This window comes from Athene cunicularia (genome assembly GCF_003259725.1).
Source record: "Athene cunicularia isolate RWA chromosome 3 unlocalized genomic scaffold, athCun1 chr3_part1, whole genome shotgun sequence".
Classification (NCBI taxonomy): domain Eukaryota; kingdom Metazoa; phylum Chordata; class Aves; order Strigiformes; family Strigidae; genus Athene; species Athene cunicularia.
Window position 1 is genome coordinate 82,852,435 of NW_020799097.1, and position 71,773 is coordinate 82,924,207.

The 71,773-nt window shown below is 39.0% G+C and overlaps 1 protein-coding gene across 3 annotated transcripts; it reads left to right on the forward strand.

Moving 5' to 3' along the window:
• The first annotated feature begins 3,413 nt into the window (after positions 1-3,413).
• Positions 3,414-51,638, forward strand: MTR (5-methyltetrahydrofolate-homocysteine methyltransferase). Of its 3 annotated transcripts, XM_026845156.1 has the most exons (32): positions 3,414-3,777; positions 5,823-5,912; positions 6,713-6,782; positions 7,707-7,799; positions 7,892-7,998; positions 9,313-9,372; positions 12,902-12,996; positions 16,981-17,081; positions 17,433-17,494; positions 18,321-18,388; positions 19,446-19,522; positions 20,669-20,781; positions 22,251-22,391; positions 23,045-23,230; positions 23,814-23,993; positions 24,990-25,106; positions 25,205-25,345; positions 28,461-28,550; positions 29,178-29,330; positions 29,892-29,990; positions 33,697-33,797; positions 35,847-35,914; positions 36,775-36,895; positions 39,817-39,898; positions 40,682-40,780; positions 41,994-42,069; positions 43,270-43,425; positions 44,126-44,322; positions 46,787-46,987; positions 47,949-48,141; positions 48,898-49,010; positions 49,142-51,638. In XM_026845156.1, exons 1-32 carry the CDS (start codon positions 3,619-3,621, stop codon positions 49,226-49,228), a joined length of 3,696 nt encoding a protein of 1,231 aa, XP_026700957.1. In that variant the 5' UTR covers positions 3,414-3,618; the 3' UTR covers positions 49,229-51,638. The 3 variants fall into 3 exon arrangements, with proteins under 3 accessions (XP_026700957.1, XP_026700958.1, XP_026700959.1); XM_026845157.1 differs by lacking the exons at positions 3,414-3,777; positions 5,823-5,912; positions 6,713-6,782; ... (2 more) ...; positions 9,313-9,372; positions 12,902-12,996 and adding an exon at positions 16,715-16,865; XM_026845158.1 differs by lacking the exons at positions 3,414-3,777; positions 5,823-5,912; positions 6,713-6,782; ... (6 more) ...; positions 18,321-18,388; positions 19,446-19,522 and adding an exon at positions 20,215-20,327.
• Positions 51,639-71,773: the final 20,135 nt, after the last annotated feature.

Genomic DNA, 71,773 nt, shown 5'->3' on the forward strand with positions numbered 1-71,773 from the left:
CTTCAATTTGTGTTGTTTCACATTAACATGATGAAAATACTGTAATACTGCTACAGCTGGGCCGATCCTTTATGAAGAACTTTGGAAGCAGCTTGTAATGCTTTATCGCCATTCCAAGTACTTGTATACCAGACAATACTAAGAATAAATTTTTAATTGAAATGCATAATAGTAAAAAAACACCTTTGGAGAATCATTGCAGGCATCAGAAAAATATGCTTTTAAGCAAATTGCAAGCTTTGAAGTCCCATTTTGTGTGGAGAACATGCATTTACCCCTTCCATTCTGCATATATGGCCTGTATGTGAGTTGGGTTGGGGTAAGGAGATGAAGGAACATCATCTGGCTTTATCTCCTGAACTGTTTAGTTGTCATGTTTTGAAAATGGAAGGTTACAGTTGGGCAAATTTTGTAATTGTTAGTTGTAGAAGTGAAGAGCTGTGCCAGAGGGACACCTTGTGTGGTGTGCAAACTTACCTACCTATCTAGAAGGCATAGAAGTTGCAGCTGATAGAATTTCTTCTTTCCAGAATTCCCTTGTTCATGTGGTTTACCTTGGGGAAGTGAAGTATTAGGATTTTTTTTATTCTGTGTTCTGTATCCCATTGACTTTTTAAGCCCATGCTGTTGGGTCACTTCTGTCTAGGTATGGTCTGCTAAACTAGTTCCAGCCCTGGAACACTCTGTGGCAATGTGCTTTATATTTTAAGTTTCAGTAGAGTCTAAAACCAAGGTAGTTTGTCCTGGGTCCTGCTATCACTGCTGGTTTGCTGCTATTTCTGTTATAGCTGTAGAGGCAGTTTTTTTTCCTGGACAGTTCTGAATGGAAGAGGGAATACATTTCCCAAGGTCCACCAAAGTTCCCAAACATCACCAGTAATGTTTCTAAAACAGATTTTTAACTTCTGGATGAGCAGATGTAGGAGCAGGGTTTGTAAACTAACAAGCCAGAAAAGGGTGACCTGATTTTTCCTTGCTTAGGAATTTCTCTAAACATTTTTTCATTTATTCGGTAACAAACTCTTACACACTCTCTGTGCTGGAGAGGGGAATTATGTAGGTTGAATGCTGAATTAAGATGATGGTACTTCTTCAGCAGAGCTGACTCACAGCCTCCTCCTTGCGTTTTTCCCAAGGGCAGAGTTCAGGGCTTTCTAGCATGGCTTTATGAATTGAGCCTCTCTGATTTCTGGGATATTTTTGGATCTGTCTGCAGACTGTTTCCAACGTGAAAATTGTGTCATCAGTGTGCTAGAGCATGGCTTCAGGTAGTGCAGGCTCCTGACAGAAGAAGGGTCAAATGTTACCTGTAGCAAGGACAGGTAAATTGGGTTTTGGTGAGCTTGGAGCTATGCCATCCATTTGTCAAATGGAGTCTGTGTACCTCTGGCACTGATGGCCACCTTCATGATTCCCACCCTATTTCCTGTAGCTTTTTGAGATGCTGCTGAAGAAGCACAGATGTTGTAAGCTTCTTCAGAATAAGGCTCTTTCAGAGCTGGGAGCAGAGATGAGGCAGGAATCTGTGCTTCTATAGGCAGAAAACTATACACTGAAGTGACATCTATTCAGTGAGGCAAGCTGTAGAGAAAACAAAATGGACTATGTGAGGTGCAGGATTTAAAACCAAACCAAATCTTTGATTGTTTCCCAGCATGTATGAAACGATTGTTGGGAAGAAGCATGTAGGTAAAAGGGACGGAAGCCTGTAGAAAGGAGGACTGGTTCTGGGAGGGCTCTTAGCTGCCTGGGCTTCAGCTCTCGACCTCGAGGAGCTGATTTTGAAGGCTACATTAAAGCAAAAGCAAGCGCTGATGTGTATGTCACATTGGGTTGTAGCTCTTGCAGAGCACATGAGTTACACTCCATGGGAGTCTGCACTGCAGACGTACTTTGAAACAGTTCTTTAGATTGTGCTTCTGAAAGCCTTTAGCTCAAGGACAGATTTTATTTTCATGAATAATTTTATCGTTTAACATGAGTAAGTTTAAGCTCTTGTATAAGAACCCGTTTGAGCCTGCCTGTGTGGTGTTAAAACTTTCAACTTGAAATGAGGGTGGCTTGCTTTTTTGTGTTTTAATCTCCCTTCAAATGCTTCATGCTTGCTATAGAGCAAATTTAATTTGCCTTCTTTTCTTGCTGAGACTACATGTGATTTAGAGCTGTTTTTCCAGAGTGTTGATATAAATGTAACCTTGCAATACTTTACTCTTGGCCTCATCTTCTCTCCGGCATATTAATTTTTAACAGTGCTAATATGAAAACAGGAGTTGCATTACAAGAATGCAGAAGAAAAAAAAGTCAAATCAGTTAGCAGTTGCCAATGATTTTTAAGTACTACTGCATGTAAGTTGCAATGAGACATAAGGCTATTTTTGTGCTTCAAAAGTCATTCATTTTTACAAGTGTTTTGATGATAGTGCATAACCAAAATGCAAAACAGGTGTTTATTCGAAGTGAGTAAGCCCAAGCTGAATGAAGGAGGGAGATGAGAAATAGCACATCATTCATCTGCATGGTTGTGAAAGATAAGTGGGGTCCCGTGCTTGTAAATTGTTTTTTTTCACAGAGGTTTTTTGATTATTTTGCTATATGTGTGCAAGTGTGTCTTCGTTCTGAAATGATTCTGTGTATGTTCTAAAGAGGAAAAGTAGGGTTACTTTTGTTGAGGTTTTTGGGGTTCTGTGGTGGATTTTTTTTTTAATGTCTCAGATTATAGTTTTGGCTTTTTGTTTAGTGTTTGGGGTGAGCTTTTTTTCGGATCTTAAAGCCTTACAATACTGCATCTTCATTCCTGATGTTAGCTGTGAAATTTCTACAGTTTTCTGTTTCAGTCATTGTTAGACTTACCCTGTCCAGCATCTTATAACTATCATGTAATTTGCCTGATTTGTTTTCTTCTGCTGTTGTTGTGGAGCAGGAGATGTTGCTGTGTTTGTGGAAAAGAAAGTAAAACCTGGCTGTTATCTGTTGGTGTATCCTGGTGTTTGCCTACTAACAGAAGCACAGAATTGTTATTTACTACTCTAATCTTAGAAAGAAGTGAATTTGGGATTCAGTTGAAAAACTGGTTTTGCTTGCTGAATTTATTTCTCTTTATCATTATGGAGTGGGCAAAGTAGATTATTTTTTTTTTTAATGGATTTTACTAGTTTCTGGTTTGCACTTGTGTACCACTTAACAGTGCAGTGTCCAGTACCAAGAGGCAGCTCTGCATTGCTTTTCAAATGTTGCTGTGATGGAAATTATCACACTTTTTGGTGTTTGAGAGTAGTTTATATAGAGTTTGATGTATGTCTTGTGAACTTTTGATACTCTTTTCTTCAGGTGACTATACTTAGATGAAGGACCAGTTGAGTCTAATTCTATTTAGATAGGTGCAGCTGTTACGTGACATCAGGTGATGATTGGAGCTGTGGGTGAAGTAAACCAATTACTGTTTGGTTTCAGTAGAGGATTTGTTATTTTATTCTGTTTCTTAAATGAGAAGAGCTCAGGTTGCACAAGTATATAGCTAGGGAATTTCAAAAGCTGCTTAAATATTGGATTTATTTTCTTACAGCAGGTCCCCAGAAAAGTGTGGAGGATGAAATTGAATCGGTTCTGCAAGGGCGGATAATGGTTTTGGATGGAGGTATGGGTACCATGATCCAGCAACATGCCCTGTCAGAAGAGGATTTCCGAGGGCATGAATTTAAAGATCATTCCAGGCCCTTGAAAGGCAATAACGACCTTCTCAGTATAACTCAACCTGATATAATCTGTGACATACACAAGGTAGGTGGTTTTCAGTTCTATCTTTTGACAAGATAAGGAAGGAGAGTTTGGCCTCTGTGCTCCCCTTTTCTGTGCTGCAGGCTATTGGCTCTCCTGTGTCTTTTGGGGATAGGGAAGAGAGCTAGGTAACCATGCGCAAAAGAATGAGCAGATTTGACTGTTCTGGTTGTGTGAGCACAGTGTTCGTGTCTTGGTTCCTGATGTCACACAGGCAGTGTTGTTTTTAAATCCCTTTTTGACTTATGTCTCTGATGCATTGCTTAATTGTAGATTCTGATCCATTTCATTTTTCTTTCCTCTTCTCCTCAACCAGCACTTGAAATGCATTTAAGTGGGACATATCTGAATTCTAGATGCGTGTTTCTATAACTGTGTATTAGAGCTGTTAAATGTCGCAGCCTGAAGCAGGCTTCTCCATAGTTAATGAATATATGTGCTTCCACAATCTCATTTTTTCTCTAGAGTATTGATATGTGGCACAGAGAATAAAACAGTCTAAGATTAATCATTAGGAGATTGCAAATAGATGTTATTATTTTCCTATGTTCAATTAGACTTTAAAAAACAACTTCCCATGTGTTATATTTATTGAGTTGAAGGTATTTGTAGGTCTTACTGTAACAATTGGATCATTTGAATAGCATTGCAACTAGTTGATACACAGTTGAAACCTCACATCTGGATTTTTCCAATTTTTTATTAAAAAGATCTGTATTTCATTGAATAGAATCATAACTGGTTTATGTTCGTTAAATTTGGTATGTAATCTGTAGTTTTAATATTTACATTCTAACTGCCATTCTTTGGATTTTAAGAATGATGAGTAGAAAAGAGTCAAGAGTGTCTGACATATAAAAATATCAGGAGGAAATATTTGCAGATGGGGTTCAGTCCCTAGACTGTCAACAGTCTGTAGTGGTCATGAAACCTTGGAATTTATAATAGCTTGTGGTTTTAATTGGGTAGGCTGATTTAACAGTTGAATTTAGCAGGTTTAGCAAAGCAGTAGTGATGTTACTTGAGAATGAATGTGTTGAGTCAAGCCAAGTAGGCTGCTATCATCCCTCCAGCAGCCAGCTGTAGGTGCTTTAGGAAGAGTGTAAGAAAAGAACAAGTCTGTGGTGGTGCTCATGCCTCCAGCAGCTTTTGGGTCAGGGGCTTTCTGAGCCATGGGTGGTGACTTCAGATTTTCTAGCTACCAGTGGTTATTTCTTCAGAGAACTGGACAGAACTTGAAATAATACATGGAAATATTTCTATAAAGTAACTATAATCCCACTATTTGTATGGTGGGTTTTTTTGTTGGTGTGTGGTTTTTTTTGGTTTTTTTTTTTGGTAATGGCCCAGTGAGTCAGATTTCACAGATAACAGTAACTTGAAAAGTAAATGTTAGCTGTACCTTGTCTGGCAAAGTAAGATTCAGTGGTAAGAGATGGGATGTATTTTCAAAGGCAAAAATGATCTTCCTGCTCTGAGCATATTATTTCTTTCTGTGGTGGTAGACAGTAAAGTTGAAGTGCTTTTGCTAAAATGACAGATCTGAACTAAACAAAAGGTGGTACAAAGCTGTACACATTTAACCTAGTCTAGATGATTTTCAGAAGCAATGAAGCCATTCTGTCCCAGTATGCTCTTGTGCTGTACAGCTCCTTTCAGAAAGTTTACATTTTCTAATCCCCTGTTGTTTAACTGGTGCCTTTTCTGAGTCTGTCCACAGCAGCCTGTGCTTGCTGGTGGCAATTGGACTATGTCCAAACATGTCCCTGTGCAGAAATCTAGAATAAGCTACAGATGCTGGATTCTGTAAATGTCACCTGCTAATAGAAAGTGTGGCTGACACTAAAACTCTGAAAATTGGTTGCATGGAACACTTCTGTCGCTTCAGTCCTGTGCGTTTGAGTAACGCCTTCAGAGTTTGATCTGCTTTGAATTAGGAGATGATTTGTGACTTCTTGTCAGTTGAATGAGACAAAGTAGTTGGGTTGCTTTCATTCCATGTCTCACTTCTGGAGATGTTGAGAGTGTTTTTCTTTCATGTCTTGCAGGAATACTTGCTATCCGGCGCTGACATCATTGAAACCAACACTTTCAGTAGCACCCGAGTTGCACAAGCTGATTATGGTCTTGAGCATTTGGTAAGAATGCTGAACTATTTGCACATTAAAATATTAATTGAGATTTCTGTTTTAGCAGCCAAGATCAGGTTAGTTCAAGAGTCCATTGGTATCGTGTTTACTGACTGCATGCTGCCTTTTGAGCCATGTGATGGGGTTGTAACGTGTTTCCGCTGCTGTGGACAATTGTACTTCCTGTGTGTGACAGTCATAGTGTGCCTCTTGTTGACAAAGGCACAGACAATAATAATTTGCCCTAGATTTTGTTTGAGTAGTTACAGAATGTCTCAGTTCTGTGAACAGAGATGTTTTGCTTCAGTCCTTCCAACTTACCAAATGCCACAATGGAACTGTTTTTTTCCTGGATGTTATTTTGTGTGTTGTTTGTGGTGCCTTTGTCATAGCTATTCTGTGTTACGTATTGTTTGAGAATTTGAGAAATATGTAAAAGAAAATATGCTACTTGAATAAAAAGTGAATTTAAAAGTAGGTTAATTTTGTCCTCAAAGTCCTGTTCTACAGCTTCTGTTGACTTCAACAGGATTTAATTAGTACCTTACAGAATGAAATTTTTATTATTAGCAGCTGTACGCTGGGGCGTACATGGAATGAGACCCGCCATGTAACTCTGTTGCTGAGATACATAGAGGTATTTTCTGAAGTCTTGTAATATTGTTTATATGCATTTGTATGGTTTAGGGATCCTTCAGAGTGTACTGCGAGCTATTGAATGAAAGTGTTGTGTTTCTTTGAGGATAGTTATGCTGAGTTATGCTGTACTGAACTAAAGGTTACTCCGTAATTTTCTGTAATTATTCTAGGCATATCGGTTAAACAGAGTCTCTGCACAGGTGGCCAGAAAAGCAGCAAATGATGTAACTGCTCAGACAGGTAAGCAATATTTATTTTAATTTCTTACTCATTTGTGGTTTTGACTGTCTTGCTACAGTCTTTGAAATGCTGCTGACTAGAGATAGCTTGATGGTTTAATCATGGGGTCGTAACTTGCAGGTGTTACGAGTAACTTAGGTTTGTATGGCATAAATCTTTGTACTACAGTAGCTGATTGTAGGTAAATGTAGATTACCAGTTACTCCTAGTGTAACTCTCATGGTTTGACTTTACTCAGCAGCTACTGAAATGTGCTTAGTATGTGACTGTTGTCTGTAAATGTGCATCTTTTACCTTATGGGTTTATGTGAGAGGGTTATAGCTCATTTACACTGCTGTAGACAATGCTGCCTTTCAGACAAGTAATCTCCGCTTGTATTCTGGCATCAAACTGTATTTCAAGATAACAGTGCTGCTGCTGCTGTCAAGATAACACCTTACTGATGTGATTCATAGCATGCAATAAAAATGTAGGATTTGAAATACGCTTTAAAAAGAAGTGGGTTTTTTTATGAACACATGCCAGAATATTCAAATCAGGCTATCTAGTGAAAAAAACCAGGACAGTTGTGTACTGTGAATTTAAAGTAATTGAATGAAGCTTCCTCTGTCAAAGACAAATGATACTTAGAAGAAAAATTGACCCAATTGCCTTTTTTGTTAGATGTTCTTCTGTCTCATGTGTGTACACTGAACATCTTGTTGGATAGGATTAAAGCAAGGAAGTCAGCTGTGCTGGGTAATCATGCTGATCAAGGTCTTGATTTGAGACAGGAGTTTCCTGTTTTATAGTTTTTTGTCCCTGAACAATATGCATGTCTTGGTGTCCTTGGAGGTTTTTTTATATTGGCATGGCTATCATTGTAAAGCCAGAGGTAAATTGTGTGGTTTGGTTTCTTTTTTTCCTTCTGTGTCTTGGTTTAGGAATTAGGAGATATGTGGCTGGAGCCATGGGTCCAACAAACAGAACACTGTCTGTGTCGCCATCTGTGGAGAGACCAGATTACAGGAACATAAGTAAGCATGTATAGCCATCAAGTTACTTAACTTAGGTGGTGGTCTTGAAAGAAACGCCTCTAGATGAAATTAACATCGTTGCTGTTCTATAGCTTTTGATGAACTAGTTGAAGCCTATAAGGAACAAGCCAAAGGACTTTTGGATGGAGGAGTTGATATATTGTTAGTGGAAACCATATTTGATACAGCCAATGCCAAGGTGAGACTCCTGGAAAAAAATACTTAGTAATAGAAGTATTTGGTGTAGTACCTAAGGAAATTCAATGTAGTACTTGTAAGGAGTAGCTGATAGCTCTTACTAAATACATGAGAAGACTCTTCAGTCATTAGTAAACAGGTAGAATGTAAGGAAATTTTTTTTACCAGCCTTTTCCAGAGTTTTTCCTTTGCCTTTTAATATGTGCTGTTAGTATCTTTCTGGCTGTCTGTGCTAGCTGTCCTCTTATTCCCAGACGCTCTGCTGTGTTGCAGAACATCTCCAGACTCATATGATATTTGAATTTTTCAGTGTAAGCACATCCGTTCAAAGGGTGCTTGTGATGCACGCTGGAGAGGGTATGTCCAGTGTGTCTGATTGTGGGTGTGGGAAAGTTTGTGAGACAGTTCTGTTAAAATGTGTTCTTTTGGGGAGCTCTGACACTCTGCCATCAGCTTTAAAAAATAACAATTGGGAGTAGAGAATTAGAAAGGTAAAATAAAGAGGCATAAAGTGTTGAAATATGCCACAACTTGTGTGATTTTGACACCTGCTTCTTTAATAATTGCTCCGTGCAGGTGGTGGTGATGTTAGGCAGCTTAAAACTCTCTTACAATTTTATGTGGAGAAGTCTGGATATGTACATAGAATTTCTTCAGTCTTCTGCCACAAGCTGATTAACGTGTGCAGTGGCATGATTTGCCCTTTGCAAATTTGACCAGTCAACATGGAGGATCCTATAGGCTTAACATAGTGCTGAGCTCATGTTCACCTGCAACTTTCTTACCCTAAGGAGGCAGGACATTTTCAGGACCTTCCAAGGGGTCACAGCAGACCTTACTGTTAAAATCTGTGGTGGTTAGAATCCTTTGCAAACTGCATGTCTAAACAGATTCAAGGGCAGTGATGTGTGGTGTGGAGGTTGTTCTACAGATGTGAGGGAGAAGTATGTGCTGATGTAATTTGGGTTTCAGAGTAGTTTTGGTCTTACTTGATTAACCCATGGTACTTGCTTTCTGCTTGTTACACAAAAATGTCTTTTGGAACATCCGGAAGATGTTAGAATCACAGAATCAACTAGGTTGCAAAGGACCTTGAAGATCATCTAGTCCAACAGTTAGGTGTAAGTGCAAAACCTTTTCAGCATAGTAAGTTCTTGCAGGCTACATGAAGTGGCAAGTTTTGTAAACAGCCATAAAAAAATACTTTAAAAAAAAAAGGGGGGGGGGAGAGGGGGAACCACACAAACAAAAAACAAACTGAAGAACTCCTGAAATGTCCATTAATATTTTGCAACTTACTCTTACTCTTCTATAGGCAGCTCTTTTTGCACTCCAAACATTGTTTGAGGAAGAGTATGCTCCCCGACCCATATTTGTAAGTATCTTATTATTTAATGTTTTATATATGCTTAAGCTTGATTTGTGAACTAGCGGAGATGGCAGTTGATTAAAGTGTTTTGAAGTGAGTGAAATAAGTGTCTTGGAAATGTACTTTTTTCACATGATTGTGAAAGGACAGACTCTTATGTGAAGAGCTTTATCAAATCAGCCTTGGGTATCTCTGTCCAGTTTAACAATCTGAAGGCTAAGGAATTACTTCATTCCAGTGTGTATTCATTCTGTGTATTTCCACAGGAAAAGGCCTGATGATGATTATTTTTCAGGCTTACTGTCTTAATGGTAATAAGAACCAGTGCTTCAAGGATTAAATTAAGCAAATTCTGCTGTATTTTAAAGTAGAATATGAGTGGACATTTAAAGTTCAAAAAAGGTCTATATAACTCCATATTCTTTCTCTGACGTGTCTTTTCCTGACAGTGGACAGTCATGAATGCATAGTAATGAGTATAGAAAAAGAATAAGCTTATTTTTAAAGTTCTGATGTATTCCAGTTCTCTGCAGTTTGCAGCCCAGACCTTCTAATCTGCAGTTTGTATCTGTTCGTACCCTTTTTTTGAATGTTTGCTCCTTCCTTGAACCCAAGCATCAACAAAATAATCTGTCAGTAAATTTCGCAGCTTATGAATGCACTGGTTTGAAAGTTTGCTTAGTTTTGGACATTGCAACTGATAACTTATTTTGTGTTTTGCCATTTGTCTCTTGAAAGTGACAGTGAGCAGCTGTTTCATGTTCCCTTTGCTGCATAGTCATGACATATATATTCCTCTGTGAGAGCCTCCTTTAGTCATCTTTTTTCATCCTGAGGAGTCCTTGTCTGTTTAGCTGCTCCATACCTTTTATTCATTACTCGTCACCTTTTTGTTTTCCACTTCCTCAAGTCAGAGGGGGATTAGAATAGCATGCAATAGTCAAAGTGCAGATGTCAGGAATTTGTATAATAGCCTAGTGATGTTCTCCGCCTCGTCCATTCATTACTTTGTAGTTCCTGGTGTTTTACTATCACAGAATCATCTAGGTTGGAAAAAACCTTGAAGATCATCTAGTCCAACCATTAACCTAACCCTGACCATTTTCAACTACACATATCCCTAAGCGCTATGTCAACTCTACTATTAAACACCTCCAGGGATGGGGACTCCACCACCTCCCTGGGCAGCCCATTCCAACGCCTAACAACCCCTTCTGGAAAGAAATGCTTCCTAATGTCCAGTCTAAAACTTCCCTGGTGCAACTTGAAGTCATTGCCTCTTGTCCTGTTCCTTATTACTTGGTTACAGAGACTCATCCCCAGCTCTCTGCAACCTCCATTCAGGTAGCTGTAGAGGGCGATGAGGTCTCCCTTCAGCCTCCTCTTCTCCAGACTAACCCCCCCCAGTTCCCTCAGCCGCTCCTCATACAACCTGTGCTGCAGACCCTGCACCAGCTTCGTTGCCCTTCTCTGGACATGCTCAAGTCATTCAATGTCCTTTTTGTAGTGAGGGGCCCAAAACTGAACACAGGAATCGAGGGGCGGCCTCACCAGTGCCGAGTCCAGGGGTCAGATCCCTTCCCTGTCCCTGCTGGCCACGCTATTGCTGACACAAGCCAGGATGCCATTGGCCTTCTTGGCCCCCTGGGCACACTGCTGGCTCCTGTTCAGCCGGCTGTCAATCAGCACCCCCAGGTCCCTCTCTGACTGGCAGCTCTCCAGCCACTCCTGCCCAAGCCTGTAGCGCTGCTGGGGGTTGTTGTGGCCCAAGGGCAGTCCCCATTTGGTATTTGGCCTTATGGAAACTCCTCCAGTTGGCCTCAGCCCATGGCTCCAGCGTGTCCAGGTCTCTCTGCAGAGCCTCCCTACCCTCGAGCAGATCAACACTCCCACCCAACTTGGGGTCATCTGCAAACTGACTGAGGGTGCACTCGATCCCCTCGTCTAGATCATCAGTAAAGATGTTAAACAGGAGTGGCCCCAAAACTGAGCCCTGGGGGACACCACTCGTAACCAGCACCAACCAGATTTAACTCTGTTCACCACAACTCTTTGGGCCCGGCCATCCAGCCAGTTTTTTACCCAGCAAAGTGTGTACCCATCCAAGCTGCGAGCAGCCAGTTTTGCCAGGAGAATGCTGTGGGAAACGGTGTCAAAGGCCTTACTGAAATCACGGTAGACAACATCCACAGCCTTTCTCTCATCCAATAAGCAGGCCGCCCTGTTGTAGAAGGAGATCAGGTTTGTCAGGCAGGACCTGCCTTTCATAAACCCACGCTGACTGGGCCTGATCATCTGTTTGTTCTGCATGTGTTGTGTGATGGTAATTTACTGCTAGTGAGCTTTGAAATTGTATTATAAAAATTTCTTTTGCTACACAGGTTAGTGCCTTGAGCAGTAAAGGCTAGTTTGAGGTGTCATTATACAGAATTTTTCCTGTTTGCAACTTCATACTTGATCAGCAATGAGTTTCCACTTTCATTGTCATTCAAGTCAGCATTGAGAGTTTTCTGATTACGTAGAGTTGACTTTTTGTCTTCACTGTCCTGAACAGAGTGGGCATTGAGCTTGGTTGCTTCTTTCTCTGCTCCCTTTCCAGTTCAGTTATGTTGAGAATAACAACCCTTAGCACAGCTCTCTCTAGGATGCCACTAGTCATCTCCCTTCACTGAGTAGTTTAAAGGAAAGTACTATCAACATTAAAGCATATTTTGGAGTAAATAATGGATTTACTGTTGCATGGAGTCTTCTAAACTCATTCCATCTTCTGGAAAAAAGATACGTATACTTGGGAAGGCTTTCCTGCCTCATTGAAATTCCTTCTGAGTTCTCAACTTTGTAGTTGTTATTCGGGGTCACGTTGTTATTTAGCATTTGCACATCTCTCTCTATGTAGTACTAAAGAAGTATGATTATCCAGGTTAAGACTTCAGTCTCCGTGATGAAGTTACAACATCTGATGTTCCCTTGTGGCAAAAGGAGTAACTTGTTTTAAAGGCCAGTCCCCCACCTCCTCTCCCTCACCCCTGCCCCAGACAACGTAATAGCAGCCCTGAGACCTGAAATACCATAAAGGTAGGAGGATGATGAGGATAGGAGAGGAGCTGTGACTGCTGATAGCTGCCTTAACAGGTACCTACTGCAGATTGGTTCAGAGGCCGTCTTCAGAATGATACTGGGGTGCTAATACTATCTTGCTGCTGAATGGTTCATGGTAGTTTCTTTTTTTTTTTTGTGGTGTGGGGTTTTTTGTTTGTTTGTTTTGTCTTTTTTTTTTTTTCCCCCTCCCTTTTTTCTTTTTCTCCCCCCCCCAAGGAAGGAGATTCAAAGGTTTGCCCTTCCCCTAGCTAAATATTTAAAAGTTTATAGGGAGGAAAGGGTTTTATTTTTCTGTTTGGGTTGTGCCTCATCACTTTAAGCGGAGCACAGTAAGCGGAGCACAGGTCTCTCTGCTTTCACTTTTAGTAGTTCAGCCATTTAAATTCTTGTTTTTATTGTTAATATACTTCTTCCTCTGTGTTCAATTGATATTAAGGTTTCTGGAACCATTGTGGATAAGAGTGGGCGTACCCTCTCAGGCCAGACAGGAGAGGCATTTGTCATTAGTGTTTCCCACAGTAAGCCACTTTGGTAAGGAAATGTATCTTTCTCTTAGTAAGCTATCTATAAGTTGTCATTGTTTTCTATTTTAACCCCTTGCTTGCAGCTTGAATGTAAGCTATACTAACTGTGGTCATATTTAATCATGTGTACTGCTGACATGTTTTGATATTGTTTCCTCAGCAGAAATTATGTTTCCAAAGAATGCTGAATTTGTACAACGTTGTTCTAAATAATCTGGGGTTTTGTGTTTACAACAATCGTTGAAATCACAAGTCAAAGCATTAAAAAATACAATTCTGAAACTGTAGCTCACCATCTCCTGCTGTCTCAGGTTGTGCAAAGAGCTAATTCCTGGTATGGGCAGGGCTTACATACATCTCTTTCTTAGAAGGAAGCAGTGCCAGCTCAGAATGTTTTAGGATGGCTTGAAAGAGAAAATCCGAAGATTTCACTTCAGTGTTCTTTTTACTGAACTATTACAAAGATGTATATATTCCTTGAGTGTTTTTCTCAAGGATGTACACTGTTGTTTTGAGAGCTCCTGATGCCTTCATTTACTTGCATTCTTTTCTGTTCAGGCAGAAAAGTCGAAAGTATTAGAATAAGATCTGTGAAAATGCATAATATAGCAGATTTTGGTTATTATGCAAAGGTTTGCCTGTTAATTTGAATACCATTCCCTGTTTCTCTATTCTTCTGTGTTTCTGTGCCCTGTTCTACCTCCTCCTTGTCTCCCTTTCGCACTTTACCATTTTTTCTCTCAGGTTGCTTCTTCACACAGAAAATTACACCAGATGTTTTTTTTCTAGATAGTTAGAACTTAAAACATTTAATTCATTGTTAGCAGTGTGTGCCATGCACATTGTGATGAGCCATTGTTTGTTTTTACAAGAAAATTCCAGTGAAAACGTGCAATCTGTCATCTCAGTGATACAAAAGCAGAAGACTGCATTCACAGCTTTCCTGACTGCCCTTGAGGCTCCACTTTCCCAGACCAGACGGTGCTTCAGAAGTAACATATGGAGCCTCTTGGAACAGGGTGGTAGTTGACTCCTCTCAGCATTGCAGCCTTGTGATCCATATTTGGCATGAGTCTGTCTCAGATAATCATGCTCATAACTCACTTGCCTCTGAAAAGGAGAGAAGGGCACTGGAGCAGAAATCAAGACTTTATTAAACCATATTTCATAAAAGCTATCTTATGGGTCTGAATGCTTAGGATCCATTTCTCATTTATGCAGAGGCTACTATACAGGACTGTAGCAGAAGGCTTTTAGTTATTGGAGCAGATTGCATTTAATGTTTCTGTTGCCACATTGGTACAGAGTGTCTTTAGGGCTGTGAAAAAGCTGATTAATAGTAGTATCCTAGGGATCATATTATATGTGTTCACAGGTTTCCACCTGGGTTTTGTATGTCCCGTTTTGGGTGATGTATTGTCCTTAAGTCAGTTTGGCTTGGAGTCCTCCTAAAAAGTGTGCGCTTTGTGTCTGGTTGATGCAGGTAGTAGCTGAGAAACTTGTGAGCTGTGCATAGTAAGTGCTGAAAGATGTGTGCCAAGCTGCTTGCTATGAAAGGTGCTCAGCTGTGGCATGAGTTCTCTTCGTCTTATTTTGGATCCTGTGGTTGTTGCTACTGTGGTAGCATTAAGAAGACATACACTGAGTTTAGAGGTGTAATGTGGTGTTCTGGTCCCAGGGGCACTCTGCAGCCTTAGCTTTTGCAGGAGCTGATGCGCAACTGCTGTGAAGTAATGAGCAAAGGAGGGAGGTGATGTTTAAGATGAGGGTGTGATGGTTATTACACTAGGGTAGCAGTGCTAGCATCCCAGCAATCTGGTTCCAGGCTGCTGGCTTTTAAGGCATGGTTAACAGTTTGCTTTTCTCAAATGTTTTCTTTCCTGATGCTGTTGAGTGCTGTGGGGAGATGGCAGTGGCCACAGAAGCTGCCTTCTGTTTCTCAATGAATGTGCATGTCTGTGCCTAGTTTGACTTGGCAGTTTTGAAACAGGTAATGCTTGGATGGTGTTGTGTTCATAGATGTATTTATCAGTAAACCCTGTAGTGGGTAATCAGGCAGTCTGAGGACCAGTACCTGGTAAGCCAAGTGAGAACGTCAGAAAGTGCTTGTTTGATGAGTATTCTGGCTGCTTTTGCAGTATCTGCCTGGTAAGGTGAAGTAGAGTGACAGGTGAGTTTGTACTCAGAACTGGGGACAGAAGGATGTTAAATGTGGTAGGGAGAGATGAAGCTGCCTATTATAGGAGAAAGCTTAAAAAGATGGCATGGGGAGTGTGAGCTAGAACCTTGTAAATTGAATGACTTAACAGTAGGAAATACAGCAGGAAACAAATTACATTCATCTGCATTTGATAAGGACAGTCTTGTTAACCATTCTTACCTTGCTTTGCTTTGAAAATCCTGAGGGATAACCTCCCACTTCGAAATAAATTCCAGAGCCTCATTGCGGTAATTAATTGTGTATTCCCCGTGCATGTTGTTTGTATCTAGGGGATCTGTATGAAGGCTTTAAATGTATGTAAACACCAAATAGGGAAATGAGAATAAAAGGGTTATTTTAAAGTTTTTCTGTTTAAATAGAATGGGCCTGTGTGAGATACCTTAGAAAGAGCACTTTGAAGGTAGAGCTGGCTGTTTGAAAAACAAACCTATATGCCCCCCCCCAAAAAAAAAAACCCCAAAAACCAACCCCCAAAAAACCTCAAACAAAACAACCACAGCCCTAAACTATTGGAAGAAGGGTTTGTGTATTTTTGGTCTTGGTATGTGACTGTGTGATATTCAAGGCCCTTGTTTTGGATGTTGCTGTGAGCCCCTTAGATCTCAAGGATTTCTCATTCTGTCCAACAGGTGAATTTGGCTGCAGGCATTTACTGCTGCTGCTTATACAGTTACCAATCCCCTGCCCACTCCTTGAAAACAGGAGAAAAGTCAAAAACTATTTTGTGCTCCCAGTCCTGTGCAGGGCTTTATTGCTTTTGACCTCTGAGAAACTAAGTGGGCATATGTGCACTTTATTAACTTGGCTACCTCTGAGGCAGCCTCTGTGGCTCAATTAGTTGGAAGATGTGGCTGTTATCCATTCCTATTTCAGTGGGTTAGCTTGTATCCTCTCCAAGACTGTTATTCCAGGAAAGGAGAAAGCTTTTTTTACATCTTCCAGCAACACTGTGAGGACATTTTGAGTTTTGCAGTGCTCATAAGATGGTTTCTAGAATGGTGCAGAAACATCAAGAAATATATATACAAGTTCTCTTACATATTTTCTGAAAGATAATTTTTCCTTTTTAATATCAGTGTAGACATTTTGAGTACCAGTCACGTTCATGTATCTGTCATTGAATGGAAGAAAATGTGGTTGTACCTCATATATTGATGAAATTGTTTGAGAAGCTTATTTGTGCAAATATACCTCTGCAGTAGTTCTGTCTTGGTTACTGAGATGTAGCAGATTCAGTTGCCCAAGCTTTGTGCTGTCATGAGGCATCTTGGGGGAGGCACTTGGTTTCTTCCCAGGTTGACATAGTTTATATATAATTTTAAAAGAATGATGAGTTAGCAGCTTGAAGCAGGTCTTGCGTTTTCAACCTTTTTCATGCTTCTTCCTGTAACACAGGCTTCCTTTCCAGTCTGTCATTCTCATTCCACTTGTTCTCTCTCTCACCTAGAAAATACAGAGCCATTGTGTTGCTGCAGTTGCTGTCAAAATGCTGTCACTTTCTTCCTGGATGTTGAAATGAAATCTTGATTTACTGTCCCAGTTCAATGCAGGCCAGCCCCCTTCCCCCTTGTGCTTTCCTTCCACTGAAAGTTCTCCTTTTACACAGTCTTGCTGTATTGATGATGATGATGATGATTAAAGAAATTGGAGATCAGGTTAGTTTTGTTGTAGATGATTGTGGGACTTAGCACTTGCCAGCACTAACATTCATCTGTTTCATGTGTAAAAGGTGTTTTTATCTCAAAATAACTTCAAAAATTTGTTTTTCAGTATTGGCTTAAATTGTGCTTTAGGGGCAGTTGAAATGCGACCCTTCATTGAAACAATTGGAAAATGTACAGCAGCCTACATCATCTGTTACCCCAATGCAGGTGTGTTGGTCCACATGTTCCTATGCTCACAGGCAGATAAAATGTAACTAAACTGTTCCATCTCATTAGCAGTAATAAGAGTTGAATTAGCTTGAAAAGGTGATTGCTTTTACTATTAAAAATAAATTAAGAATATTTTAAACTGCTGAAAGTAAACTGTTGTTAGTTCTGTGACACTGAACCCAGAATACTCTCTTGCATAATTAAATCTATTGAGTAATGATTGCAAGGGTGATGAGGCATTTTAGTCCTCATACACATGTAGTTACTTTAAATACGTCTTTTATGGAATTTAATTCTGTTCTTGTGGGATTTAAACAAATTCTAATACTAGAAAAATTACATTTCAAGGTCTTCCTAATACTTTTGGTGGTTATGATGAAACTCCAGAAGTGACTGCCAAGCATATAAAGGTATGAAATATTGAAATATTTCTCATGACTGTGTCATATCTGACATACTAGTAGACAAGAATTCTTTGCTGATATTTTATGTGTATTTACTACAGTATTGTGATTGGGTGTTTTCCCTCAGATGGCTCTATATGTTATTTGGATTGCTTATAGATAATTTGGTGAATGATAGTGATTTGAAATAACAGGAAGAACTACTTGGGAAATTCTGAAAACCTTAATTACTTTCATGTCCTACACTAAGTAGCTCTCCTGCAGCTTGATCTGTGGGCATTACTCATTTGCACTCCTGTGTTGTTACTTTTACATCTGGAAATTATTCAAAAAGCTGAGTGATTTTTATGAATTTGGCAGAATTTGAGAGTTGTGTCTATAAGAACCATTGATGGTGGTGGTGTTCCAGTGCAGGGTGTCCTTCCACATGCCATTTCAACTGTGCAAGACAGAACTGTGTGGCTGGAGCCACAGTGTGTCAGCAAGAAGACACTATCTGCTGCATGTTAATTCCCTCTTATAATACAGTATGGCTATTACTTGGTACTCATCCATTTTCATCTATGGCTTCAGTATAAAATAGGCCAGTTTCAAATGTAGTTTACTAAAATTATTTGTTGAAATTGCTGGTTAGCTTTGGGAATCCACATCTTGAAACAAATCCTAAAGAGAAGATATATAGTACTGATTGTTTTTTAATTTTTTGTTTTTTCTTGTGATCTCCCTGAATTTCTTAACATATGGAGATAAAAACCCGCATAAATATATATTTAATGAAAATAATAAAATTTAACTTTATTGAAACAAAATTCTCTTTCCCTCCCTTTTACAGAGTTTTGCTTTGGATGGTTTGGTCAACATAGTTGGAGGTTGCTGTGGTACTACACCAGCACATATCAGGTACCTCATTGGCTACAACTTCAGGCATGCTGGGAAGTAAATTAAGTGCTGCTTCTGTGGAGCAATATTCCACAGCTTGTCTTAGAGTTTCCTGAAAAGATGGATCACTTGCATGCCAATAGCAGCAATATGCGAAGTAGAAATAACTTGGCTTTCATAGCCATGTGTATCATGAAGAATCAATAGAGGCATGGTTCAAACAAGGATTATACCTCTGCTGTTTTGTAATCTAAAATTGTTTTAGAATTACTCCTTCCTTTTTACTGCTAGATAGAATAGATTTCCTGTCTCTGCTCTTTCTGCCATATGTTCTGTCTCTGGCACTCTTAGCCACAAGGTAAAACTTAATATTTCCTTTGATGGTAGAAGGAAGGGAAGGTGTGTGTGGGTGTCAGGAGGAAATGTCTGAACAGGAGATCTAGGAATACTGTACTAGTGCTAGTCCTCGCCAGTCAGAAGGACCATTTCATACCTTTCTCACTGGAATTAGGTCAGTGGGAAAAACTCTTTTTTTTTTTTTTTTTTTTTTTTTTTTTTTTTACCCTGATACAAACTGGAAAGAGGTGGTATGTGAACATGTAGAGGATGCTGTGTGTCGCTTCTGACTGGCATGAAGTGAAAGTGAATGTGAGCACCATGAGACATTCAGCATCTGAGAAATGTGTCTCAGCACAGAACAATGTTTGTCACTTGGGTTTTTTTTACTGCAATCATCAGCAATTGCTCAGCTCAGCAAATCATGACTACAGTAAGAGTTGCTGTGGTTGAGGACTGGTTCTGATATCCATCAAGTATCCCATTGGCACAGTATCTCATGTTCTGTATTTGATAAATCTTCAACTTTGTACATTCTCTGCGAACAGCTACAATAGGATCTTCTGGGAGTATGTTTTTGCCTTTGGCCACACAAAGTGAAACTAGCTAATTAGTCTTGTCTGTTACAGGGAAAAATTGGAGATGTATGTATATGTCTAGTATATTCTCTTTGAGCCTTGTCTGGGATGGTTTAATTTTAATTGAAAACTCTGCTCTTTACTTTCCTCTTTCTGTAACTCAGGAAAATTGCTGAAGCTGTGAAATTCTGTAAGCCTCGTGTTCCACCTTCTCTCTCTCAAGGTTACATGCTGCTGGCAGGTAAAATGGAGTATAGCCGTTTGAGCTTTATAACTCATGAAAGCTTCCTTTATAAATTAATTTGCTGTTTCCTGCTGATTAGAATGGCACTATGAGTTTCTGGTTCTACCTGAATCCAGCAAGCTTATGGTTTTGTAATGAGATCTAAATATTACTGCTTTGGCCAAAGGATTAATGGAACATTTTATTACAATTGTATAATATAACCAAGTTAGCATATTTTATTCTGCAAGTCTCAGACATTTTGTAATGGTGAGGGAGTATCTTTATCCTCAGCTTTCAACAGGGGAGGGTCAAGCACAGAGAGATCAGGTGATTTGACTACAGTTGATGGCAGAGCTGGGATGAGATCCTTGCTCACCTGCTGTGAGAGCTGCCCTGTGTCACCTCACATGTTGATCCAGTTGTACTGGGACAGTATTCCAGCAATATATCCAGGTCTAGAATGTCTTTTTTTAGCAATGTCTAGATCTGTATGTTCCTCAGCCAGCCCTTCTTTTAAGCCTTTGGACCATGTATCCAAGCAAAGCAGTACCTTCTTTTTGGTCTGGTAATTTAATCTCAAAGCGAAGTCAGTTTAGCATAAATTAAATAGAACATGGTTGGCCTGTGGTTTCATGGATTAGCTTATTCTGTTCTGCTTTGTTTGCCTCTGAGTTGCCTGCCACCTGAGGGTCCCACTTGGCTTGTTTCTCTGAACTTGGGCATGTGGTTAAGAGCTGTCCTTGTTTGTCAGTCAGTTCAGTGGTCTGCTTCTCTGGTGGTGGTGGAGTGATGAGATAACATCGTTGGAAGTTGGGAGAAGGTGTGTATGTGCATACACATAGATATCCAAAGAATCGTAGCTTCATGTCATTTTATAATGGACAAATTGGCTGTTGGTTTTTTTTTTTTTTTTGTGGGTCAGGTAAATTATTGACTGTCATTGAGGAAGGTTAGAAACCTTTGGCATATGTGTTGGCAGTTGTTTCATTGCATTTCTTTGCTAGTTATTCATTAGATTTGTGTACATTCTGATGTGCTGAGAAATCACTGTTCTTAAAGAGAGACACACATCCACTTCACAGTTTAGAAAATGAATTTTGCCTTTTTACACAGTTTTTTATTTTCTGTTTTTACAAATATGTTCAAAAATATCTTTTTAAGGGCTGGAGCCATTCAGGATTGGGCCATACACCAACTTCGTTAATATTGGCGAACGCTGCAATGTTGCAGGATCACGGAAGTTTGCTAAACTCATCATGGCAGGCAATTATGAAGTACATATTTTAATAGTAATCTTTATAGCTAATGTTCTGATTTTTTTCATTGCTCCATTGCATTGTGTTGTCATTTATTTTGCTGGCACAAAGCACTATTCTACACCAGTTATAAGAGTATGAAAACAAGGAGAATTTACTTTCTCAGTGTCGATTGTTTTCTGTGCTTACCAGCTTCTAATAAATTTGTGAGAAAGGTTTTACAAGGGCTGTTTTTGTATGGTGGGATTTTTTTTTTTTCCTTGACAAGTGTCACAGGAAACTTGTCTTTTCATTTTGAATTAAGTTACACAGCTGATGATTATTTAGAAAATGTCTTGATCTGTGCTGTATCTAGGAATGGATTTACAGAGGAGGAAGGAAGGAAAGTGGGTGTAATCCCTCCTTCCAACGTGTGGGGTACATTTGATTTGGGATAGATTGTGTCACTGTGCAGCCCTCGCTCTTTCCCTTCCTTCTCCAATCCTGGTCAGCATTATGGTTGCGTGTAATTTTTATATACTTTGGATCAGTGGCTACATGAGAGTTGCTACAGAAAAAGCTGCTTGGAAGGTAATTGCTTTCTTGAAACAGCTGCAGGGCAGAAATGAAAAAGCTAAAGGGGGCTCATTCTTTACTGGGGTAACTTGTTACTGTCACATTCAAACAAATAGTAATGTGACATTTCTTGAGAGCTGAGACTCTGCCCCAGAGTGTACTCTGCTGTTCTTGTTGGGAAGTCTGACTCTTAAGCTCTTAGAAGTCATAGAGCAGGTTAGACCTATTAAATAAAGAGAGCTTTAAATATAGGTTGTTAGGGACTGTGAGAAACTAAAAAAAACCTTTCTTTTTTGTCTCCTCAGTCTGGAGAGTGACAAAAAAGAGCAAATGAGCAGATACGAGTGTTCAGATAATTATGTGGACTGGAGGGAAAGCTTTAATATTTCCTTCTTAACACTTGGTAATTATTCTGCAGCTGGAAAAAATGTCAAACAACCTCCAGAAATTACTTGTTGTTATCACAGAATCCTCTAGGTTGGAAAGAACCTTGAAGATCATCTAGTCCAACTGTTAACCTAGCACTGACAGTTATAAAACAGCAGAGCTTGTGATGCAAAGACCCTTACTTCCCTTATTTCATACCATTGAAGAGACTGTTTTTGTAATCTTGTGCAGTCAGAAGTCCTTGTTACTATGCAAATCTTAAATTCAGTTAAGCGTATGAATAGCTGTCTAAAATCAATGACACTACCAGCACGCTGGGTCTCTGGTGTTATGTTTTCGTGAACAAATTATCTACCAGCTTTTGCCATGCTAACAACTTTTTAATGTTGTTGTACATCACAGACCATTTCCTTATTTTCTTATGTCTTACAAATTTTAAAATTTTTGGCTGTGTGCTTATTTTGGGGAAGTGAAAAGTTATCCTGAGAAAGATGAGGCTTTTTTTTCTACTGACTGTTGGTTTGGTTTTTAACTTTCTTCTTTAGGAAGCCCTGAGTGTGGCCAAATTGCAAGTTGAGATGGGGGCCCAGGTTCTTGACATCAATATGGATGATGGGATGCTTGATGGCCCTGCTGCAATGACCAGATTTTGTAACTTGATTTCTTCAGAACCTGATATTGCAAAGGTTGTAACTGAGTCACTCCAAAGCACAATAAAGAACACTTTATTGAGTTGGAAATCGCCTTTCAGAAAATGTTGATACTGATATATTTAGTAACCAATTTAGGTGCTTAATAAGCAGACGTAGGTGTCCCCCAAGAGGAAAAGATACTGTAATAGGGGAAACAGAAGTTGTAACATTCTCTGTTGGTATTCAGCTAAATATATGCCAGTTCTTTTTATTGGTTAGAAAAGCCAAATAACCTTTTGCAGTAATTGTGACCCATAATCAATATATTGGCAGTGCATGATGGTATTGCTTTCCACAAAGCTTAAAATTGCTATGGGTGTAGGATGGTTTTAAATGATAATTCTGCAATGTGTATTCTCTAAAAATCAATATCTAAATCAGAAATGCAAGGCAATACAAGGAGAAGTAGAGGTCTCTATATAATATGTGATGGACTTGCCATAGAAGCTCTTACATTTTTAGTTAAATTTGCTCCAAATTTTGCATTTAAAGAAAAGTGAATCTACAAATACCATCTGGAAAATTTTTTATTCATAAATGATGATTAATATTGTGTGTATTTTTATGTCCAAATGGGCAAACAGCATGTGGAACTCTAATTCATAACTTGTATGTATTCCCCTGGCTTATGTCTCTGTTATTTACAGGTGCCATTATGCATTGACTCCTCAAATTTTTCAGTGATTGAAGCAGGTTTGAAATGTTGCCAAGGGAAATGCATTGTAAACAGCATCAGTCTGAAGGAAGGTGAGGAAGATTTTTTGGAGAAAGCAAGGAAAATTAAGTTGTATGGAGCAGCTGTGGTTGTCATGGCTTTTGATGAAATGGGGCAGGTGAGTATCTCTTTAAAGGAGAGCTATTTTTCTTCTGGAGTGCCAGGCTTTCTTACTCTTATGCAGGACAAAGTTGTTTTGTTTCATTGACACAGGTGGTTCAAAGAGGTCTGTATAGTCTTAGCAATAGTTTTGACCCTGATGTGTAAGCATTTCTTATGCTGCTTGCATGTTTCAGGAATCCCAAGTACTGCTCTAAGCATAGCTCTGCCAGCACAAGAGCGTGTGTCTTGCTGAACTCTTCCTTCCTTCATAGAAGATTTTTTTTTTTTTTAGTTCAGAAACTGACTTTTGTGTGAGAATGGAATCTTTGTGTATTAATTTTAGTTATGCCAAAAAGCATTAAACTTTGCATAGGATAATGAAATGTTGGGGAACAAAATTGGTTTTAATTATTTGAGTCAAAATTCCAGGTACAGGTGTGGTGATACTTTTAATGCAAAATGCTTATATATAATCATTTTTTTAATATTCATGGTGTTCAGATTGTCAGTCTTGAGTAACTGGAACTGTAAATGATTTCTGGGGAGTCTTATTTTTTGTTGTCTGTATGTTTTATGTCAGAATTCTTTTCCTTCACTAGGCAACAGAAACAGAAACCAAGATTGCAGTTTGTTCCAGAGCTTATCACCTCCTCGTGGAAAAAGTGCACTTCAATCCAAATGATATAATATTTGACCCTAATATTTTGACCATAGGAACTGGAATGGAAGAACATAACCTGTATGCCATGAATTTTATCAATGCTACTAAAACCATAAAAGTGAGTTGTAAACTTACTTTAACCTGAACTATTTTGCTGAGATTATTTAATAACCCAAACCACCACAAAACAGAAAAACATCCCCAACCCCAAACAACAACAAAACACTGTAAAATGATAGACATTTTAAATCAGCAAGGGGAACTATTCCTCTGGAGTGCAGCCACTCCCCAGTGTTTCTGTATTTCCAGTAGAAGAACGTCATATAATTCCATAAATATATTTCACTCCATTATCTCTACTGTAAGTATGCTATATTAATTAAGTGAGGTAACAATCACATTTATGTTCTAGCTAAAAGGACCTCTTTGAAGGTACAGGAAAGCTGCCTTTTAAAATTAATAAAATTTTTGTTACTGTGGAAGGGATTTATGCAGTAACCTGACTTTTTATTTAGTCAAAAAGTGTGTATGGAAGTGCAGCAGTGAAGAGCATCACATGAATACAGCCAAGAAAGATGCACTGTTGTGTTTCACAAGGCCACTTGATTGGTCTGGAGATGATCTGTCAGGAGCAGTCTGGGTCTTGAACATCCCACAGGCTGTTTTGTCACCACAGGGCTTCTGGAAGGGAGGCTGCACCCTTGAGGTTAGCTGCTCAGCTACAGCCTGCTCCTGAGACATACAAGCAGGCAGGTTGGCTGCTCCTGTTTCCAGAGGGGTGGGGAATGAGAGCCATAAGGAGGTGTGCATGGAGAACATCTGGAGTGTTGCTCTGGGAGGACTGATATGTTTAGAATAGCACCTAAGACTATATAAACTGTGGTAGTTGCTTACATATAACTAGGCTGGATCTTTCCTTGTGTGTTTTTCAACAGAGACTTGAATTGCTTTTTATGAATTTGAGTGACTAGAAGGATCTGGAACAGGAAAGAGAGAAAGGACACATGGCCAGTACACTGCAGTTCAGGGGCAAACTGTTTCATGGACTGAATGCTTTGTTTAGGTTTCCCTTTTGGAAAGCACTTTTCTAAAAATCTATGTGCAATTCCTATAGGAAACACTGCCAGGAGCCAGGATAAGTGGAGGTCTTTCCAATCTGTCTTTCTCCTTTCGAGGAATGGATGCCATTCGAGAAGCAATGCATGGGGTGTTCCTTTACCATGCAATTAAGGTATGATGTGGTCTTGGCTTCCCTATATTTGCACTTGGCAGATCTGCAGTGCTATGTCTGACAGCTCTGGTTGGGGTATTCTGTATTTTTTTTTCCAGTATGGCATGGACATGGGAATTGTGAATGCTGGGAATTTGCCAGTATATGATGATATCCACAAGGAATTGCTACAGCTGTGTGAGAATCTAATCTGGAACAAAGATCCTGATGCAACAGAGAAACTTTTACATTATGCTCAGGTAATTTTGAGTTTTAAGCTTTGAGTAGTAGTTAGTTTAGCACCTGGGCTTTAACACCTTCCTGCTGATACATAGAACAGCCTATAAACTGCATGTGTCAATCCAACAGTGGGTGTTAAAGTTACTGATGCTGCTGCTGGGCGTTCAGTTATTCATGTAGAATAAAATGTGAACTCTGTGATTGAGCCTCTCCAGTTTCATAGGTGTCTTGAAAGATCCTGCACCAGAGTTCTTCATATGGTCAGGAGACCAAGCTGCATCTTTAAAAAAAAAACAAAACAAAACCCAACAACCCAAAACCAAGAAGCAGCAGAAAAACCCAACCAAATTCGTCCCCACCTCTCTCCAAACACTCTCACAAACAAAAAACCTAACAAAAACCAGAAAAGGCCAACCCTCAAGCAAAGCAAATCTTGGTGCTGAACCTTAACTGAGAAGTGCACTGTGGCAGACGAAGAGTAAATCTGTTTCTCTGGTGGTAATGGTTTGCTTGGAGTCTATGTCAAAGGTGAAGTAGTTGCTTGTGGTTCCTGGCTGTGCCGTAGACGTGCAGTTCACATAACCTGTGTCAAGAGTGAGGATCATCTATTTAGTGTTTTTGTGATCCTGTAATGATGATGGTGATAAAAGGCAAAGATTACACACCAGAAGGCTCCCAGATTATTAGCCATAAGACTGGTGAAATCCTGTTCAGAAGAGAAGAACATATAGCATAAGTCTCTCTGGGTTAGGTGGCTGTTTAAGTGCACAAGAACTGCATGCCTGTTTTGTAGCTCCCGGAAATATTATTTCTGTGCACAGCTTCATTTGGTTTGTAGTTTGCCCTGTGGTAGTGTGTCCTTTTGAGGAACAATGGCAACATGTTGAAAACCAGTACAGGAAGAATCTTCCTATCCCTTGTGCTTAAGCTGTTTTAGAGGATGCTTTTAGCATTGAAGCAATTCACCTGGGAGTGATCTTGTCTGTATAAGCAGAGATTTACCATTAGGGTATTCAAGGTTGCATAAAGAAGGAGAGTTAGAAAGGGATTACTTAAGCAGTGTTTCTGCAGAAGACAGAATGTGAATTTAAATGGAGTATAAAAAGTAGAAATGGAAGTTAATGACAACTCCTTCTAGGTTTAGAAGTTTGGGAAGCCGTTGTTGGAATCTCTGCTCTTATTTCTAGTAGTAGTTTCATTGTGGGAGTAAAACATCCCTCAGTTGCAAAAAAGAGAGACACTCTTGATTCAAAATGTCTTTAAAAGCTCTATTAAAATTTAGCATATTACAACTTCAGGTTTTCACTGGAGGTAAGCATCCTAATTTGGGTTTCATCTTGGCTTTGGACAAATGTGAGTACAAATAGATAGTGACTTACAGCCAATGAGAGGCATTATTACATAAGGTTCTGGAGTTTGAGGCATATTTCAAAATATTTATTTAGACCTTCCTCTGATATAGTGGAATTGAAGGCTCTAAGTTCTTTTGTCTAAAGGTGGTTTTTTTAACAAAAAAGTATATTCATTAGTAAGTGCATATGTTCTTTTTATTTCCAATTACTGCAGTTTACTCTGCACAAAGAACATACAATGTGCAGTCCCATTTCAAGTACCACACCTCTAATAGAGTGCCAGTGAAGTTTCCTTCTAGTTCCATCAGGTAATAGTAATGTATCTTGCCAGTTGCTTGAATGCTAGACCTGTGGGGTAAAACAAGGAACTTAATCCTTGCAGGTTTGGGAGATCACCCTTCATCTGAACTTTGAGATTAAAACTCATTTTCGTCAAAGTGTATAGCTGCGGACATTCTCAGACTAAAACTTTGTCCTGTTTATGTCAATGGGAGTTGTTCTTCCAAAGGCAGGTTTTTTTCCACCCCCAGCATGCAGTATAATCACCCTGTTTTTAAAGATCTGCATATAGTGCTTGCTGCTGTGGTCCCTGCATGCCCACCTAATGGGTTGTTTCTAGGTTGGAATGGTTCCCTTGTTAGTGTGTCTGATCAGAGGTTGAAGAGCACTTTGTACCTTTTTGTTGATTCACAGAAGGGCTGAGGAGGGCAGGGACCTCTGGAGATCATCTAGTACAACACCACTGCTCAGAGCACAGTCAGCAAGAGCCAGTTGCTCAGTGACATGTCCAGTTGGGTTTTTAATATAGCTAAGGATGGAGACTGTACTGCCTCTCCAGGCAATATTTTCCTCGTGCATTTGTTCCCTTTTTACAAACCAGACCTATGAGGCAGATAAAGTTTGGCAATGAGAAGCTGTGAAGTTAGCTAACATTTGTATAAACATGAATGAAAACTTGTTCTGGTTTCTGTTCCCATGAGTGAGATCTTGTTTCCATCACTTTTCCTGTGGGTCTATCTTTAAAAGCTTGCTGATGAGCTCTCAGAAGTATAGGAGGTTCATAAAGACTGAAAGATGTTGGATTATGTCAAATAACCAAGGAAGGAAAAGAAATTACTTGCCTGAAGTGTGGAGGTTGAGGTAGCAGACAGGGTGCTTTTCCATGAGCCTTTCTGGGGTGGGTGTTTACAACCTTTCTTGCACTGTGAAGCCCTTTTTGCCTTTGCATTCATAGCAAAAGAGATTGTGAATGTGAGGCAAAGAGACTACGTGAGGGTTTGGGATGGTCTCTGTGCATGAGAAACTAGTTCTGCAGGCTGCTTGGTTGAAAACACATCTCTGATATGGAATAACATAACCTATTCCAGCAGAAACTGAGTTAGTGCCAAGTTAACTAGAATTTTAAAATTAAGTTTAGTGTGTGGGCCAGGAATCAATTTAAATTATGCTTCCAGAAGTAAAACCTTCAGGATTATTCATTTCACCATTTTTAAGAATGTGAAAATTATTAAGCTATTCCCTCTTCCCTCCTCCCATCCCTTTACTTTTTCTTTGTTTATATCTTCATTGAAGTATATACTCTTTGGGACGTAGACCCTCTTAAGTGTCTGTAGTGCATCACAGGTATTTGCAATATGATTTGCATATATATAAAAACATCTTTTGAGTAATCTAAAATTATTTTATGGGTCAGTACTTTAAATTATCCTCACTTTTCTAAAAGTAAAGTCCATAGTTGTACTACTTAATCTTTCAAGCTCCTGTGAATGTCTTGTCTTTTCAGAATCATGCCCAAGGAGGAAGAAAAGTTGTACAGACTGATGAGTGGCGGAAAAGCTCTGTGGAGGAAAGGCTGGAATATGCTCTCATAAAGGTGAATCTGTGAAGGAAACTGTACTGTCCATCAGCTCTCAGACATGATTTCAGCTCAGACTTCAAGGGACACTTTTGGCTTTAAAAATTCTTCAACTGCCATTCTTGTAAAAGTCATTAATTAATAATGAAGAATGTATTTAATATGTTTAATTAACTTCAGTAACGGAGAAAATTGTGGTACTTTAGTTTTAAAACTTCACAAGTTGAAGTCTTTGACCTGTAATTTATTCTGCTGGTGTTGGTAGAAACACTAACATACTGTTTTTACTCTCTAGGGTTTTTTTAGGTCCTTTAACAGCACTGCACTGTGTGGCACTGGTGCTGAGGAAGCAGTCTTTGAATGTTTAGTTTTTCTTGGGACGTGGTTAAAAAACATAAACCAACCTGTTAATACTGGGAACTCTTGCTTTGAATAGCTTTATATGCCTAAGAACTATGGTGTTTTGTTTCCTAAGAAAACCCATTTTAAATACACTTCTGAGGTATTCTTAAAGCCTAGCAGTATCTAAAGTATCTGTACTTTCATTGTGATTTTTTGGGGGGCAGAAGGCAGCTAAACAGAATCTTTATTTCTAGCAAATGAAAGGCTTCTCAATTGTGGTTGGTTTTTTTTTTTTTTTTCCAGGGCATTGAGAAGTATGTCACTGCAGATACAGAAGAAGCAAGATTAAATCAGGAAAAATATCCCAGACCTCTAAATGTAATTGAAGGGCCTCTGATGAATGGCATGAAAATAGTTGGTGATCTTTTTGGTGCTGGAAAGATGTTTCTGCCTCAGGTAACAAGAAAATTATTTCATATATTTTCCTATTTTGCAAAAACTAGTATTGTAAAATGTAGCCAAAATATTCTGTGCTGGCTGTTTTTTCAGATATAGCACATGAATTGTGAAAATTCTGGTGCTGCTAAGAAGCAGCCCTATTTTTTTTGTTTCCTTTGGAACTTGACTTTCTGTATGTAGTTTTTACATGTTTGCTCTCTTTCTTGCTGAGTGTTTTTGCTTTAGTTGAAATGCAGTATTAAGTCTAGGCCTGTGAAAAAGCAAGAGAAAAAAAAGATCTAAATAAAAATTACTGTGTTTATCACCTTCCAATTCTGGGCCTGTTTGTAGCTTCCAATTCTGTTGTGAGTGGTCCGAGAGGTTTCACTGTGAAAGCGAGTGTCATGTGTAGACAGTCCAGTAGGGCCAGCAGCCTGCTACCACAGAATGCTTGAGAAGCTGGAATCTTGGTTTGCAGATGAACTTTTGTTTGTTGTTTGAATGGGTATAAAAGAAAGCTAAGAAAAGTCTGAGGCTATTCTTAACACCCAGTCTTTATTGTTTATTTTATCTATGCAGGTGATAAAGTCTGCTCGAGTTATGAAGAAAGCAGTTGGCCACCTAATTCCCTATATGGAAAAAGAAAGAGAGGAAAGGAGAGGCAACACAGAGGAAGAGGCAAGTCAGTCCTTTGTGCTGTAGCTCTTTGATAGCACGCCATGACAAAAACTGAAATTATTCTTTTGCTAATGACATTTATTCAGCTTTCATGCTGGAGAGTTGATGCAGTTATATGGAAACTGACAATCTTGGTGTAATTTGAAGTAGGTCTGAAATTTGTAAAGTGCAGATTTTGTGGAACTCTGCTTGTTGTGTGCCTAAGCTGTTGTCACGTTTCCCAAAGGATGCCATAAGTCTTTGTAGGCCCATTATACCAGTGTTACTTATTTCTCATATTTTTGTAGGCATTTAATTCTAGTGTTATTTATGGTACTACTAACTTTTATGGCAATTCTTGTTTGCTTCTACTACTTCTGCCCTCAGTGAACTCTGGAACTCCCTTTTGCATGTTCAGAGCCTGTTAACCATGCTTCTCTTTATTCAGCTCTTCCCTTCCCCCTAACCCTGACCATTCTCCCAGCTAAACATAACAATTTTTGCATCCTTTTTCTTCATCAATTGTGACTTCAAGAACTCTTGTTATGATAGAATAGTATGCTTGTTGCATGTGTAGCCATGACCAAGTTACAGGGGACAAGCATTTATGAAGAGGATCTGAATATAGTTGTCTACTTATATGTGTGCTTTTCCACTAGTGTCCAAAGACTACTTTTTATGTAAAGTATATAATACATATAATTGAAAATATGTAGTGATTTTCAGATCCTTGTAGGTCTTTCCTTTACAGTATTTCCTGTTTCACAGCCAACAGTTGGTGATGCCTGAGAATAGTTGTATTAAATACCTGTGCATATACTTGAAGTTGTTTCTTCTAAATTTGGTTAATGGAATATATGATAGGAGCATTGGAAAATGAAGATACAGGATGTCCCTTGTTTCTCCATACTAATGAGATTCTCTTCAGTAGAAAAAAAGTTCAAATCAATTGGACAAAATCCCCTTTTAAATACTCATGTCTTCTGTTTCCTACTAGATTTATAATGTGATAGGTGCTTACAGTTTTGGTTGTTAAATATTCTTCTTCTTCTCTTGTCTTTGACTATGAAATTGAGGTTTGATGTACCTTTATTCATCTTTAGTCCTGTGGAGCCTTACCTTGTCTTTGTGAGTTCTCAGAGACAATAGCTGTTATCAGAATCTCATACTTAACACACACACACACACACACACACACACACACACACACACACACACACACAAAAGGAAGAATAGCAGGATTTCTTTAAACTGGGATACTTGTGTATTTCCTTTGGTTTCCCTTCTGTGGATTTTTGAATGGTTCCAGATTCTTCCTTTGAAATCTTCTTACACTGTATCTTTCCATTTGCTGTGGACCTGTTGCATGAATGTTCAGCATAAATATAATAAATACAGCAAATTAGAAAGAAGAGTAATCAAATCAGGTTTGATAATCAAACCTGACTACTAATCTTAATGGAAGGAGGAGAATGTAGTTTCTTTTCCCATGTTGTTTCTGGATGTGAAGGTGTCTTCTCTCCAGTATCTCAAGTGTATCTGTTATCTGGCTGGCATGAGTCACCTTTTTATGTGTCATCTCTCTCCTGCTCATGCTGTTCTTTTTTTATTTTAATTGCGATGACAATGCCAGTATTTGGCACCTTCTGGTTTGTTCTGATACTGTTTGAAGTCAGTGAAAATTATTACCCCATTGCTTCCCCTAGCACTGGATTAGGATCTACTGCAAACTCTGTCACTTATTTCTCTGGCTAAAAAGTGACACGGAATTTGGGAGGTTCTTAAAAATACTGCAAGCACTCTGAAGAGATTGTGAGATATTCTGTGTGGCTGAGGTGAGCAACAGAAGAAAAAGTAGGGCTTCTCTCCTCCTGCTGGGCAATGGATGTGGTGCCTTCATCTTCAAAAAAATGTTGTCACTGTATAGAGAATTGGTGAGAGAGGAAAAAACAGCTTAATCTATTTCGAAAGCTAGATGTTGACTTGAAGGAAAATTATTTGCAGACTGTGGTAGCTGATCTGTCTGATGTTACCCAGGCTACTGTAACCTCCAGGACAGTTTTAGTCACAGACTGCCGGGAAATACAAAGCATTGATAGTTACATTTGAGGATAAATAGCTGTGGCTGTGGATCTCTATCAGGATTAAAAAACCCCAGCCCTTTGGATGTGTGCCCAGAACTTGAGGACCTCCTTGCATGAGACAGTTGAAATCAGTGTGCCCTAGATAGGGTTTATTTAAAATGGTGTGTGCTCTGGCCCATGCTTTTTGTTTCTCAGCACAGATTTTCCTTCTTATGCGCAAATCAGTTTCTTTTGGTGTTTTTTTTCTTGGAGGTTAATCACTAGTTAAATCATCAGTAGTTACTGGGTATCATAGATGTGGGGAGTGCTTCTTGTTCTCCCCCCAGTCCTTGATTAATCTCTTTCCCCAGTTTTTTCTTATGTTCCAGCAGTATATTTTCAGCTGCTAATTTTTTTATTGATGTACTGACATGGCTGACTTACAGATCTCCATTTTGCCTTCTTTGCTCCTCAGTCTTCTGTAAAACAGGAGCACTGGGGAGATAATAGACTTTACTAAACAGCAGCATTTGTGAGGATCCAGGGATTTTGTTCAACAAGTGTGTTAAGACAATGGGAAATGCTAGTATCATTCTTGGTAAAATATAAGAGTTTTTTTCCCCCAAGAAAATTGAAATGACAGAAGGCAATGTAGGTTGATGAAGTAGAGAGTTACTTGATACTGTCCAGAAATATAACATGCTTCATAGAAGGACCTAATCCTCCAGTTCTGCAATCTGCAAAGGAGTTGAGATACTGGTTGGAAAAATATTTTGTGGTTTCACATAGAATATGCTCAGGTTTCCACTTAATTTAAATTCTGTGCAATTTAAGTAGTCTGTTACTGGCATCTGATCCTGCACCAGCTCAGCCATGGCCTGTGATAGCCTGGAGCTGCTCCAAGTGACAACACTGATTCTGAAAATAAAAATGTTGCGCAAAGGCCTGTGTCATGGCAGAGAATTGCTATAGGCAGTTCCACTGTTGCCCTGCTGGTAGGCCCCCTTTGTCAGGGCTGAGTGCTGTCTAGTCTAGAACCAGTTTGTGACAGTACAGCTTCCCTTCTTCAAGGAGATCCTTTTCCCAGCCGGTTTGTTCATCTTGAGTAGTCTGACATAGCCTGATTGCTGCACTGAAATGTCTCCCTTGCTATTTGTGTTGCATAAAAAATTAGTCCCTTCTGCTTTTGCTAATTCCTCTTATTCTTCTCAGTATTGCATTGAAAGATTGTTCTTGATGCACAAACAGGCATGTGTTTGAGTGGTCATACCCTTTTGTTCAAAATATTTATTCTATTTAAGCTCTTTATTGATGAAGTTTATATCTGCAGCAGAGGTACTTTAGGACTTCAGTTACTGCACTGCATGAAATGGGATCCAGATCTGAAATTTTTTATATGCTATTTTGGCTTTTTAAACACAGATTTTTTTTTTTTTCAATAACATGCATGCAATTTGCAAGAAAAATTCTTGTGATAGTTTTTATTACCTGGATCTGTTAAAATAGTTTTAATACTGACTGTATTATTTCTACTACATTTTGCAATTATTTGTACTACAATAGGAGTCTCAGTCATGGATTAGGATTGTACTGTTGAAGGATCTGTTCAAACATTCTGAGGCTTCTGAGTAGTTTAACTCTTGTGTTACTCGTTCGACTTTCAGGATCCTTATAATGGTACGATAGTACTAGCAACTGTGAAAGGAGATGTACATGATATCGGCAAGAACATTGTGGGAGTTGTTCTGGGCTGCAACAACTTCAGGTAAAGAGACTAACATTAAGTAGATGGGAACACAACTGTATAGGGCTAGCCCATTAATATCTTAGTCTAGCTGCAGCTGTGGTGATGGCAGAGGTGGGCATTTTGTGGGAACTAACCTCTGTTCCCCAGATTGTGGTTGGGAACACACATCATATCAACTGTTACTGATGGGGAGGCAAGAGGGAGTATAGCCTCTTCCTTTAATACTTTTTTTCCCCTAATAAACTGGCATCTGAGGTGAATACAGTTTAACATCAACTGAAACGTAGATGAGAGCATCAGTTTTTGTATTTGTTTTATGTTAGTTAAGTAAGTATTATGTCTTAAGTGTACAATGATAATGTCTGAAGAAATGAGATACGACAGTTGCAGTAGTCAAGAATATGTGTGGGTAGTGTGTTGTGTTGAGAAAAAGGAAGTCTTGTAAGATTTGAATGACCCTTTTAGTGTGTTTTTCATGTTAACTGAGGTTTTAAAAACTTGCCTGGGAAATGTTTTGTTAAAGAAGAGATGAGATTCTCATCCTGTTTCTGAGCTTCAAAAGATAGAACTTCAAGAGAAATCAGCTCTTTCAGGGCCTGTGTACATGCAGCAGGGCTGGCAGCAGTGTTGGAATGAATGATCATGTTTATATCAGAGCCCTTTGTCAAGTGTCTGTCAAATGTTGTGCAAAACTGAATCTGCTTTGGAATTCTTGTCTTACTGCTCATTCCTTTAGTTTTGTTTGTGACATGGGACTGTAATTTGCTCTAAAAAGAGATGAAATGATCTCTTTATTTTAAAACACAAATGGTTGAAGCCGGTAGCAGTGCTGTGTATATGCAGCATATTCTGTTTCATTATTACTTGAAATTCTGTTGATTGATTTCAGGCTTTCTTGAGCTTTATTTAGACTTACTGAACTGAAGCTATAGTGTTTTCTGTCACTGTAAGTGTGAGTAAGGCTGAATGAAACTAGCAGGCTGGCGTGGTTTACGTGAAAAAAATAAAAACCTTGGCAGTGGCTAGGATCAATAGAAGTAAAATGCTAGCAAGGGAAGTGCAGCATCTCACTTCATAAAATGTATGCTTTAATAAGACAAAAACCCCTTGATATGAATCATCTTATGTTCCTGGTATAAGATATGATGTCCACAAAACCTTTTCGTATTGTCCAAATAACTTCAGAAATGCTACTGCTGTTGGTTAACCTTGGTAAGCAGTTAAGCACCACAGCCATTTGTTCACTTCCACCCAGCCAACCTCAGTGGAATGGGGAGAGAGGAAAGGAAGAACTAAATCAAGAAAAAATATGGGTGGGGATAAAAAATGTTTACTAAGCGAAGGAGAATGGAAGAAGAGAGAAAGAAAAAACAAAACAAGCGATGCAAAGAAAATCACTCGCCACATCACATGGGTAGAGTGATGCCTAGCCAGTTCCTTCACAAAAGATGGCTAATGCCTGCTAAACCCTTTCCTTTCCCTTTTTGTTGCTGGGCGTGACATCAAATGCCATGGAATATTTCTTTGGTTGGTTTGGGTCATCTGCCTGATTTGTATCTAGTCCAAACCTCTTGTATACCCTCCAGTCTGTACCTGGGGAGATTAGTGTGAGAAACAGAGAAGGCCTTGATGCTGGACAAACACTGTTCATCAGTAGTAAAAACATTAGTGTGTTACCAGCATTGTTTTGGTCACAGATCTGAAACACAGCACCATACCAGCTGCTATGAAGAAAATTAATTCTACCTCAGCCAGACTCAGTGCAACCACGAAAAAGTTTGGTTGTTGTTTGTTTGTTTGTTTTTTTTTTTTTTTAAAGCCTCTTACACTTGAGTTTTCTTACCTACTGTATCACCTGGATCTCTGATGTATTGAAAATTTTGGCAGACCCAGAGGAATTTTCTCTAAGAAAATTCCCAACAAAGGTCTTAAGAGAAACAAACAGAAATCTCAATTTTAACTTCCATTTTAGGTCAGTCATTTACAGTAAGAGCAATGTATTTGCTCTTTAGCAGAAATTTGACCTGTTTTTTAAAGAATCTTATATCATTTCACTTCTTTTCACAGAGTTATTGATTTAGGAGTCATGACTCCATGTGATAAGATACTGAGAGCTGCTGTTGAGAACAAAGCAGGTATAGAGATTTCATCAGTACTTCTGAATTCTTTGATTTTTAAACCCTACTCGCATTTTCTATTACTACTCGTTGCATTCCTATGCTGTCTATGATTTGGCCAGACTATCTTCAGCTAAATCAGAATGCTTTCATTAACAATAGTAATTATTTAGTACTTAGTGCTTCCATGAAACTTAGCCTGAGGACCTGAAAATGTGTATTAAAAGGACAACTCCAAGAGAAGTATTTTAATACTTGTTTTACAGATGAATAAATTAAGACTTGGAAAGGTTAAATAACTTTGGGTCTTAAATCAGTAAAAGAACTTTGGCATTCAGCCTGTCAGATCATTGAGTGTGAAATCAAGAATGAATTGTTGTAATAAATAATGCACTTTCTGAAACAAGTTACAGTTGTTTTGAAACAGTCTGTTGCATCTTGGAAAAATGTAATTGTGTGGAACATAGGTGGTGAAGTTTGAAAGTGTTTGCTGTTTCTAAGGGCAGAGATTACAATTACTTTGTCTTATTTCTCTCTTCAGTGCCAAACTTCTGAGGTTTGAAGCCTGCTAATCAGAAGTACTGTGTATTTATTGCTGAAACTAGAGCAGTAGGTGTTCAGCAGCTGTGAAGACTGTTTGAGAAATACCTTAAACTGGGGATTTGGAATTGCTTTCGTTCTTGGAAAGCTTTAATTTTCTAATTAGGTCAAACCTCGCTTCTAGACTAGCGACTACCCTGCTTTTTATCTCCCTGTTTTCTATCTGACACATGAAGCTATCTCATGTATGAAAGAAGTATTTATTTATTAATTTCTGTGTCTTTCTAGAGTGAATTTGCTAAACCTTTTGTGTATGTGTGTTTGCAAATTTGCAATAGATATAATTGGCCTGTCTGGTCTCATCACCCCTTCTTTGGATGAAATGATTTTTGTCGCCAAGGAAATGGAGAGACTGGCAATAAAGATTCCTCTGCTCATTGGAGGAGCAACTACTTCTAAGTAAGATATCTTGGGTGGGAAGATGGGGAATCTGTACAAAAAAAGTGTTAACCAAGGTAAAATAAAATTTATAGCCATTTTTCTCTCTCTCATTTCCCTCCAACACACACACTGGTATGTATTTACTTAAGACTGAATGTTATTTCTTATATCAGAAGTCCTAGAAGATAGAGGTAAAATGTGATTTGGGACACAAATGGACATCTTAACACTCACAAAAAATAAAATGTTTATTTATTTGGCAAGTGTATATTGTATGGGGAAGTACTATTATTTTCTTCTAAAAGTTCATATGCATATGAATATAGTTCTTTTCTAAGGGATTGAATAATCTCTTTTGATCCACCAAAGCATTCTGAAAATGTAGGATTTTGAGACAAGAAATGGTTGTGTTGACATCAGGGAGCTATTGTCCTAAGAAAGTTTATGTGTTTTCCTGGATCATTGTTCACCACTGTGCTGACTGGGTTGAGCCCTCAGTCCTGCTCAAGCAGGCTGATAGGGAATAAAATCTAGCTGCTTGCCTTTAAGCAGTTACCATGTTGGTTTTGATAGGCTGAGCTTCTCTGTTGAGATGTTGTTCTCTCAGATCTGTTCAAAAGAAATAATACAGCTGCTATGATGTCCTGAAGACAGGTGTTGGCAGCTCACTGACACCTAGTATTAATGTTACTGCAAATGCGTTTTGGGCATGTGCAATGGCCTTGGGTCACGCTTTGCTAACTGATGTACAATATGCTTGAGTAGGTGACAGCTCAGATGACTGCAGAGGTCATTTCTTGTATAACTAAGAACCTGTTAGCAGTGTTGCTTTCTTTATCAGAGCAGCACATACAGTAGCAGAACCATTGTATTCCATATTTTTGGCCTTAGCGAATCGTCCCATAATTTGACAGGCAATGAAGAGTAGGATCGCTACCTGTCCTTATTGGTCCTGTAGCTATAATGCACGATTAACTGTATCCTTTTTCTTCTCCATGTGAGTCTTTTTTCCCATGTGTTTGATACTGAGAACAGACATGAAGGGTTTTTTTCCTATGAAATAAAAAAAGAAAAAAAGAAAGGCTTTATTTCAAGTGGAGGTCTTAGGAGAGCCCATTCTTCAGATCTTTTTAGTGTTTGTACACAGGGCATTGTGGCCCAGTAATGGATGTCAAATAGCCAGCACTGAACAATTTTGTCAAATTTATTCACAGAGATGAGCATAGCCAATAGCAAGGTAGCACTAGTTTTATATTTGCATATGGAAATTATTGAAGAATATATGTATAACTGATGTATAAATAATAATTCTATTCATGTGAAATGTATGTAAATATATACTTTGAATATGCCCAGGCAAATACGGTTTCTACAAAATGTGCGTCAAGTAAAGGTATTCTTTATGTAAGAGTGGATTGGTAATGCATATTTAATTTTACTGCCACAGTTTTAAGTTTAACCTCATGTGTACATTCTCAAGGGTTGTGTACATGTCAGAAGTTGCTAATGAAGAACAATCCGGACGTTTTTTTCTGTAATAAATAGACATTGTTATTTGGAATAAGGAGACCACAAGTATTTGGAAGGGTGAAAAGTCACATTATTTTGAAAAAGAGAGAGGTTATATTTTGTCTGCATAATCTGTGTAATGTTTCTTCATAACTTAGAGTGATGCTGATGTTTGCATTCTTACTATACTGCTTTGGGAAATTCAGACACTGAGAAATAATGGCGACAGTTTTGTTGTGGTAATATTTATTTTTAAAAAATATGAAAATTGGTATGTACTAATTGATACAGTGCCATTGTAGGACCATGCCCTTGTTTGTTTCCTTTATCTGTTCCTATGAAAATAGAAAAAATATCTTTTTTAGTAAAAGGGAACTGCCAAGATCAGAAGTGCATTGCCTGGAAGCAGATTAAGAAGATCCTGGACAGTTGGTTACACAGCTGTGTTGCACAGTCATCAGTAACCTCGATGTCCAAATATTTGACAGAACCTGAAAAAAAAGGAGATCTTATCTTTGCTTGGAAGATCACTTCCTGGGCTCTGATTTAAATCATTTTTAAAATGGTATTTGACTAGCATTCCATAAAGCAAATTGAGCTTTGGCCTGCAAGGTCTTTGTTCCTGCACTTGCTTGCAGTTTGGCAGGACTGAGCAACAGGGGTAGTCAGCTGCATTTTACACGATCACTTAGGCCTCAGTTTAGGACTCCAAACTTTAATTTGGTCAACAAAGTACTATGATATGGAAGTGATTTTTCATTACCATTACATGCTGAAGTGTTTCAATGAGGATTAAAATATGAATAAATACCAAATAATTGGATGAATTGGGAATTCATGTGAATGACCTGACTGACCAAGCAGGTGCAAGTTTGTAATACTTATTGGCCACTGGCAGAATTCCTTCTTCAGGTGAGAAGGCATGTGCCTCTGGTTTTGAAGTAGAGCATCATAAAAATGGAATAATCATCACTGAAATATGTTAATGCTAATCTATAGACCCAGAAACTAGCATGTGGGAGGGAAAAATGTAAGGTGAGCAAAAAAGATTAAAAAAGCCTTGTTAGTTCTGGGTAGGTTTTGTTTGGAACATTCTCACTGAAATTTTCTGAGACTCAAACTGTGAGTTTCTGGTTTTTAGTCAGCTGGTGAAACAGTGAGGGAATGTGAGTTGACACATTATTTATAAAGCATTCTGATACTCTTTGAAGAAAAGTGTTTATGTACCTATTATTAAAATCTGTGTTTAATCATCCGTGCATAGCAGATGGATGAACTGCTTTCTTGTTTTGAAGTTCTGGTCTGTGCGTTGTCAGGATTTATTTTGCTGTGGGTTTTGTCTGATTTTTTTTTTTTTTTGTGGGGTTGGGGTTTTGTGTTTTTTTTTGTTTCAGTTGTGAAATGCTTTCTCTTTTTCTTTTCCATTGAAGAACACACACAGCTGTTAAAATTGCCCCACGATATAGCGCACCTGTAATTCATGTCCTGGATGCATCCAAGAGTGTTGTGGTTGTAAGTTCTAAATTATAGCTTCTCATCCATGAAAAAATACATGCCCTGTTTTTCTGTTGTGCCTCTCACCTTTCCTCTAAAGCTTAACATTATGGGAGAGAATTGAAGAGGCATGACAGAGACCAGTTTCTAAGCTACTGTTGCTTCAGTTATTTTTTGCTGCCACATGGTTATCTCATCTGACTTGTGTCAGTTATTGTCACTAGATACCTCTATTTAAATGCCTGTTTCTGTTGTGAGGCTGACTTGACTCACTCTGAGTCCTCAACTGTAGTTTTGAGATGTTTTATAGTGAAGTAAGATGCAGTTAGATGTGAAATGCTATTCTCTCTATTTTGGATGTATTTCTGAAGTTTGTGATACAGCAACATTAGTACTATGAAACGTGTGACTAGAGTTTTCTGGGATGGATGCTTTCTCTATCAGACAAATGGATAGTTAGCTGGCAAATACCTGCTGGAAAGAAGTAGGCCAAGCTGTGTGTTGTTTCTATGACTATTCAGTCTCTAAAGGCTTGAGTATTCTCCTCTTGGGTCTTTCCAGAGCCAGTCTTGGCTCTACTAATATTACCTGTATATTAGGCCTGTGTTCTCAGTAATAATTGTATTCTTAAATATGTTTTGAATCTAGTTTGCAGATTAGTGATAAGACTTAGTTTAGTGTTGTCAAGTGATATTGAAAGCGAGCCTGAAAGACAGATGGCTTAGTCTGAAGTTCATATTCTGTCCTTACTATAGTATGTTACAGTATGTACTTAGTGCTTTCTCTTTCGTTTTTTTTCAGTGCTCCCAGCTCTTAGATGAAAGTGTAAAGGATGTTTTCTTTGAAGAAATATTGGAGGAATATGAAGAAATTAGACAAGAACACTATGAGTCTCTCAAGGTACAAATGTAATTGATTTAGTTTCTTTTCTTGTTTGAAGTGGTTGGTACTTGCCTCATTACTAACTGTCTGTTTCAGCTCCTTATACTCTTCAGGTATACTTGTTCTGATTTAAAATATGTAGTGAAATTGATGGAAAACTTCCAGAAGTGCTTATGAAATCAAGTTTTTTAAACTATAAGGGAAAATTCTGCATGAGTTTAACACATGCTTGACATATTCTTGGTTGTCCTCAGTGGGCCATCATTGGTATCTAGGACATCTCTCTGGAGATGGCAATCATGTCAACCAACTTACAGGAGACCAGTGCTCTCCTGGAGCAGTAGCTGGAAACAGAGAGCTACTGTGGAGTAATTAAAATGGTGCTCGTTGCTTTTGCTGGTACTAAGCCACACTGAGTATTTTATATAACACCAGGCTTTCCTGATGTTCATATTGTCTAGGTTAGGGATCTGAAGCAGTCTCAAAGTAGAAAGCTGAGGCTGCCATTTTAGGAAAGTGAAGAGGAAGAAGCAATGAAATATGGAGATGGACTGTGCAAATTAACAATATACATTATTTGTTAGCATCCTAACTCTGAGGCTGTCCTTGTAAATAAACACAGAAGCAAGCTGAAAGTCATCTGGCTCTTAACTGGTCTCTTGATAAAGAAAGATAAAGCCTGAGGCCTCCTGCTGAGAACATTTCGCTTGACCAAGTTTAAGACTGTCTTTGCACAGGGAACCAGTCCACTAAACTGAGATCAGTGAGTGCAGTACTCTCCTTTGAGCAGAGGTCGGTAGTGAGTTCATGGGCCTTACTGAAGTTGCTGTAAATTTCCCGTGCCTTTCCGAAGAACTTGCCCAGAGGCATGCTGCAGTCACTGGTGGTGGTGTCACTGCAATCCTAAACTTTGTGGAGGCACTAGGAGAGTATCTTGCTGTATCTGTATTTTCATGTATTTTGAAGTAATAAAGGAACTTCTGGTGTAGTTCACAAGATTTCTAGTTTCTCTGGGCCAGTTTGATCAGAAGTATATAGGAAAAAATAATGGTATGGTGGTGATATAATCTTACTTTGCACTTGTGAACTGGGAGTTGTTGGAACTGAAATTGTCTGTTGTCAGATTTGTCCCAAAGACTGTTTTGAGTAAAACTCTAGCACCAAGTCAAGTTACAGTTCATCTGTCTGAAAGATGGCTGGCTTTGTGAAATTAACCTTTATGTCCATACAGGAAAGAAGATACTTGTCTCTACAGCAAGCTAGAAGAAAAGGTTTCCATAATGACTGGTTATCAGGCCATAAAGCAGGTCGGTTTAAACGTTGTTGGCTGTTGTTGTTGCTATGCCTTTCCTTTATTTTATGTATTTTTATATATATATTTTTTAAATTAGATTATGCTCCATTAGACTTCAGGATATATTATTGTAACAACTTGAGTAAACTAGTGTTTGTCTGAGCAGAGGTTTTTTTTTTTTGGTGTAAATTGGAGTGTTGTGTATCTGCTTTATACTTTTCACAGTATATTTAAAAACTAAATTAATAGTTAATTGAAAAATTGGAAAAAATCCAAAATCAATGAGTTATCCATAACACCATATAATCAGAGATAAGTCTAATGCCTGCTTTGCAAAATAAGCAGACTGGTTCATTATATTGCAAAGCTTACTATAGCATATTTAGAGAACACATGTCGTGATTTGGCATTTCTGTCAAATTCCTCCTTAGACTTTTTCCTACCCTTCCCCCATCAGTTTTTGTACAATTTGTTTTGATATTTTTTTTTAATTAGGGACTAGAAGTATAAACAGCATTCCACAAGAAGCTGCATCCTGCAGTGATGTTAACACTTCACTGCTTTCTGTCACTTCATTTACAAGACTCAACAAGATGTTAACTTTCAATAGCTCATGATAATAAAGGTTGTGTTATAAAGTCTTGAACAGTACAAACAAAAACAAATGTAAAGCTTGTGGCTACATCATAACATCGATCCATCTTGCTTTTTCATTTGTGCACATATATCTGAAAAAGTGTGTAGTAGTTGCAAAAGTTATTGTAAATTACATTAATTTAGAGAACTATTTTCCATTACCATAGCATACAATGTGTCTGTGAACAGAAAGAGGGGTTTGTAAATATGAAAGATATATGCCCATAAAATATGTTAGATTTTGATAAGTTGTGTAGGTTTTATTTTTGATCTTCTGTTTTGGCCAATATTTGGCCAATGAAATAACTTCAGAAGTCCAACAGCTAAGTGTTGATTTATATGAAAGAACAAAAGGCCTTAAACTTTCTATTTCAACCTCATATACTTTTTAAAATCACATTGTAACTGTGGAGTATGGTATGACTTGGGAACGATATGACAGTGAGAATTCTAAGGCAATTACTTTGGAAGAGGTCATTTGCAGTGGTGGAGGCTAGTGAGCATCAGTTACACTGCACATGTAAGAGCAATATTAAGTTATTTTCATTATGTCAGATTGTACTTTTGATTCCTACAGTTAAACCAAAATTCATTGGCACAAAAGTCTTCGAAGATTATGACCTGAAGAGGCTGGTAGAATACATTGACTGGAAGCCTTTCTTTGATGTCTGGCAACTGAGGGGAAAGTATCCCAACCGGGGTTTCCCTAAGGTCTTTAATGATAAAACTGTAGGTGAGTATTGAAATTGCATTTGCTTTATATAAATAATCCTAATAGGCCTGCCATGCTGCATTAAGATTCGGAATGTTTTGAAATATATAGGAATAGCGAAAATATGTGGAAACTTAGTGTCACTGAAATAATTTGTTTAAAGCAACACTGAGCGAACCAAGCGTTGGTGTGCAGGTCTGAAAAATAAATGGGGAAAAATGCTCAATCATTTTCTTTAGAATTCACCTGCCAAAACTCAGGGAGGTATTTTAATGACAGAAAATGGCAGTAGAGCACTTAATATATCTGTGTCCCCGTTGTGGCTGAAGATAATAAGAGGTCTCTGTGTCCTTTTGAAACTAATCAGTAGGCCTTGACGTACATGATGAAAATGCAAGGGTGACACTGAAATCAGTGTTCTGGGCCTGCTGCACTGTGATAATGTAGGTGCACACACGTGTTCTCTGTGGCTCATTTTATTCTTTATCCTCTGCCTCTACTAGAATGGTGCTGGCTGAAACATTTATTTTTCAAGATATATATTGTTAACAGCTGTATAGACATAATCACACTGCTATCTCTCTGTTCGCTGTATCTGACAGATTGTTGCAGTCATCAGAGAATTATGTGGAAAATGAGCCAATCTTCAGCAATTCTTAAACCCATTTAGCCAGTTGTGAAAACCTGCCTTTTCTAAAGGGTTCTCTTATTCTTTTGATAGGTGAAGAAGCAAAGAGAGTTTATAATGATGCTCAAAATCTACTGAAAACGTTGATTAATCAAAAGAAATTACAAGCCAGAGGTGTGGTTGGCTTCTGGCCAGCTCAAAGTGTTCAAGATGATATCCATTTATATGCTGTAGAAGAGGCAGTGGGATCATCAGAACCAATAGCAACATTTTATGGCTTGAGGCAACAGGTACATGACAGAACATTTGTTAAACAAAGTGATTTTTTGTTTCTTGAATTACAAAAATGTAACACAAGTACCCTATTAAAATCTGTGCCAAAAATGGTTGTTGTCTTCAGTCTGCAGCCGTTCTCTTGCTGTTTCTTTCAGTAACAAGATCTTGTTTGTGAACACCCAGGTGTTTGTAATGTAGTGTTTGTAGTGTTTTGCATTGTAGTAGTTCTACAAAATGCTGCATAGATTTGACGTCTTCAGATCTGATGTGCATTTTCTGTCTTCATTTTAATATTTAAGGTGTCCTAAAGCACTGTGCTGTATAAATTCATCACATGGATCCTGTGTGCTAAATTAGAACCTAATGAACCTTAATTCTCTAATATCCTTGGATTCTACCTTAGCTGAGAAATTCTGCTTGGATGTGTTAAAGGTTAAAATCACTTACAGTTAAAATACCTGGAAAATAAAGCTCAATGGAGATAAGTGGTTTTGATCATCTTAATTTTTATGTAGAATACCCCATATGAAGGGGCAGGTTAGAATTAGTTAGTTGGCTGCTAATTCTGATTGAGAGAATCATTATTTTAACTATTCATGCTTGAATCGTACTTACCTAAACTTACATTTATTTTGATAAATTAAACATATTCAAGATATTATGCCTCTCCTTCTCCCTGCTTTTTGATGTGGCTTCTGCATAGTTCACAAATTCAGAGTCATCAAACATCATAGAAACAAATCTAAGAAGTACCTTAATTTGTGGAGTGCAGTCTTCTATGAGGACAGTCCTGTGCTGGTATTTCAGAACTGTACTAAGTAATACATGACTTAAGTTTATCTGTTCCAGTTCCCTGGAACAGATCATCTGTTGCATGGAGAAGGATCTAGTGTATCTTGACAAGCTATGGCAGATGTTTATGTAAACAGTTCTCACAAGCATTCAGTCAGGGCTGTTCCAGGGCCTTACGACCTAGTTAAACAATTTGATATCCTGTGTAAATCAAGTTTATTTTCCTGGCCTTTTCCCAGGGTTCTTTCAAGGAGAATATCTGATTTGATGTTCTTGTAATGGTTTTTACTATTAGAATACTGTTATTTTTCTTAGTCTGTTAATCTTGTGTATTCCAAATTTATTCAAGCTTTCCTCAAAGGTTAAGGCCATGAAACTCTGTGCTGTTGAGGGAACTGTTCTTCTGGACTCTCTGTATTTTTGCAGCATGCATCTCTTTCAATCTGTTGTATGTAGTAATTCAGCAGAGGTGTCACCAGAGCAAAGTAGAAGAGAATAATTGTCTCCTGTTTATTATATAAAACGTTCCTTCAGTACACTACCTCTGGTCTCTCAATCACATTGACATCTCAAGATGTGACACATATCTAAAAGTTGGAGATGCATTTAGTATTTTCCTTAACTGTAATCATTACAGAAGAACCTTAGAGTTAACATAGATTTCACCTGTATGGAAAACTGATATTTCTTCAGTTTTATGCTACTTTCTGTAACCTAGTAGGTTATAGAAACTAGGGGAACAGCTGACTATTTTTCTTTGTTATGTGGTGGTGATGGTGTTTTACTTGTTTTTTAAACTGCAGTGGATGGAGGGGTGGAAAGTACTGTCATGGAATAAGAAAACTTGGAGAGGAATCTTTAGCTAAGTGATAGCCATGAAATAATTTCTATCAATCTCTAAATTGGATAGATTTATAAGAGCTGTGCTGCTTTCTAAATAGCAGTCATGTTCTCACAATGAATACACTGATATGATGATCCTCAACTGTAAAACTTCTTGTTTGGTGCTATGGCCAGCATTCAGACACCTCTTGATTCTCTTTTTTTCCATTTTGGGGAAAGGATCCAGCGAGCAGGATATCTCTTGAACTTTGCTCAGGATTCAACTTTTCAGTACTGATAGATGCATTTCATTTGTATTTGCATGTGGCTGGTGTGAACCTATGTCCTGGGGTGCTGTTTTGTCTGGATAACTGAGCACATGGTTTGTAGCATAAGAAATTAGGCGTGTTTATAAACTCACAGCCATTCTAAAATGGGAGTTGCTGAAGAATTCTGCAGTTTGCATAACTGGGATGTGAACTATCAGTCATCAGTTTTGCTAACAAGTGTGGAATCTGTGAGTGCTAGGGATCAAAAATTTCTCTTCTTACCCAGTGGCTGGCACAAGAGTGTTCCTTATTTTGTAATAATTTGTTTGCAGAACAGGCTGTTAAATCTTACTATCTGTAAATAGAAGCAAAACATCTCTGTGTGTGTTCAGCACAGCATCTCTCTTGACATTTTGTTCTTCAGTGATCCAAACAGAGTAAGAGAGGTGTTTTTCTTCTAATTTGAGTACAAGAAAGCCATCATGGATTAAAGACTAGTTAGGTGTTTGTCAGAAATGCCTTGTGCCCTTTAGTGCAGTAATAATTGATATTTTTTTAAATGTTCTGATTTGTTGTGTTGTTTTTGTTACTTTAGGCTGAAAAGGACTCTGCCTGCACAGATCCATATTACTGCCTCTCTGACTTCATAGCACCCCTGGATTCTGGCATTTGTGACTACCTAGGGCTGTTTGCTGTGGCCTGCTTTGGTGTAGATGAGTTATGCAGTGAGTTTAGGAAACAGAATGATGAATACAACATCATAATGGTAAAGGCTCTTGGTGATCGTTTGGCAGAGGTATGAGGTTTTATCATGTGTTTCCTTGCAAATTTTCTGACTGTGTGCTAGATCTGCTTGGCAGATTGCTGTTTCAAGTTTTAGCATAAACTTAGACTGTTGTCTGTAATGTATACTCTGCATTAAATCTGAAAGTGGACTGGTTCTACTGAAACTGTCTTGAGAGGAGAGTCCTCTTCTGAGCCTTTCAGCTGCAAAAGCATCTTTGAGCTCTTTATGAGTGTTTTGATGATTGATAGGATTTAGTAGATTTTAAAATGAGACTACTAAACAAGATTTAAAGACAGTTCTTTTTAATCTACATGAGAATGTGTTTGTCCCAGGTGTGACCCACTAATTACATTCTTGAACTGCAGAGTGCCTTCTGCTTTTAATGGTGACCATGCAGGTGTATCCAGGGTACAAGCCTTTTGACTTGACATGCCTTAGGCTTAGACAAAGAAGCTCTTAAAGCTCTAACTGAGGTGGTTTAGAAAATGTCATCCCTTCTCTCATACCCCTCTGTCCCCATCTGCCTGCCCCCATGCTTACACCTAAGTAATCATGATAAAACTTACAGTAACTTCAGTTCAATGCAGAATGGAGTTAGCTCTAGTTGTGTATTTCAAGCTATAAGAGAGTTTCAGAAATTATTATTAGATGCCGCCTAATAAAGTACTTTACAGTTACTTGTCCTCATCCTTACCTCTTCAAGTATGTTGTTCTTTTAAAGGACAACCAAAAACCCACTGTCTACCAATAAGAGAAAAAGCTAAAATACTTGAATTAGCAAAGTAAGTATTGTATGTGAATTTTAATGCTATAAAATGTCTCACCGATGATAACAGCTCCTTTAAAAATTAAAATGGAGAATGGGGAGAAAGTCTCTGTTTGTCTTAGCTATTGCATCAGTCTGCACAAATTTAAAAAAAACCCAACAAAACCAACACAAACCAAAAAAACCTTTGCATTCCATTCCAAGGCATTTGCTGAGGAGCTCCATGAAAGGGTTCGAACAGAGTTCTGGGCTTATTGTAGTACTGAGCAGCTAGATCTCTCTGACCTGCGCAGAATGAAATACGAGGGAATTCGCCCTGCCCCTGGATATCCAAGCCAGCCTGACCATACAGAAAAACTCACCATGTGGAAACTTGCAAACATTGAGGAAACAACAGGTACCTCTGTCTGCTTTACTGAGATTCTTGAACTGGTTTTATGTGAATGAAAGATTGAAATGCCAACAAAACAACAAATTTGGGTGGTGCAGAGCTGCATAAAAAACCCGAATTCAAGTGGTTCTGGGAGTTGCTGTCTTCCTCTTGCCATTGCCATTCTTATTTTGCCTCATTCAAGGAAGAATTTGCAGAATACTGCCAGTGCTTTTGGTGAAGGAGTTATGTCCCTAATTAGCAGATTGCATGCAAACATGGTTCTGCTGCACAGAGGAAAAATTCTAGCATCCTTATGGTTGCAAGAAGCCATTCCAGGTATAAACAGGAAAAAAGCCAACTCAGCAGTGTATTTCCTGATCCACAGAAACTTTGAGGTGGTAACTCTTAAAAAAGGAATGAATTCCATCCATTTTCCTGTAATATTTTACATGGCAGACATTTCACTTCTACTTCCACAATTTCAGAAATACCTTCCTGTGTTTCAGACTCTAGTTACCCATTTCATTTGCCAAAATGTTTGGTTTTTTTCCTCCTTCAAACCGTGCAGTTACTCTACTACTGTAATGAAAATCTGAAATATATTTAAAGCTATGTGTGTGGGTTTTTTAAGAGTTAACAAGTGGAAAGTGGTTTTTGTTTTAGTTCATCTGGAAGCTTCTTTGTTTTTGAGTTTGCTGAAGCTGCCAAACAAATAAAGGTTCTGAATTGATGTTTATTAGCAAGTCAAAGAATAAAAAAAATTCTCATTATCTTTTCCAGGCATTGGTTTAACCGAATCACTAGCAATGATACCTGCTTCTGCAGTTTCCGGCCTCTACTTTTCCAGTCCGAAATCAAAATATTTTTCTGTTGGCAAGATATGTAAAGATCAGGTAACTTGCACTGTCTTTGTGGTAGCGTTACAGCATTCAAAAACACTTTGTGAGCAGATGTTTCAAAAAATTTTGGAAGAGTAAAAGCTGAAGCTTCCAAATCTTCATCATGTTTTGTGGTCCCTTTTCAGGTTGAAGATTATGCACTGAGAAAAAATTTGTCTGTGGCAGAGGTGGAGAAATGGTTGGGACCCATTTTGGGATATGACACTCAATAACTGACACTTGTGAGCGAACATTTTCCTTTGATGGTCTATTCACCAGAAGGAACAAGAAAATCCTGGAAAACAAATTTCTCTATCCATGCCAATAGTTTGTCTGATTGTTTTTAATTTTTGATCGAGGAACTTTCCAATCTGCCCTGTGCTCTTGGCTTGGGACCATTGCAGATCTTTCAGTCATAGCAATATACTTTTATTTATTTCTTGCTCAAATACTCTAGCAGAGCGGCTAGATGTAGGGTAAGATATGGTAGCTATAAAGCTTTCTTGTCCTTGGGAAGGCTTTGAAATGAGGGGCAAGAATTTCTTTCCCATTGGCTGTGGATATATGTAGAACAGAATTTGACTGTTGTTATTTTCATGTGTTTTGGCAAGTCCCGGTACAGAAATACGATGTCATTTTTCTGTGAAGTCAGCAAATGTTTTATACTGAGTGATCAAGAACAACTTAAGTAGAACATATCTCCTTGTTTAAAATCTGTCTGCTCCACATTTAGGTCTTGTGATTGGGGATGTATGTTGTTCTCTCTGACTAATGCAAAGATTTTAAATTACTTTATGATTATAGTTGGAACTATCAAAATAAGACAGTGTGTTGGAGCAATATCAGAGATGCTGTATTATGACAGAACATGAAATGGGATGACTGAGTCCATGGAATTGTCCGCCTCATGCTTCCCCTTCCTTTCAGCAAGCCACAATCTGTTTCTACTCTCTATAAAGGGTAATGGCACTTCCAACCTTACAGTTATATTATGAGGCTTGCTTCATATTAAAAGAATCTGTTATGCGAAAAATATGAGAGAAGCATAATTGTTACTATAGACAGACAGAAAGCTTGGAGCTGACTTCAGTGTTTTACAAACTTTAAGCTTCTAGATACTTAGATTTTAAAAGCAAATAGTAGCAATACTGTCCTAAGTAACAGTTAATACCATAGGCTTATTCTTCAGATTTAACTCCGAGTGAGCTAATTGTTCATAGCAATTGTGAGTGAGCAATTGTTCATCTTTTAATAATCTTGAAAGTGCCTCAGGTATTTAAATGCTAATTTAGTAAAATAATATGACAGAACCCCCTCATTTTTCTGGTCTCTAATTGTAAAGAAAAGACAAATATTATAAAGAGAATGGTCTTTTAAATAGTTTATCTGTAATCTATTAATAGCTATATAATTTTTGTAATGTCTTCATCTGACAATGCTAAAAGAATCATCTTGTATCAACAGTTTAATAAAGGTTAAGCTGTCAGTGGTGTTATCCTATTAGAAGCCTTTAAATGGCAACGATAAAATGTGTGCAATAGTCTGAACTGATAATGTCAAAATTAATATGCACATTGTACCAATAATCTGAAATTACAAAGGCTGCTATGGGGTTTTTAAATTAGTTAAGTAATTGTGTTCTTAACTGAATGTTTTAGAGTGTCTCATCCTTTAATAACTTACAAAAAATAATTTCTAAATGGATTTCCCCCCCCATATCAAGGGACTTGAAACATGTCCTTGCTGATCAGCTGATTCTTGTTGCTGGAACAGTTCCTCAGTAGACTGTCCTTTTAGATTGCCAAAAATACAGTAAAAAAATTATTAATATAAAGGTAAATTTGTTCCTGAAACATGTAGTCTGTAGAAATTGAAATCCTTTTTGCTTTCTTTTTGGTACTTGTACTTTTGCCAATCAATGTAATGCTTGGAATAGCTCCTCTACACCACTCACTCATATTCTTATATTTGGAAGCAGAGTGCCTTATTAATTTGAAACTTTGATCATATGAATCAGGTCAAAGTTTGACTTGTACGGCTTGGTTTATTTATTTATTTTCCAGAGATCAGTAGCACGTAGTTCAGTGAGTGCAGCTTTAGTAGACTCAGACTGACAGAGCAGTGGGCACAGTGTTGTGTAACAGTGTGTATAAGCAGAGGGTTTCAAATGATGTGTGATTACTTCAACCTTTCACATATGACAGTCATACATTGAGAAAAATCTTTATCTTGGCCTGGAAAACTCATCATTGTGAAAACCTGCTTGGAAGAATTGCCCATTGTTATCATGCAAATGTTTTAACCAAGGACAATTTCTTTAAAAGTTTGTTACTTCAAATTGTTAGTTGACACTTTGAATAAAACAAATGTTCATTCTTTTCAGAACAAAGGTAAATTGTGAAGGAAAAGGAATGCATATTTCTACCAAGTAAGACTTTTACTTCCATGAAACTATATTGAAAAGCCAGGGTAAGAATATACCTCTTTGAAGTAATGAAACCGATTGGATATTGCCCAGGAAAGACCAACAATTTTAGAATGCATAAAAGACTTTTTGCGGTGCTTTTCTCAGTACTACTAACAAAGGTACAAGATGTAAGAGATGATGAAAAATTTAAAACTCTAATAAACAATTCTGTTTTATTTCTTGTGAATAATTTACTTTGGATACGTGTTTGTTTGTTTGTTTGTCTGTTTTTTTGTATAAGTCAGGCCAGCAGCCTGGAGATAAAGTTTTGAGGAACCTATCTTAATTTATGAGTGTCAGGAGGGAATACTGTCTCTAAACCTGCCCCTGCATTGTGAGGTCTGTTTTGGTGCTGCTGTTACTCCTGGGAAGATTATAGTGCAGTTTATTTTGGGGTGAGGGTGCTATTGTAGGTCAGGCTCAGGAAAAAAAACCTCCAAAACTCATGTAATTTTTGTGTGAGCATTTTTTTTTTTTTTACTCTCCTGCTTCCTTGTTCAACAACAGGAACCTCAATACAACCTGTCAGTTAATTTCTGCTTCTTACAACACAAGTAATGTCCAGAAACAGCAATAGAGGCCTGTGAGGCCCTTGCTTTTTAGAAAGGGGCTAGTTTACTAGTAACTGTGCCTGGGTTTTCTGAAGTGCTCTTCAAAATCTTTGACTTGTTTACCTGAGCATGACATGAAAAAGTGGATTCAGTGTCTTAAAAGAGTTTGAAGAGCAAGAAAAGAAATAATTACTTCAGGAGGGTGGTTCTATACAGAAACAGCAGCATGTGTTCTCAGTCATGGGAGAAATAGTTCCTGTGCCCTGAATTACTGTAGCCTTGTCAGGGCAAAGCCTATTCAGCCACTGTAGAGTCATTTTGTCTGTTGTCAGGTGTCTGTAGGTGCCAGTTTTCCAGTGAAAATACACTGTGAACAGAATAGAAACACATGTATCCTGTGTTCACACATCATTTGTATACTGTCCAGTTGAAGGCAGAGCTAAGAAACCTATGGGGTAAGTATCCATGTTTGTTCTCTTAATACCACCGTGGCTGAATATCCTGAGATTTTGGACTATGCCACATGCCTGATATAAATAGCTGCACAGCGTGGAACTCTGCTGAGATTACCAAAATTGGCATATTGGATTTCTGATTCAACTTGAACCAGGATGGCAAAAGTGAGCTGGTAATTACCCTGGATGGCCTGAAGCTGCCGTCACGACCTGGAAATGAAAGGCCCCATTTTCTGCCTGGCTGCAGGGCCTGTGCCTGAGTCTCAGTCTCATGCCAGGGTGGTCTCTGCCATTCCTTCCTACAGAAAGAGCACAGAATAAGTGGAGGGAGTGTGGCAAGTCAGGCTTACCCTGTCTTAGTTCTTAGCTCATGTTTTTTAATACCCCATACTTCTGTTGAATCAGCCTCCTCTTCCTCCTTTTCCTTCCAGCAGTCCCCCTTAGCTGCATTTCAGGGTCCTCTGTAGGTTCTCCCAAAATGGAACTGTAGAAGGTTTTAAATAAGTCTCTTTTAAATTAAGTCTGAACCAGTTAGCTGTTCCAGGAAGAGGAATTTTTGCCTGGCAAGTGTTAGACAACATTATTAAAAAATAGTGCTAATAGCTCTGCCTATAGATATGTGTTAATCATAACAGCTGAGGAGAAGGCCATGAGATGTGTTAAACAATTCCCTACGTCTTAACTGCATCTATAGTTATGTGGTTGTTTTCATCTAGACAGCAAAACCAAAATGTGTATTTAATTGCATCCTTTGGCAGTGTGGTGTTTTAAGCTCACAATTAATAATAAGCCAATAATAATAAAATTAGATAAAACTAATGTAATTTTCAACTGAAGTATTTTAATTATATGAATTGTTAAGATGAAGTAGAGAATTTATCTGTGTCTTGCTGTTAAATACTTTTAAAATTCTTTAGGTAGTTGATGACAATATGATGAAAAATTTGAGTATAAAGTTAGGTTACAAAACACTAATAATTTGATTTGAAAAGCTTTATCACTGATGTCTAGAAATAGATGATAAAATGGTTTAGTTAGGAGACTGGAAAATTTGCTGCACTACTCAAATTTCTATGCAGGTAGGATCACCTACACATATTGAAAGAAGCTAGAGTGGTTATCACGGAAGATAACTTAATTTCAGAAGAACAGGCAGTTCTTTAGAGAGCAGCTGGAAGTTTAAGTAGGAGTTATGGCAGACATAATGTCTCAAAAAAAAGCAGGTATTGTTAGTATTAGTCTTACTCGTCTTGGTACTAAATGAAAATAAAAGCTGTAGCCTCTACCTTACGTATACCATCAGATTATAAAACATACCATTTGAGAAAAATTTGTAAGGAGCTTTCATTAATGCATGCTTGGGATTAATGAATTGTATTTGCATGTTTATGAGTGAGATAAGGCAGAGGAAATAATAAGGTTGTGAACTTGTTCTAAGGTTAAGTAACAAGCTGTTGAAAAAAAACGCAAAAAAAACCCCCTCCAACTCTTGGGAGTTGTTGAAGTCATTACTTAGATTGAAGTTTTTGACAGAATTTTCAGTTGACACTGATGCTTCTCTGACTTTGGCAGAATACTGTGCTATGTGCAAATAGAACATTCTGCTTTTTCCAGGACTTTCAAGGATGTTAAACCTCTGAATCAGCTCTGTGTCTGCACATAGCTGTTAGTAAAATTTTGACCTGAGAATTACTCTGGTCTAATAGATAAAATATCACTGGGTGTGTAGATGTTATGGATTATGTTTTTTCCTTTCTCAAGATGTTTAAAAGATCACTTTTTTTTTATCTGTGTGGGAATGCATCTTTCATTGGATGTTTTGTTCTTCACTCTTTTATATACTTGCTCTGTACAATTTTTCCCTCTTCCTGCTCCACAATACAGGTGTGGAGATAATGGCCTGCGAGTGCTACATGTTTTGTACTTTGTTTTATGGTGGAATTTCAGCAAGTTTCTTGCCAAATGTTCTCTTCCCAGAAAGTGGACATCTTTATTCCTTTTAATTTGGCCATCAGTTGGAAATCTAGGTTGAGTTTCAGAAGTGGTGTGCAAATATGAGGTCTCAAAAAGTGTCAGTTCTCTGTGGTTGGTGGACTCCTGCGCTTCCCTTCTTGATATATGACCTTGTGAGAACAAATACATACATACATACATACATAGCTTTCTGTAGATTGGGGCAGCAGTGGTACAGGAAGAGAGACAAAAAGCTGCCCTGTATGTCCAAAAGACTTTTTTAGCCAGCTGTTCTTTAGAGATGTGTTGGTACAATATGTACTCTAGCTGCTGTCATTGATCAAGATTCATTTTCAACTGCTGTCTTAATCTGGTCTGTACTCAGCTGCTTTTTTTTTTTTTTTTTTTTTCCCAGGAAGTACTACTCGTGAGTTCTCATGCTTTGCTAAATAACTGTACAAGGCCCTGGTCACTTTATCAGGCATTTATAGTTAATGACTTTGCAGTAACTATCTGCTGTTAGTTTTTTGGCTTTTCATCAGCCTTTCTGTAACCAAGCAGATGTCTTTCCTCAGAATACTATTACAGAGCAAATAAATACATTGTTTCTCTAAGGCTGGTAAGATTAGGTGTTGTTATCAACACCCAATCTAACAAGTTTATTCATGTGGTCAAGGGTTTGAAGACAAATCTTGTTAGTCAGGAAGTTTGCTATTAGAAAAAACCATGACCATGTTTACGTGTGTTAGAAAAAACATGACAATGTTTATGTGTGTTATTTAGGGAATAACTGTAAGCACTTAATTTTTTTTACTTTCTTCAAAATATTGTTCCTTGCTTCTCTGGGCAACTAAACGAAAAAAAGTTTTGATTCAATTTTTGTGATACCATCTGTACATGTATGGTGAGAAGCACTAAATCAAGAGATTCAAAATTAATATGATATGTAAGTGTACAAGGTACTTAATGAATATTATGTCTCTTCAGATGAACATTAGGTGAAGATGCTGTAAGACAGGAGTCACCAGTCAGCTAAGGCTAAGTGAGGATTTTAGACTTTCAGACAGTGGATCAGCAGCATTTCGTGTCACTTTAGGCATTATACTGCATACTACCACCTCCTTTTCTGTGAGTTTCTTCCACAACTGAATCCTGCTGCTGCATCCAAATTCCTGGTTATTCCACAAGAGGTGTTTGATACGGATTTTGTTGAAGATTTTGATGTGCATTTCCAGGATTATTTTTCTAAAAGAGTTTAAAGCACCACACTATAGATGAACATTGCAAGTTCTTAAACTGTAAAATACTTGCTTCCCCTCCAAAAGTCTCCAGGTACCAATGCATTTTTCACCACTTGGTGAACTGAATCAAATAACCTGCATATCCTCACAGCTCCAAGCATGTTGGAGGAGGGAGTGAAGAGTGAAAGGAGTTTTTATGGTACTTTTGTTCTCAGTTCTTGGTTAGTTTATCTGTCTGCTGTCTTACTCATTGCTTCGGAGCTGAAGTGAACTAGAGCTCCTTTTAGCAGGTGTTCTAGTGTCTGATCCAGCTGCTATTAAATTCTGTAGAAAAATTACTACTTACCCCAAAAAAACCCTTTGATCAGTCCTAATGCAATAATCTGGAAAGAAAAGTCAGTGTTAAAGTGCCGTGAAAAACACTTTAGGACTAACAGGATGTGCTGTTAAGCCTCCTTCAGTGGCTCAGCTTCATTGAAGTAGATGTCTGTGACTATGAAAGTAATTTTTACTCTCATTCTGGAACCCATACCTGACAGAAGTCACACCCTATCAAGCCAGGAACAGATGAACTTTCCAGCTGTGGGACCAGTGTGATCAGTTGTAACCATCCATCTCAGGGACATGTGGGGGAGATTGCCAAGCAAAACCAGCGGCATAGATATTGATTCTGTTTTGCAGTCTGGATGACGGAAGGTGTAAAGGTGTCTTGGTTCAGCAGCTGAGGATTGGTAAATGCTCTGAAAACATTTTCATGATTTCAAGTCTCTTGTGATTTTAAAACAGTTTAATGAGATTTTGAGCTTTAATAGTCCTTGACAGTCATGTGAATATACATTGTGCTAACTTTCTATGTCCTGTTGGAGTTTCATCTAGCTGTTTTTAAAGAAGAGCAGCCTTTTACATTTCCTCCTTAAATATATGTTTCATGTTACATAATTCTACAAATATTAGCAAAATCACAGCATTGTCACATCTTTCATGCTGTTTGTGTGCACAAAGTGCTGAGCAATGGCAAGGCAGCTGCTACAGTGTGGCTATTGCTAATCAACCTGAATAAATTTGAGAATTGTGTTATGGTTTCTCTCCAGAAATGTCAGAATGAAGTATTCAAAGATCTCTTGCCTTTGTAACTCATATAAGGGCTGTAATGATGTGAAATTCTTGATGTTACGTAAAACATCTTAGCATGTGATTTCTTGATCTATGCCTTCATTATAAGTAAACTTAGTTTTTTTTCATTTTCTCATGGTACTTCTAATGGCTGTATACTTACTTTTTTGGTACTGACAGGTTCATTCATCATTTTTTGCTGCTGCTGCTTCCATTCTTGACACTGGAGTTCTTAGTTAGCTTCCAGACTGTTACAGTTCTCTTCCACTCATGCTTATTTGCCAAGTAGCTTGGAAGTCAGACTTACTATTTTGATACCTTCTCTTGGAAATGCCACCAGTTGTGAAGAGGCCATGCTTTGCATCAGGTTTACTGTTGGTGGGAATTTCTAAGCCATCTGCCCATGGTATGGGTTGGCCTTTATTGGCAGCTGCTTTTCTTCATGAAGTGTGAAGGTAAAGGATGGTAAAATTAATTCCTGTCTCTGGGCTACAGGTTGGGTTCACTGTTCAAATATGTAGATTTCATAATCTACAAATATTAAGAAACAACAATGCATTTCCCGCTCCACTCCTCCTCGGCAGCAATTGTAAGGCAGCCATGGCACTTTACACTTCATCTCTCTAGCCTTTGGAGTGAAAAAGTAGCAGTGCCCATGGAGCTTTTGGTGGAGGAGCTAGAAAAGCAACCTCCTGCACAGAGCTGGTATCTTCCCTCACCTGGCTAAGGAGTTGAGGAAGTGGAAAATGAAGGACCAAGTAGGTGTGTGAAGGATGTAAATTTTTATTTCTATTTGGCTGGGTTACAGGGATCCCTTTTCCCAGAAGTAGTCTTAATATTCCAAACCGTGCATTCGCTGATTGCTAAGAGCGCATGGGCTGTTTTTCTGTCCCTTTCCCAGGTAAGAATGTATTTATTTACTGCAAAGCTAGTAACAATTACAGGATTGGAGGAAATTGAACATGATACTGTTGCTAAATTTAAATGTAGCTCTTTGCACTGATGTCTGAAAAGCCAGAACAGTTAGCTTAAGAAGAAACATATGCGGTTTTGTTTTCATCTCTGAAATAAGTTTTCAACAGGATGGTTTGTGGGTGCAGCAGCATGGCCGTTTCCTCTGAAACAGAAACTGAAGTACTTCATATGTCTGTCACAACCCCTACAAGCTTTTCAATATTTGTGATGTAGGATTTTTTTCTGTGCTGTAAAGTGTACACCTATTGCATTGATGGGTATTGGGCAAAAGCCCTTACTTAATGTTCAACGTTTTGATGTAAATATTACAATTACAGCTGTTAGGGGAATGCTCCCTACTTACTGTGTTCAGCCTCGCTCCCCATGGTGCAAGCAGCAGGCCTTTGCTAGAGGTTTGCTTGGAGGTCAGTGTTAGGTGTTGGAAGTGTGGGAAGAGCAAAACAATGGAAAAATCTGCGAGATCCAGTGATTTGTGTTTGCTGTAGCACCAAGGAGGAATGCGAAGCAAGGTGGAGGCTGTGCAGTCCCATTCTTTCACTTATCTCCTCTCAAGGACTGTTTTGCAGTAGTCCGCCACCTTGTCTCTCACCCTTCCTCTTCTCCCACAAAAAACAGCAAACCCCTCCACAAAGGAATGTGCTGTGTCATTGTTCAAGAGATAATGACCACAGACCACAGCTTGACCACAGTCCCATCCACTCACACATACAAACTATGATAAATACTACCCCAAGTTTGTACCTACCCCCCGCCCCGAGAAGGGACGCCTAAGACTTGAGCCCTCAGCTATGCCGAGTGATTACCCGGGGACTTAGTGTGTGTGTGTGGTTGCAATTGTTTTCCTTTTTCCTAGTGTGTAGTGCTATATAGCCAGCCTGCAGTTTGTGCATTTATTATGGGCAATCTTAAAGAATCTCTAAATGTTGCATAAAAAACAAACTGTACTATTTGTGAACCTGACTGCTTATTTTGAATGCAACCAGACCTACAGCATACAGGCTGTTCATGCATCCAGTGTCAGACCTATGGCCCCAACTGGCATACATATTAAGAGATAAGTCAGCTGCCCCTAGTTCCTCTAATCTCCGAGGATCGGCTAGAACACGAGGGGATTCATCTCTTACCAAATTTAGCCTCACCTTAAACGCAATGGTTGGTATGAGCTGAGGAGAGAGAATTTTCACTGCCGCCTTCCCCACCTTTGCTATAAGCAAAATCAAAAGGCACATACATGCCGTGCAGTAGCCTCGGGCCGCACTGACTCCCGCAGCTTGTGAAGAGGCGTGCAGTTTTTCAGGATTCTTTCTCAGCTATGACTGAAGGATAGTAGGCACCTGCCTACAGATTGCTGTTCACAGCCTGAAAGTCCCACATTATCATAAGTGAAATTTGTCCAAAACTGGTATTGAACTTTTAGGCATTTCATTCAAGTATGCTCATTTTTATCATCTGTTAGTTCTCCCAAGTACTGCTGACTGGTTCCTCCAGTCATCTGCTTTGTCAGTCCTGGAAGCAGCCATGTAAGTAGGGAAAGGTTTCAGATTAAGAACAGTAATATCTGGTACTGGGTTCATGACTGGCAGATATGTTTCCATCTCTCAAAGACTGAATTCTCATAGACACAATGGCCACTTTCTGGGTACAGTAGATGTGGCTAGTATAGAGTAACGGGGTACCAGTCTTAAGTAGTGTTTCATATTACTGGGAAAAGGCAGTGCGGTTACTCTCTACCAACAGAGCGTATTTTAAAGCCAGGCCAACCGCATTCTAAGATGGATCAGGTTTATATTCCAAACTGGAGTTCAGCCAATGTTCAAGTTTTGATTAAAGGATCAAAAGATTACAGAGACTACATTATCTATGAGTATTTAATTAATGAGTCATATTGAATTTAAAAGGCTCTTTCTGGGGCTCAAATTGGAACACAAATTGCAGGCTGGTAAGACATATATCAAGTGCTATGTCGCATGGTTATCCAGCTACTGATTCCCCACTCCTTAAGTAGTGGTGTCTCTCCACGCTGTGCTACACTAGTTGCTTCTGCAGGCAAAACTTTAATGATTGTTGCAGCTACTCTGTGGCAACAGCTGGTTAAGAATCCCAAGAGTCAAGACAAAAATTCATGCAAGCTATTAGAAGAAAACAATCTGCTTTTGTCCTGACAATTTTGCTTGGTAGCTTTACAGTAAATCAAAAGAGGGTTCATATGGGAACTGTGTTTCACTGATCTCTAGCCATCAGACAGGGTAACTCTACATCGTACTCCAAGTGCAAGTTTGGCTCTCCTCCCCATGCTTGGGCGTACAGCCATCCTGAAGCTGAGCGGACGAGCAACTCTGTGTATCCTGCAGGAACATTTAGCCCGTTTTCTGTTGCAGCAGTACTGCATAGCAAACTCCAATTTGGTCATGACAGCCTGGGCTTAGCTGGCTATGCAGCATGGCTGTGTGGGCATCGCACATGTTGCAGCCAACAACATGGCCCTTGCTCAGGAGGTACCACGGACTTTTGCCTACCTCTTGACCTCCATCTAACGTTTACACAATTGAAACAGCCAAGTTTTGCAGCTGGGGTGTGCCTGTGCTTTAAACACCATTACCGTGACTGGTAACAGGCCTGAGCCTTCATGTCCCACTGCCCTTCTGACACCCGCACTATTCTGGAGCACAGCTGGGAGGAGTCACTGTGCAAACTGTTGCCATTCACAGTAGGTCTCCCTCCAGCCTTGATGGAGTAGCAGCCAGGCAGGCTAGCAGCAAAGTCTTCTGGGGTTTTCTACCTTTTTTTTTTTTTTTTTTTAAATTGGTTGGAAACAGAACTGCTGAGGTAGTAACAGGCTAGCTCCTGTTCTTACCTCTGCCATCAGAGTGGTTTGAAAGAATGTTCATCACTATGGTGATAGGTGCTTTATACACATAAATACTGGTGCATCATCACCAGTAGCAGACTAGGAATAATTTTTTTTAGAACATTACCATGCAAAGACAACTGTTACAATTTCACATGTATTACATAGCTGCAGATGAAGAGTGCAACAGTTCACCGAAATACTAACTGGACTCAACTATCACAGACTAGCCTGGAAATTAGCATTTCGATTGATGGTTGTTTGCTATTCAGTTTTTGTGTTGGCTTGTTTTGGTTTGGTTTGGTTTTTTAATCCAAGACTCACAACCATTTAAATATGTAGTAGTAGAGGCCCTAATGACTGTAGTCTTCCAAAAAAACCACCCCCAAACCTCGAATCAGAATTCACCATGTTGTGTAGGTTGTGTTTTACTAGCCAGAGAAACTCCTACTGTGATCCCAAAATCTGAAATCTGCTGCATACTTTTTTAATTCTAGAATGCACAAACAGTGGATGTTTGATTACTAGACACAAAGCATAGCCAAGCATGTTACATTTCCAAAGGCATGATAATTTTAAGAAGTAACTTGATGGAAAAAATGATGTATAAGCATAAAGTATTTCCTGCTTTCAGAAAGGTAACTGGACAGTATTTATATGAGCAGATGAGGTAAGTACTGTGTATGCACAGATTGGATTTTGTTCCATAAATATGTATTTAGCAGTTGTGCCGTTCTACAAGCACAGCCTTACGCTCCATAAAGGAGCACTAGAGGAGCATTGTGTAGTTAATCACCAATGCTTGTGTGGATCAGCATGAATATTCTTTAGAAAGAGTGAGAACTCTGTAGTCAGCTTGAGAGTTTACAGCTTTTAAACGCTATGCCTATGGAGTATAGCTAAGCACTGTTTGTAAGTCTTCACATGCTTTGTGGGGGATTGTATTCTTCGTTGCTTGTGAAATAGAGAATACCAAACTCTCCTGCAACGGAAATGTTAATTATGATAATTTATTTTTCTACTGGAGTGTGAACTTAGTCTTATCACATTTGATTATGTAAAGGATCCAAGAGCCATATAAGGCATGGATAATTAACAAGAGATGTCATTTGTATGGGAAGAACAACATAACTTTGGTGACACTTTAATTATCAAGGTCCTTACTGAGGAATTCTTCTCACTCATCAACTAAAAAGACAGCAACTTTATTTTGTTTCCTTCATCATCCTTGATGTTGCAATAAATACTGCAAATTTACAGGATGAACTACGTCATCAGGTACACATCTGAGAAATTACTTAGCATCAGCACCAGAGGGTAAGCAGATGAATAAATGCACATACCATGCACGTGGAAGTTGGATAAACAGTTTCTAGCTGACTGGAAATGTCTTAAGATATCCATAAACAAACTATGAAAAGTGGTTTTTAAACATGTTTCCACAGATATCCTCTGAATGGGGTTATCTGCACCCCTTTACCTTTACATTAGTAGCTATTTCAGAAAAATGCAATTTGAGTTCCTTTGTTTCCAAAACTTCTCTTTTTGAGATTGCGTAACTGAATTTCCATGTGTGTCATTATCATAGCAGATTATTTGCATACAGTTTAAAATTGCTTATATTTTCTGTGGTTTTTAAAATTGGACATATACATGTCTACTGAAACACCATGACTTACAGTGGAATTATGTGAGACTGCCCTGCAGTTTTATTGTTCAGTAATGAAGACAAACTCCTAGGAGTTTCAAGATGACTTGATTTACTTCTAATACCTAACGTGGTACTGAGTTGGATCAGATCATGGTCAGATATATATTCTTTTTTACTACTTCTAATCCCATTTTTCTGTTTTTCTGATTTTCACTGCACTGTGATAATCCCATTGAAAGCACTGGAATGTTGTTGGTAAGGTCTGTCACTAGAAGCACAATTCTTCAGGCTTCTTTGCCCCATTGCCTCTAGAATTTTACCTTTCTTTATTGTTTCCTACTTGAAATGAGATGTGTTTAGTACAGAATTTATGATGACATTAAGGAGGGAGATGCTCTTGTATGAGGTGATGTGAGGCTTGCCAAATGCCTATTTAGACCGCACTAATGCACAGCGGGTTGTTCGAAGTGGAAGCCTGCCAGTGACCTGCTGGTGGTGTTCGTGCCTGGAAGCTGGTGCTGTCGTTGCCTGGCCCCGTCCCCAGCCTCAGTGCTCATTCCGGCTGGCACCAATTCCTGTGGCTGCAGGGAGGTGCCTCAGTGAGCTAATGCAGAAGTAACCCTCTCCCCACCCTGCCTGGGGAGAGCCAAAGCAGCTGAAAAGTAACCCCATCTTGTTTTACTATCCAGGTGCTTACTGTTAATTAAGGATGTCTGAGAGACATGCAGAGAGAAAGGTGGGCAAGGTGTGAGAGCTACTTTGATTTGGTAGTAGTGAGTGTCAGCTTAAAAACATGTTAAAGCATAGCTCAAGCAGTTTGCTAAATGGCGGTCGGTGCTTCACAGTGGTTAAGGTTATGAATTTGGGAGGTACAGCAAAAGAAGCAGTCGTCTCTTAAACTGGAAGGTATAATGCTACTTCTAGGACACCTAACTTACCCTGCAAATATTTGTATTCCTGGTTTGCTGGTCATGTCTAAACTATTCTTGCTTGAGAAACGTGTTAATGAGATCTGGCTGGAAAGTTTGCAGTTCAGATTTATGCTTTTCTTTGACTAAAAGGGTAATTGACTTAAACTGATTTTTATTGCTTGAGTTTGTTTATCCAATTTTGAACCACTGTTGTCTAAGGACTGTGTTTCAAGTTAAGGCATTGCAGTGAATTAAAAAGCATAGTAAAAATACCTGTGGGAGATACAAAGTATAACAGCCAAAAGTACTGTGTAAACAAATATTTTAGGCTCTTAAAGCTTAGTCGCATTCTGCTTATTCTAACACTGAAAATGAAAGGCGTCAGAATCGCTGAACTATTTGAAGGATTAAATGCAGAAAGAAAAGTCTTGACAGTTTTGCAGAATCTTTTCTTGTGAGAAGAAAGACTTCTTGATAAGATCTAAAATGAAGTCCTACCCAAATGTGGTCATGGAAGAGTGCATGAGCATGGTGATTTTCACAAGAGCAGAAATGTTAACAGCAGCCATATTTCAATGAGGACAGCTACATTCTTCCTGTATTCAGCACTACTCCATAGCCCTTGTCTTAAATAGCTGCATCATGTTTTTGTGAGCAATCAAACATCTGCCACCCTGCTCAGCTGCAGAGGGGCTCTGCTTTACACAACGGAATAATAAAATTACTCTGTACACTACAGAGAAGCTAGGCAAAGACCAGTGCTGCTTTCCTGGTGCAACTGTGGCTGCACTCACAGAGGCTTGTCTCCCAGGCTGTGTCAAGGAGGAGTTTTTTTTTTTTTTTTTTTTTGTTAACAGTCATGGTAACTACCTGATGAACAAATCAACAATTTCTAACAAATAACTTATTTACTGAAAGATACCAAACTTTTCTTCTGCAATTACTGTGCAAAGAATGACGTAGTGAAATTTCTGTTGTGCTGCAGAGATGTCAGATAATATGGTCAAAATCTGAAACTTGGAACTGGGATGGTACGTTGCGGTGACTCTGTCAACACTTTGCCTAATTTTAGGCATGAACTTGTTCCCTTTTTTGCTTATTTTATCATAATAGTACTTATCTTTGGCCAGGCTAATGAACTATTACCCCAAAACACATCTCTGCTCACTTACCATAAGTGAACCAAAAGCTTCCTAGTGTGGAGACAAATCTCATGAGTTTAAGCTGCAGAGTAGGTTGCTAGAAACAATGAGAATGAGCCCTAAATAGTGTACTTTGGAGCATAGTACAAAGTCAGTAATTTCACAGTTTCTCCCCACTCTCTCCCCCAGCAGCAGGAGACAGGCAGAAATGTTTTTAAAAACCCCCAAACAACACCAGAAAGCTAAAATAATTAAACTTCATGCAAGATCAGATGATATTTGAATTTGTTCATGCCTAAACGTTTCTCTATTAGGGTCCTATCAGCATATATCAGAAAAGGTCTATCAATGTTACCTATTGTGTGGGAAGGAAGGAAATTAATCTTAGAGGGAGGGGACAGAGGTTAAAAGGACAGGAAGGGCCAGCTCTAGTTTGAATTTGCACCTGGAGAGTGGAGGAAATGTGGGCTGCTGCAAGGGGCCTCCTTCCCCAAGCCAGTAGTTGTTGCCCTTCCTGATGCTATTGAGGGCCAGAAGGATGGTTCTCAGTGGGTTTCTGTTCTTATTTCCTGGGTTCTGCGAGGAGCAAGGTTTCCTTCTCCTCCTTGCACAGAGGGCTGCATAGGGGATACTGAGGAGATGAGACTGAGGGTAGGCTCAGAGGAAGAAGGAGGTGACAGGGGGGCTGTAGCCAGACTGATCATTGTGCCCTGCACCCCGTCATCCTACTCTCCTACCTTCATGGGCTGGGCTGGAACATGGCGTATCTCCCTTTCAGTGGTTTACTTGCCAGAGAAACATGACAAAGGAGGACTGGGGCTGAAGTTGGAATATAGACAGTCTAGAGTGAAGCTCTACAACTGTTCCCAGGTCTACTGCCTAAAATGCAGCCCCACACAACAAATCCCTGGAGCTTCCTACACTCCTTGTAAAACATCAGTCCTCAGCCCTGAATCCTACTATCCCTTTTCCTGTATTTTCACCTTCTTCGTACTGCTGTCAGGTCTGAGATCTTTCTTTCCCCAGCCTAAAGCTTCCCCTGGCACATGATGCTTCTGGGAGAAAGAGTGGTTTTACAGCACAGCAGTTACCCCAGACTTACTCTATTTCTGGAGCTGTGTGCATTGGCATAAATGGGTAAGTGCAGGCACCTTTCATTGATGCTTCCTGACATTACTGCAGCACCTGGACACTGTATTAGCATGAGAGCACGATTCTTTTCTGGCCTCCCAGCTGGCCATGTAAGGCAACAGCTTTACAAGTGAAAAGTTCTTTCTGGCAGATCCATGTTGTTCACACAGGTTTCAACTGAATGCAAAACACCGCCACTGCATGAAACAAGCCTGCCTGGCAGAGTGCACTCTGCTATGTGCTTCAAATGGCAAAAAGGATGTCTTGGTTGTGGCTGTATGTGCGTGCTATGCTATGCACCAGAGTAGTCACGTTGCCTAAATTCGGCCACCTAATTTCGGAACGTAGCTGTGCTAGGTTCCCTCTATGGGCTGTGGAAAGAAAAATTATTCCTCAGAGAGAGATTCAGGGCAGCAGCTAAACTGCTCTTTCATTCAGCATAATAAAAATGACATACTAAAAGCTCTAAGCAAATAATTGTTATAAAAGGTCTACACAACATTAACTGGTCTGGTAAATGCAGACATTTGCTCTCATACACACAGCCATAAGGTCTGTGTTCCTTTACAGCTTCTTCAGTCTGTTTTGAATCTTCTAGTGGACTGTGGCATATGGAATGGAAAATTAAAACTTCTGATTTATGTGTTGCTGCTTTGCCACTTTTGGCCACAGTAGAATATTTATGCATGTGAGATGACAACAAGTACAAGTAACTCAGATGGTTATATCTGGGAGCAGAGGGAATGGATAATTCATCAATCTAATAGTTTCTATGTGCTGGAAGAGTCTCTGTGGTTTTGTAGTAGAGAAGGAAATAGACAAGCACTCCTAGTCCCCCAACCTGCAAAGACCAGATAAAAACTGGAGCTGCTGCAGAAAAAGATTTACGTGAGTGTTGCCAGTGTGATGGACATGCTAGTAGCCGGCAAAACAGCAAATGCAGCAAGAAGAGACACACCTGTGTGCATGAAAAACCTTGGTAATACATACATCCCTTTCCCTAAACTTTGTGTGGGGCTGGTTCTCTAACATTTTCTTTTTTCAAAAGTTTCAGCAAATGTTTTGAAAATCTGTGCAGTATCTATATTAGCTTGGGACTTTTCCAAAAATGTCAAAAGGCACTGCAGTCCTGCTGATCAACTTTTGAAAAAAAAGCAGAGCAAGGCTTTCATGGTTTTTAAGCTCAGAAGAAACTATTAAAATCATCACTTACTCTAATCTCTTCTACAGGCTGTAGAACCTTATCAGTTAATTCTGCTTAATACCTTTACCTCCTATTTAAATTACAACAACTTTCTTAGAAAGCCATGTAGGCTGTAGGATTAAAATCTCTGTCTTTAGTTGGTGCTTGATTTTGTTTCAGAAATGCAGTGCTATAGCTAGTATGATTCCTCTTATGTGCTGGCAGACAGCGACACAGCTGAAAAGCTCCAGCTAAACTTTTCCTCTCCCTGCATCTTGCAATTCAGTTCTGCAATTTATTTTCTGTGAGTTGTGCTCTGATAGTAAAGGCAGGACCAGGGAAAAACACTAGGGAGATTTCTTGCTAGCTTTCTCAGTCATCGAGTCTATTCAGGGTCATTCTGAGACCTCAAAATAATAATTATATAAGAGAAAAAGCAGTTATAAAGAGACTGCACTTAAGCAAGTTTACTGGGAAGGAAAACTTAATATGCTTAAGTTAACTTTTGAGAACTAATCAGATTTTTTCTTTAAGAATTTAGACTTGCAGGGGCTTTCCACTATGCAATTATTCATCAGTAGTTGGAAAAGAAAAGGTACAGTATAACTGAATTGATTCTGTATTTATTCCCATATTTCAAATGTTAATTTTTCTTGATTACAGAGTCACAGAATCATCTAGGTTGTAAAAGACCTTGAAGATCATCCAGTCCAACCATCTACCTAACACTGACAGTTCCCAACTACACCATATCCCTCAGCGCTATGTCGAGCCGGCTCCAGGGATGGGGACTCCACCACCTCCCTGGACAGCCCATTCCAACGCCTAACAACCCCTTCTGGAAAGAAATGCTTCCTAATATCCAGTCTAAACCTTCCTTGGTGCAATTTGAGGCCATTCCCTCTTGTCCTATCTCTCGTTACTTGTTTAAAGAGACTCATCCCTAGCTCTCTGCACCCTCCTTTCAGGTAGCTGTAGAGGGCGATGAGGTCTCCCCTCAGCCTCCTCTTCTCCAGACTAAACACCCCCAGTTCCCTCAGCCGCTCCCCGTACGACCTGTGCTCCCGACCCTGCACCAGCTTCGTTGCCCTTCTCTGGACATGCTCGAGTCATTCAATGTCCTTTTTGTAGTGAGGGGCCCAAAACTGAACACAGGAATCGAGGGGCGGCCTCACCAGTGCCGAGTCCAGGGGTAAGATCCCTTCCCTGTCCCTGCTGGCCACGCTATTGCTGACACAAGCCAGGATGCCATTGGCCTTCTTGGCCCCCTGGGCACACTGCTGGCTCCTGTTCAGCCGGCTGTCAGTCAGCACCCCCAGGTCCCTCTCTGACTGGCAGCTCTCCAGCCACTCCTCCCCAAGCCTGTATCACTGCTGGGGGTTGTTGTGGCCCAAGGGCAGCCCCCGGCATTTGGCCTTATTGAAACTCCTCCAGTTGGCCTCAGCCCATGGCTCCAGCCTGTCCAGGTCTCTCTGCAGAGCCTCCCTACCCTCGAGCACATCAACACTCCCACCCAACTTGGTGTCATCTGCAAACTGACTGAGGGTGCACTCGATCCCCTCGTCTAGATCATCAGTAAAGATGTTAAACAGGAGTGACCCCAAAACCGAGCCCTGGGGGACACCACTCATAACCAGCACCAACCAGATTTAACTCCGTTCACCACAACTCTTTGGGCCTGGCCATCCAGCCATTTTTTTACCCAGCAAAAGCGTGTGCCCATCCAAGCTGTGAGCAGCCAGTTTTGCCAGGAGAATGCTGTGGGAAATGATGTCAAAGGCCTTACAGCCTTTCCCTCATCCAATAAGCAGGTCGCCCTGTCGTAGAAGGAGATCAGGTTTGTCAGGCAGGACCTGCCTTTCATAAACCCATGCTGACTGGGCCTGATCCCTTGGTTATCCCACACGTATTGTGTGATGGTACTCAGGATGAGCTGCTCCATCATTTTCTTGGGCACCAACGTCAAGCTGACAGGCCTGTAATTTCCTGGATCATCCTTCCGACCCTTCTTATATATGGGCGTCACATTGGCCGATTTCCAATCTGTTGGGACCTCCCCGGTCAGCCAGGACTGCTGGTAGATGATCGAAAGCAGCTTGGCGAGCACCCAGCCAGCTCCTTCAGCACCCTCAGGTGTATTCCATCTGGTCCCATAGACTTGTGTATGTCTATGTGATGCAGCAGGTCACTATCTCCTCCTGGCATGCAGGGGGAGTCGTTCTCCCCGTCTCTCCTGGCTGAGGAGGCTGGATTCCCTCAGTACAACTAGTCTTGTTATTAAAGACAGGCAAAGAAGACAGTAATAACCTCAGACTTTTCCTCATCACTCGTTACCATGTTTCCTCCCTCATCTAGCAGGGGATGGAGGCTCTCTCTGGTTGGTCTTTTGCTGTTGACATACTTATAGAAACATTTCTTCTTGTCCTTGTCAAGTATTGTTGCTACCTACCTGAAAAATCAAGAGAGGGTATTAATCCTTAGGTCTCACTAGAGTGGGGAGTTTTGCCATGACCTCCTTTACCTGGGCCCCAGGAAGGCAGCAGACTTCCCTATGAAGTGGGTTTCGTCTGTATATTAGGCCTTCGACACCCCTGAACTGCTGTAACTGTGTTGTCTTTAGCAAATTTTGAAGGCTAGGCATCATTAATGTTCAAGCCTATTTCTACAATACTGTATATTGAAACCAGCTAACAGTAAAACAAACACAGAGCCCTAACTTTGGCCAGTTATTCACAAAAATATAATCTTGTAAAAAAATCACTGTTTCATTTCTGCCTGTGCTATCAGAACAGAATAAAGTTGTAATAATCTATCTGCAACTTTATTATCTTAAAAATATATGATTAATCTGGTTTATTTACCTATCTATCGTAGAGTATGTCTTCTAGCTTCTTATGATATTTCTGATTTTAGTGTTTGTTGGGGTTTTTAATGTAGAAAATGAGAGTCTAAAAGTGCTGAATATTCTGCCTGGGAACCGTGTCATTCCTCTTCTCATATACCCCTTTGGCAAGCTTATGGCAATTTTGCAACTGAGTGGACTTTACTTTCTGTGGTATTCAAGTGGTTTAGGAAAATTACTCTGAAGGCTAACTCGAGGGGATTTAACTTCAAAGCTATAGAGTCAGCCACCTTCTCAATTTTAGAGAAACATGGTTGTTGATTCAGTATGTGACAAGTTACTATTTCTAATCAAAATGATATCTGGTATGATTTTGAAACCAGTCACCAAAACCACCTGTTCAACTAGAAGCAGTTGTTACTACACGCAAAGTATAGTAATGGATTTTTCAGCTTGTTGTAATATATATGTGTACAGCTGATGATTCAGAAACAAAGTTAAGGATGGTAAAAGGTAGAAGGCTTTGCGGGTAGAATTTAAACTGGGATAATGAGTATTGAGTGGGGGAACAAAACAGGCAATCTGATATAGTAAGTGGTATAAAAATACTAAAGATATGTAAACAAAAATTCTGTAGACGTATTTGGAAGTTTAGAGTGACATCCCTAGAAGGTACATTTTGAAAGTGGAAAGGTACACTTTGATAGTCCTATTAACATGACAGAATCACTGAGATATTATGGGGCAATTAAAAAGTCCAAAAAGGAAAGAAGCAGGACAGTTAAATATCTTAATCACAACAGTCATTTAAATAGGCTCAGACTTTAATTCCCTTTAGGCTGTTAATTGCATATCCACCTGATATCCAGTTCTGAAATTAGGCCTTTGTGTTCTTGATAAATTGGTTATTTAAATACTGAGTAATATTACTGAGGGAACTAGGGCTGCTTTGCATCCAAAGGTTTCTTTTAACTGGATTAAATTTTCTTCCATTAGAAGAGTATGTCTCTGATAGATGAAAATTTCCTCTTTGTCAGTATTCTGGCCTTTCTCAAGCCAGAAACAAAAGATCAAAAAATGTTGTCATTCACCTGATTCTGGGGAGCTCTTACAGAGAGAGGATCTTATTTCTTGCAGCCTGTTCTCAGGGTGCTGCTCTACCCTGAGTGGCTGCAGAGCTCCCTCTGAGCCCTGCGCTGGTGGGGCGGCAGGCACAGTCAGCACTGTGAGAGGCGACATAGAATTAAGGTTGTTTTTGTACATGGCTTAAATTTTATCCAAATTCAAGTGCTTGTGTAGGCATTGCTGTAGCACAAATTCGAGTGTTTGTGTAGACATCAATGTTACACAGGATGTACCTATACGGGTTCCAGCATCTTCATAAAGATTGCCAGAAGTCTAAAAAGCATTCGTGTATTTATTGTGATTCTTTTAAATGGGTCTTTCTGTTATTATACGATCTATGTGAAATAATGTATTTTCTTTTAACAAAAGTTAGCAAACTGCATGTGAACATGAAAAAAAGAAGGATGCTACTTGAGACAAACACAGAAGCGGTCATGGACAAGGACATAATTTAGTGTACTGGTTTCAAAGTCTGGATTCCTTAAGAATGTTTAAGAAACCTGTCATTTGCCATCTTCTCTACAGTGGATTCTGTTCTCTGGTAATTACTCAGGGACAGTATTTGTATACTCAAAGATGTTTACTGAATTACTTTCCTCTTGAAAGTTTTAGTTTGAAAGTTTTACTATTGTTTAGAAAAACAGGGTCATTACATTTGTTCATATCCCTGGCTGTCCGTAGCTTAACACTGTTTCAAGGTAATGTTGAAATTTTTGGATTAAAAATATCCACTATAGCTGACAACTAGATGGAATCAAACCTGTAAAGTTGTTTACATAACACCAAAAGAGAAAGAAAAGCCAACAGACCCAGACCAAGAAGGAAACTTTCCATCAGTTAGCATAGCTGAATTTTAGATTTCAGCTCTTGAGTTTTATGTTTACTGACACCCCTTAATACATGCATGAGGGTCTGGAGAATATTACCAGTCAGGAGGCACACAAATATACAAGCCTTATGGTCTCCTAAAGGAGATTTTATAGCTCTTTACCTAGCCAGGCCTCTCTCTAGGGGAGGGCCAGAGCACGCCTCAGAGCTACATTTCAGCTGTAGTTTTTGGATCTGTGACCAGGCTATGTAAGCTAAAATATCTTAAAATTCATATTAAAGAAAAATGAGAAATTCGTGGCGGTAGGAAAGAAACAGAACGTATTTGTTGAGCAGAAGCCAGCATGTACAGTACAATGGTC

What these genes read in the sequence shown, in the direction of transcription:
- MTR (XM_026845156.1), top strand. Translation starts at nt 3,619, where the DNA reads ATGGTTTTGGATGGAGGTATGGGTACCATGATCCAGCAACATGCCCTG. An exon ending in CTTTTGATGAAATGGGGCAG is followed by an intron (nt 23,231 to 23,813) that starts GTGAGTATCTCT and finishes TTCCTTCACTAG; the next exon opens with GCAACAGAAACAGAAACCAA. An exon ending in TTGGTGATCGTTTGGCAGAG is followed by an intron (nt 46,988 to 47,948) that starts GTATGAGGTTTT and finishes TTCCATTCCAAG; the next exon opens with GCATTTGCTGAGGAGCTCCA.